The sequence below is a fragment of the Anopheles ziemanni genome, chromosome 2 (genome assembly GCF_943734765.1).
Source record: "Anopheles ziemanni chromosome 2, idAnoZiCoDA_A2_x.2, whole genome shotgun sequence".
Lineage (NCBI taxonomy): Eukaryota > Metazoa > Arthropoda > Insecta > Diptera > Culicidae > Anopheles > Anopheles ziemanni.
Genome location: NC_080705.1, coordinates 74423228 through 74475856, shown reverse-complemented (window position 1 = coordinate 74475856; position 52629 = coordinate 74423228). Strand labels below are relative to the sequence as shown.

At 47.5% G+C, this 52629-nt stretch overlaps 5 protein-coding genes across 5 annotated transcripts; 2 read left to right on the top strand and 3 right to left on the bottom strand.

The window, feature by feature from the left end:
* Window positions 1–1074: 1074 nt before the first annotated feature.
* LOC131294322 (protocadherin-like wing polarity protein stan) lies at window positions 1075–13904 on the top strand. Its single transcript, XM_058322369.1, has 7 exons — window positions 1075–3140; window positions 4368–11079; window positions 11158–11378; window positions 11628–12555; window positions 12657–12726; window positions 12786–13710; window positions 13871–13904. Exons 1-7 carry the CDS (start codon window positions 1075–1077, stop codon window positions 13902–13904), a joined length of 10956 nt encoding a protein of 3651 aa, XP_058178352.1.
* Window positions 13905–17541: 3637 nt separating this feature from the next.
* LOC131289974 (J domain-containing protein CG6693) lies at window positions 17542–18554 on the bottom strand. The gene is made up of 2 exons (XM_058319337.1): window positions 18408–18554; window positions 17542–18315 (listed from the first exon to the last, which is right to left on the bottom strand). Exons 1-2 carry the CDS (start codon window positions 18502–18504, stop codon window positions 17561–17563), a joined length of 852 nt encoding a protein of 283 aa, XP_058175320.1. The 5' UTR covers window positions 18505–18554; the 3' UTR covers window positions 17542–17560.
* A 1189-nt stretch (window positions 18555–19743) lies between these two features.
* LOC131284270 (uncharacterized) lies at window positions 19744–22951 on the top strand. Its single transcript, XM_058313127.1, has 2 exons — window positions 19744–21009; window positions 22368–22951. Exons 1-2 carry the CDS (start codon window positions 19744–19746, stop codon window positions 22614–22616), a joined length of 1515 nt encoding a protein of 504 aa, XP_058169110.1. The 3' UTR covers window positions 22617–22951.
* A 199-nt stretch (window positions 22952–23150) lies between these two features.
* LOC131294321 (scavenger receptor class B member 1-like) lies at window positions 23151–28696 on the bottom strand. The gene is made up of 7 exons (XM_058322368.1): window positions 28621–28696; window positions 26058–26221; window positions 25683–25934; window positions 25418–25618; window positions 24942–25341; window positions 23428–23675; window positions 23151–23357 (listed from the first exon to the last, which is right to left on the bottom strand). Exons 1-7 carry the CDS (start codon window positions 28694–28696, stop codon window positions 23151–23153), a joined length of 1548 nt encoding a protein of 515 aa, XP_058178351.1.
* A 2645-nt stretch (window positions 28697–31341) lies between these two features.
* Window positions 31342–41167, bottom strand: LOC131287771 (scavenger receptor class B member 1-like). The gene is made up of 7 exons (XM_058316858.1): window positions 41107–41167; window positions 35351–35603; window positions 33700–33873; window positions 33356–33548; window positions 32093–32468; window positions 31812–31933; window positions 31342–31731 (listed from the first exon to the last, which is right to left on the bottom strand). The coding sequence occupies exons 1-7, from the start codon at window positions 41165–41167 to the stop codon at window positions 31342–31344; spliced, it is 1569 nt and encodes a 522-aa protein (XP_058172841.1).
* Window positions 41168–52629: the final 11462 nt, after the last annotated feature.

The window sequence follows — 52629 nt, the reverse complement described above, 5'->3', positions numbered from 1 at the left end:
TGAAATTATGGCCTGGTATTATATTACTTTCAGACATCCCTTCAGTGCACGACGCAGGTATTCCCTCCGCAAGGATGCCATAGAAAGTTCGCATGTGCAAACATGCCGTGTTTTATGTGTGGTTACTTCCAATGGACCATTGCATGCACATATTGCGTACCATTGCGACATTATGATGTGGGGAAATTTGCTCGTGTTTTGCTTTTTTTTTTGTTGCTTTCTGGTTTTCGGCAAAATCAACCCAACTCCTGAAGGTGTCCCTGTTCGTCGTAACCGTGAAGTGCACGGTAGAGGACTTTTCCTTCCCGTAGCAAGGGAAGCGTTTGTATAATTTAGTTTGTTGTGTTGTATTCGGGTGGTTGTGTGTAATCTTGCCGGTTCCGTTCCGCCTACAACCGTTGCCACCATCACCAGCAGCGGAAGGACTTCGCCACCAACACAACCGAACGCGACCCTCTTCGGCGTTCGTCCTTAAGGCCGCCGATACGGCGGGTTTGATCCGTTGTTACCCCAGTTTGTCGATGTCTAGTGTATTATCCTGTGCACAAGCACCCCTTGTCTTACGTACGTAGTATACGTACACGAACATGGGTGAAAGGAGAGAGAGAGGGAGAGAGAAAGAGGTGGGTGTGTGCGACTGCCGTTTCTTGTGTGTTTGCGCATAGTAGGGGGAAAATCGATATATTTCCCTTGGGGAGGTGTGGCGGTGGTCGACACGCGGCCCAGGGAAAACACCGCCGCTTGGTGATGATTCATCGTAGTTCGACGGAAACCCGGAAAAGTACGGCTTTTCTGTTCCGTTCAGAAATACTTAGGGGGAGTGCTAGATGTGCGTGTGTGAGTGTGTGCGTATCGTATACAAAACAGGGGATGGTCGAGGCTCGAAGGAAAATGGGGTGCAGTGTGTGCAGTGCAGTGACTCTAATTATTAGTTTAGCGTAGCGGATTCTTCTGGTCAGACGTGTACGACTTGATCATTTTCATTCTCCTGTTTTTTCCCCCCGCAGCCTCACGACCATGCCCGCCAGCGTGAGCAACGTCGGTGAATAGCGGTGTGCGGCGACGACGGCAAACATGACGGAAAAGCTCACGACGATGACCGTGCGAAGGTTCCGGCTGGTGGCTGCGACCACGGTTCTGCTGCTGCTCCTGGTGGTGCTCCACGGTGTGCCCCGGACGAGCGGCTACATGATCATAGCAAGCGAGGACGACGAACCGGGCAAGGTGCTGTTCAATTCGTCCGTTTACAAGCTCGGCTCCGAGCGACACTACAAGATCAACGCGCACAAGTCGGCACACTACGTGCACCATCTGCTGCGGGTGGATCCTGGCAACGGGCAGGTCAGCCTGAAGCGCAAGCTGCAGTGCGACGGGATCTACTATCCCACCCTGTTCACGTTCTACGTCGACTCGACCTCGAACCGGCTGCGTAGCATCGACTACTACAGCCTCCCGATAAGGATATTCATCGTTGGGCACAATTGTTCCGACGAGGACGAAGCGGTGGCGGCCAGCTTCCGGAAGCTGTTCGAGGAGGATGATACCGGCTATCAGCATCATCATCACACTCACGAGCGGTACCGAAGGGCGGTGGGGCCGGTGTACCGATTGGTGAAGGATGTGCAGGATGAGCCCTTGCCTGCACTTGAGGAGGAAGAAGAAGACACGGAGGAGATCGAACAGCAGCGGAGAATGTACGGCGAGTACCGGGGTGACCGGTTCACGTACTATCGGTCCGAGTACCCCTGGCTGGCGGCAACCGACAGCGTCACCAACTACACGACGTTCCGGGAGGGTGACATCCTGTACGACACGGTGCTGGAGAACGCGTACCGGCATAACATTCTTAGCCGGAAGCGTCGCGAGATACGAGATCTGCCGGCAGACCGGATACACCGCAAGATAGCGGACGCGAAGCAGTGGATCTCGGAGACGTTCGCGTCGTACGCGATCCACACGACCGATCGGTGGAAAAAAATCTGCCTCAAGCGGTCGCAGTTCATCAACTCGATCACGGCGTTCCTGCCGAAAACGGTAATGAATCACTGCACCGTGCGATATTTGGACGTGAACGACGAGCGATTCGAGATCGAGACGCGCTCCGGTGATCTGATCGCGACGGGTGATCTCTGCATCCCGGAGACGCTCTGGAAGGTGATCATCACGTACAGCGTGCGGTGTGATCGGCGCGACATTGTGGACGCCGATCATCGGCTGAAGATCGTCTACCATCATCAGGAGCTGAACGACACGGATATTGCGCGGCGGGTGCGGAGGGAGCTACGCAACCAGAGCCCGTACTTCGAGCAGGCGCTCTACGTGGCTTCGGTGCTCGAGGAACAGCCGGTCGGAGCGAGTGTTACGACGGTGCGCGCCCGAGACCCGGAGGAATCACCGGTCGTGTACTCGCTCGTGTCGCTGCTCGATTCGAGGTCGCAGGCAATGTTTAAGGTGGACTCGCGAACCGGCGTCGTGACAACGTCAGCCACGCTCGATCGCGAGCTGATGGATGTGCACTACTTTCGCGTGATCGCCACCGACGACAGCTTTCCACCGCGCTCCGGCACCACGACGTTGCAGGTGAACGTGCTGGACTGCAACGATCACACGCCGACGTTCGAGGCCGAGCAGTTCCACGCGACGGTCCGGGAGGGTGTCAGTGTCGGCTCGACCGTGATTACGATTCGCGCGACCGACCAGGACATTGGCAAGAACGCCGATATTGAGTACATGATCACGAGCATCACCGGGGAACACCACCAGACGTCGGCGGAGGAACATGCTGGCCCCGGCGATGGAGACGATGGAACGCCGCCAGTGCGAGACGACGACAGTGCGCACAAGTTCCGAATCGATGCCCGGAGTGGCACCATTTCGACGCGCAGTGCCTTGGATCGGGAGGTGTCCGGCATGTACACGATCACGGTGACGGCAACCGACATGGCCACCCCGCAGTCGGAGCGCAAATCGGCCACGACGACGGTGCTGGTGAAGATCCTGGACGACAACGACAACTATCCGCAGTTCAGTGAGCGCACCTACACGGTGCAGGTTCGTGAGGACCAGTGGGCAAACGAGAACAACGTCATCGCGCACATCCAGGCGACGGATGCAGATCAGGGCAACAACGCCGCGATTCGGTAAGTTACGTACCTTCAGCCGGTTGAACAGAGCTTGTGAGATATCTGCTATCTGTAATGAGGCGCGTGCCCCATGAGGCGCGTGCACCCCCCATGGGGGTGCCCATGGCGCAGCGGTAGCGCGAGGAAACACCACGCCACAGGTGTGGGATCGAATCTCGAGTCTTGGCACCCTCCGGTATTACGAACGGGTGACGGTATATTATAGATCGGTATAATATACCGTCTCTCGGTTACTGAAACTCTCTTCGGAGAGAGGCCTTGCCCCAGTAGCGGATGTCTTGCCACATAATAATAATAATGAAGGGCGTGTTTCTTAATCGTTTTAATCGACACAATCATGTTATGTTATTTGATTAACTGCTGTCGAACCATCAATCAAGATGATAACTGCGAAGTCAAACAACATGACTTGTATACAACATATTTAATCGACAAAAAAATTGTTTAGACAATTCAATCTATCTAATCTTTAAAAATAAATTAAAAGGCAGCAATGTTGACCTCGAGAAAGGGTAACGTTAAAATATTACTTTATACTTACTTCGTATAATGTATCTTGCACTTTATTTACGTTAGCTTTTGCTTATCCTCATATTATTCTGCTACAGATTCCTGTTTGTCACAATACGGTTCAATCCGTGCAAAGAAAAAATATAATTTAATCTCCTCGAAAACATTTAGAATTTTCTAATTTTAGGTCGAAATATAGTGCAATGCAGGCTGCTATACACATTTCTCAATTGATTTTCCATTCCTTTACGTAAATTATTGTGAATGATAATTTCACAGTTCAGTTTACTACTCAAACGTTTGCCGGATAATCTTTTACTGTTTTTTTCCGGTTTGGTGAAACCTGCTGGCTCGAGCATACATTTTATAGTTTGTCCCCTTTGTGCGAGTGTTCAAGTTATCATGATAATGGTTTCCATTTTAATCGTCAAGGGATTTCCAAGTGGATTTGAATGGGACAACCAATCCAACGCTTTTCTCGGTGAATTGTGAACGATTACAAAAAATTGGCCGCTGATTGCTGTCTTTGAAATTCTTTCGTTCCAATAATTCCCCACGGGGTGAATCCTAACGGAACAGCCAATCTCGATTCGCGAATCCGCGCGATGCTTTTCAATTTGTCTGTCCCGCACTTGGGGCGGAGAGAGCCCTCGATCAAACGCAGAACTAATTATTTTTTCGTTCCCTCGTTCCATGTGTTCGTCCACTCCACAGCTACGCCATTATCGGCGGAAATACGCAATCACAGTTTTCCATCGACTCGATGAGCGGTGACGTGTCGCTGGTGAAGCCGCTGGACTACGAGAGCGTCCGCAGCTACCGGCTGGTGATCCGGGCGCAGGACGGTGGCAGTCCGTCGCGCTCCAACACGACCCAGCTGCTGGTGAACGTGCTCGATGCGAACGATAATGCGCCCCGTTTCTACACGTCCCAGTTCCAGGAGGCCGTGCTCGAGAGCGTTCCTGTCGGGTACAACATTGTGCGCGTGCAGGCGTACGACTCGGACGAGGGGGCCAACTCGGAGATTACGTACAGCATCCAGAACCGGGACGACGGAATGCCGCTGGCGGTCGATCCGCGCACCGGATGGATTCACACGACGAAGGCGCTCGATCGGGAGGAGCAGAGCCGGTACAGCTTCCAGGTGGTCGCCGTCGACGGTGGCATTCCGCCGAAGTCGGCCAGCACGTCGGTGATCGTCACGATACAGGACGTGAACGACAACGATCCGACGTTCAGCCCGAAGTACTACGAGGCGATGCTGGCGGAGGATCAACCGCCGGGCACGCCGGTGACGACCGTGACGGCCACCGATCCGGATGAGGACTCGCGGCTGCACTACGAGATAACGGCGGGAAACACGCGGGGTCGCTTTGCAATTACGTCGCAGAATGGGCGCGGGTTGATCACGATCGCGCAACCGCTCGACTACAAGCAGGAGCGTCGGTTCGCGTTGACCATCACGGCGACCGACAGTGGCCAGCGGACGGATACGGCCATCGTGAACATCAACATCACTGATGCGAACAACTTTGCGCCAGTGTTTGAGAACGCCCCGTACAGTGCGTCGGTGTTTGAGGACGCACCGATCGGCACGACCGTGCTGGTCGTATCGGCCACGGACAGTGACGTCGGCATTAACGCACAGATTACGTACCTGCTGAACGATGAGTCGGTGAACGGACTGGGAGCGAATGAACCGTTCGCAATAAACGCACAAACTGGCGCGATCGTGACGAACGCCAAGCTCGATCGGGAAAGCACGAGCGGGTACCTGCTGACGGTGACGGCCAAAGACGGTGGCAACCCTTCGCTCAGCGACACGACCGACGTGGAGATCGCCGTGACGGACGTGAACGACAATGCGCCGGCGTTTAAGGTCCCGTTGTACCAGGCGACGATCCCGGAGGACGCGCTGATCGGCACGTCGGTGGTGCAGATCGGTGCCACTGACGCTGACATGGGCCTGAATGGGCGGGTGAAGTACGCGCTCGCCCAAAAGGACGTCGACGAGGGTTCTTTCGTGGTGGATCCGATCTCCGGTGTGATCCGCACGAACAAGGGACTCGATCGCGAGAGCATCCCGGTGTACCATCTGACGGCGATCGCGAGCGACAAGGGCACGCCAACGATGAGCAGCAGCGTGGAGGTACAGATCCGGCTGGACGACGTGAACGACTCGCCGCCGACCTTCGCCTCGGACAAGCTGACGCTGTACGTGCCGGAGAACAGCCCGGTTGGGTCGGTCGTGGGTGAGATCTATGCACACGATCCGGACGAGGGTGTGAACGCGATCGTACACTACTCGATCATCGGTGGTGACGATTCGAACTCGTTCTCGCTCGTTACCCGACCCGGATCGGACCGGGCGCAGCTGCTGACGATGACCGAGCTGGACTACGAGTCGCCCCGGAAGCGCTTCGAGCTGATCATACGAGCAGCGAGTCCTCCGCTGCGTAACGACGTCTACGTAGAGGTACTGGTAACGGACGTGAACGACAATGCGCCCGTCTTGCGCGACTTCCAGGTCATCTTCAACAACTTCCGCGACTGCTTCCCGAGTGGAGTGATCGGGCGGATACCGGCGTTCGATGCTGACGTCACGGACCGCTTGACCTACCGCATTCTGTCGGGGAACAATGCGAACCTGCTGCGCTTGAATAGTTCAACCGGAGGGCTTACGCTTAGCCCGCAGCTGAACACGAACGTGCCCAAGTTCGCCACGATGGAGGTGTCGGTGACGGATGGGATTAACGAGGCGAAGGCGATCATGCAGCTGATTGTGCGGCTCATCACGGAGGACATGCTGTTCAACTCGGTCACGGTGCGGCTGGACGAGATGACGGAGGAAGCGTTCCTGTCGCCGCTGCTTAGCTTCTTCCTCGACGGGCTGGCCGCCATCATCCCGTGCCCGAAGGAAAACATATTCCTGTTCTCCATCCAGGAGGACATCGACGTCAGCGGGAAGATACTGAACGTCAGCTTCTCCGCCCGACGGCCGGATGTCGCGTTCGAGGAGTACTACAGCTCGCAGTACCTTCAGGAGCGCATTTACCTGAACCGGGCCATCCTGGCCAGGTTGGCGACGGTACGTGTGCTCCCATTCGACGACAACCTGTGCGTGCGGGAACCTTGCCTGAACTACGAGCAGTGCCTTTCGGTGCTTAAGTTCGGCAACGCATCCGGCTTCATCCACAGCGACACGGTGCTCTTCCGTCCGATTCACCCGGTCAACACGTTCGCCTGCAAGTGTCCGGAGGGTTTTACCGGCAGCAAGGAGCACTATCTGTGCGACACGGAGGTTGACCTGTGCTACTCGGACCCCTGTGCGAACGGGGGTAGCTGCGTGCGCAAGGAGGGTGGCTACTCGTGCGTCTGCTCCGAAGCGTACACCGGCGTAAATTGCGAAACGGCCATCACCAGCCTCAAGCCGTGCGTCTCGGAGGTGTGCGGTGATGGGTACAGTTGCCTCTCGAGTGGCCACGGCGGCCACTGGCCACCGTATACGAAAACCTGCGAGCTAATGTCACGTTCGTTCTCGCGCAACTCGTTTCTCACGTTCCCGGGCATGCGACAGCGACATCGGTTCAACATACGGCTCCGTTTTGCGACCGTGCGTGACAGTGGCCTGCTGCTGTACAATGGACGCTACAACGAACAGCACGATTTCATCGCGCTGGAGATCATTAACGGGCGCGTACTGTTTTCGTTTTCGCTCGGCGATCGCGTTGAATCGGTGACGGTAAACCAGCGGCGGAAGGTTTCCGACGGTAACTGGCACACGGTGGAGGTACGCTACTTCAACCGCACGGTACTGCTCTCGCTGGACAGCTGCGATACGGCCACGGCTTTGGCGGAGCTCGGCGAGCGTTGGAACTGTGCGAATCAGACGACACTCGTGCTGGACCGTCGGTGTGCGTCTCTCGTCGAACCGTGCCATCGATTTTTCGACCTAACGGGCCCGCTGCAGGTCGGCGGGTTGCCAAAGATTCCGGCCAACTTCCCGATCAAATCGCACAGCTTCGTGGGCTGCATCTCGGATCTGTACATCGACCATCGGTACGTGGATCTCGGGGCGTACATTGCGGATAACGGTACGGTCGCGGGATGCCCGCAGAAGGCGGCCTCTTGTGCATCGGAACCGTGTTTCAACGGAGGCACCTGTCGGGAGGGCTGGGGCGAAGGGTGGGAATGCGATTGTCCGGATGGGTTCACGGGAAACGCGTGCCAGGAATCGGTGGCGCTCCCGTGGCGCTTCCAGGGTGATGGCATTCTCAGCTTCAACCCGCTGCTGCGTCCCATCCAGCTGCCCTGGCTAACGGCGTTCTCGGTGCGCACTCGCAAGCGCGATACGTTCGTGATGGAGATTCAGGTGGGCCAGAATAGCTCGGCCGTGGTTTCGTTGCGCGATGGCACACTGCAGTACGCGTACAACGGGGAACCGGTGCAGTTGGTCGGCGCCGACTTGGCCGATGGGCGGTGGCACCGGGTGGAGATCAAGTGGATGGGCACGGAGGTCTCGCTGACGGTGGACTACGGTCAGCGTAACGGCGTGCTGCCAGTGTCGCAGAAGATCCAAGGGTTGTACGTGGGACGGATCGTCATCGGCGGACTGGAGGGTACGATCGGGCAGCAACACTATGGTGGCGGATCATCGGAGAACTTCGAGGGATGCATTCAGGATGTGCGCGTCGGTGGTGTGCAGTCGGTGCTGAAGCGACCGACGGTGCGTGAGAACGTCGTGGATGGGTGCACCTCGAACGCCCGGTGTCCGGAGACCGGTTGTCCGGAGGAATCGATCTGCGTGAGCAACTGGGACGAGGCATACTGCGAGTGCCTGCATGGGTACGTTGGTGTCGACTGCAAGCCGGTGTGCACGGTGAAACCCTGCTCGGACAATGGAGTGTGCCGAGCGGACACGGCCAACGTGAAGGGTTACCGGTGCGAGTGCAACAGCACGCTCAGCTCGGGCGAATACTGCGAGAACACGATCCAGCAACCGTGCCCGGCCGGATGGTGGGGTGAACGTAGCTGTGGCCCCTGCAAGTGCAACGTGAAGCAGGGCTATCATCCGAACTGCGACAAAACCACCGGCCAGTGCTACTGCCGGGAGAACCACTACCAACCGGTTAACGACACTACGTGCCTGCCTTGCGAGTGCTACGCCGTCGGCTCGTACGGTAAGTCGTGCAACAGCTCGGGCCAGTGCGAGTGTCGGGAGGGTGTGATTGGTCGTCGGTGCGACTCCTGCTCGAACCCGTACGCCGAGGTCACACTGAACGGGTGCGAAGTTGTGTACGATGGTTGTCCGAAGTCGCACTCGGCCGGTCTCTGGTGGCCCCGCACGGCGTTCGGTGAGCTGGCGGTGGAAAACTGCCCGGCACCGGCCCGGGGTAAGGGAACGCGTCGTTGCGACCAGGTACAGAGCGGCTGGGGTGCACCGGACATGTTCAACTGCACGTCGGAAGCGTTCCTCGATCTGCGCAAACAACTGTCCCAGATCGAAGTGGACGGACTCGAGCTGAACACGTTCATTTCGGTGAAGGTTGCCGCCACACTGCAGCAAGCGTGTGTGACCGTCGGTGGACAACAGCATGCCGGGCCGGATCGTACACCCGGCGATACGTCCCGCATGAACGACTACTACACGATCGATCGAGAGAGCGGGGGAAAGGGCGTATGGCGCGAGGATGACTTCGAGCTGGACTACCTGATGAACGATGGGCAGTCGTTCGTGCAGAGCAAGCTATATGGGGCCGATCTGCTGATTACCAACCGGCTGTTACACGAGCTGATGCGCTACGAGTCGTTCCAGGCCGGATTGAACCTTTCGCACAGCCAGGACAAACATTACGTGCGTAATTTGGTGGAGAGTGCCGGGGAAATTCTGGACCGTCGGTACGCTGGCGAGTGGCGCCGGGTTCACGATCTAACCGGACGCGGTCCGGACGAGCTGATCGATGCATTCAACCGCTACATGATCGTACTCGCTCGCTCGCAGCACGACACCTACACGAACCCGTTCGAGATCGTGCACAAGAACATGGCGCTCGGGATGGACATTGTGACATCGGAGTCGCTGTTCGGGTACGAGTCGCAAATGGTGAAACAGCGTGAGCAGCAGCAGGGTAGCAAGCTCCAACACCACCAGGTGGTGCACCACGCGGAAACGGTCATCCTGCCGGACACGAGTTCCTTCCTGCAGAGCTCACCCAAGCAGAAGCATCCGTACATTGCCTTCCCGAAGTACAACAACTACATCCAGGATCGGTCAAAGTTTGATCGGCATACGCGCGTACTCGTGGCGCTCGACATGCTCGGCATCATACCGCCGGACAAGAACGAGGTGGTGAGCACGATCGCGGAGCATCGGGCCATCTTCACGTACGCCCAGTACAAGGACGCCGGCGAGCTGTTTCCGGCCAATTACGATGAAACCGTTACGCGCCGCTGGGGCGTGGACATGCAGATTGCCAGCAGTGTGCTCTCGATCGCAATCGTCACACCGGAATCGGCCGCAACGGGCTCAACGGGGAAGGAATCGGTTTCGGTTCCCAGTGGGGACACGAACCACGTGGAAACAATGGCACCACCGCAAACGAAAGCACAGCAGCCCAACGAAAAGCTCACGATGAACGAGATCAAAATATCCATTCACGATATGAGTGATCGCGAGGAAGGTTTGGATACGCTTGACCAGCACGCCCCGGAGGTACCGATGGTCGGGTCGCCCGACGGTGGTGGAGACCCAGAGGACTACTTCCACGGAGGAAGCGTCCCGGAAACGGTAGTACTGTCCAGGAGCGAACAAATGTCCTCCGCCGAGCTTCGATCGTCTGAAGTTGGCTCGGAACGTCGCAAGCGCCGCAGGAACGTCGTAACGGCGGAAGGTGTGGGCACGAGTGCTTCGTCGGCCGAGATGGACGTAGAATCATCCCGCACGAATTACGTGCCCCTCGGGCAACCGCATTTGCCTCAGGCGGTAAAACTGCAAATGTGGTTAAATATTCCGCGGAATCGGTTCGTGCCCCGCTCGAATCCACAGTGCGTACGATGGAATACGCACTCGAACCTGTGGACTCGCATCGGCTGTCAGACGGAGATTCCCAATTACGAAGCGATCGGACACAACGATACGATTACGGTGAACTGTACGTGCAATCAGCTCGCTACCTACGCCGTACTGGTGGACGTCATCGATCCAGAGGACATTCCCGAACCATCGCTGCTGGTGCAGATCACTTCGTACTCAGCGTTCCTACTGTCGCTACCTATTCTGCTTGCGGTGATTATTTCCCTGGCGCTACTGCGTGGACTTCAGACCAACTCCAACAGCATCCACCAGAATCTGCTCTTCTGCATCTTCACCGCCGAACTGTTGTTCTTCGTTGCCATACAGGCTCGCCGGGAGTTGCTGGATAACGAGGTAAGATACAGGGCATGGCTCGGGAGGAACCGTTGTTCGACAAATGGCACTAACTTTGCCCATTCTCATCCCCCTTAGTTCCCGTGTAAACTGGTGGCCATTGCGCTTCACTACTCGTGGCTAGCGGCATTTGCGTGGACAACGGTGGATTGTGTTCATCTGTACCGAATGCTGACGGAGATGCGCGACATCAACCACGGACCGATGGGATTCTATCATACCATCGGTTACGGTGCACCGGCACTACTCGTCGGACTGTCGGTTGGAGTGCGTGTGCACGAGTATGGAAACAGTTTATTGTAAGTATTAATTTAACGCAATTGGCTGCAGTTAGAGATAATCTTTTAATGTGTTTTTATGTTTCAAAACTACTGTGTCCTGCGGTCTTCCTTTTTATACAAGATGCTAAGCTAAGCTTACTATGGTTTTTACAATATGTCTAAATGAACCTACTGAGTTTATCACAGATTCTTAAACTTTTTAATTGGGAACTTTGCAACAAAACTGTTTGTTCAGTTAAGATAACGCATATACAATTTTCGTTACAGCTGCTGGCTATCCGTTTACGAATCCGTGATCTGGTGGATGGTTGGACCGATCGCCATCGTTTCCGTGTTTGATCTGTTCATACTATTCCTCTCGGTGAAGGCGGCCTTCACGATCAAGGACCACGTGCTCGGATTCGGAAACCTACGTACACTGCTCTGGCTTTCGGTCGTGTCGCTTCCGCTACTAGGCATCATGTGGGTGCTGGCCGTACTGTCTGCGTCGGATAACTCCCAGCTACTTAATATGCTCCTATCGGCGGTGGTAATCATGCATTCGCTGTTCTCCGTAATCGGCTACTGTATCATCAACAAACGTGTTCGCGAAAACCTGCACAACGCCTTCCTGCGGTGCATCGGACGTAAGGTACCACTGCTCGACTCATCGATCGCCATCAGCAGCAGCTCCCAGAACGTGGGTTCTCCGAAAACGCCCGGGTTTGCCGGTGGTCCTTCCGGTGGCGGGCAGTACGAGACAGCCCGGCGTAACATCGGCATCAGCACCTCCAGTACGACCTCACGTAGCACGGCCAAGACGAGCTCGAGCCCGTACCGAAGCGACGGGCAGTTCCGGCACACGTCTACATCCACCTCAAACTACAACAGTGACGGTGTAGCGTCGTACATGCGTGGCCACTACGAAGAAAGCGCACTGCGCAAGATCAAGAATGGCCAGGGCCAGGGACGGCACGGTGATGGCGAACGACGTAGCCACCGACGGCACCGGCGGGACTCGGATTCGGGTAGTGAAACGGATGGACGCAGTCTGGAGCTTGCCTCGAGCCACTCGAGTGACGACGAGGAGTCGCGCGTTGGAAGAAATAGTAGCACACACCGAAGCACCGGAGTGTGCAGCACTTCGTACCTTCCGAACATTACAGAGCATGTGGCGACCACACCACCGGAGCTGCACGTCGTCCAGAGCCCACAGGTAATGAGATTACGTTCAATCTATCAAAGTTTTCAGTGTAACTGAATCTTTTGGAATCGTAACGCGACGATAAGTAACGCTTTTTCTCTGTTCTATTTCAGCTTTTCCCGAATGTTACGCCTACTAGATGGCCCAATCAAAACGCAGGCAACTATTTGCCTCCCGGAAATGGTAAGTTAATTGTTGGTGTTTTCAAAATCACACAATAATTTATGATTCTCTAATTAAAGGACGATGGTCACAAGAAACTGGATCTGACAATGAGGCCCACCCGCACAAATCGCCCACCAATGGCGGTTCGCTGCCAAACCCGGACATTACGGAAACTTCGTACCTGCATCAGAACCGCATGAACATGCCACCGTCGATACTGGAAAACATTCAGGAGAACTACAACATCGGCTACTCAAACACGGACCTGCACAGTGACCGCAACTATAGCAACTACGGACCGACGGACAAGTACGTGCCGCCAACGGACTACGCCAAGCGCTACGACACGCAATCGACGGCGAACCCGGCAAGCACACTTCCGCACCACTACGCGTCGTCGGTGAACGGAAGTGGTGGTGGTGTGCCGATCGCGGAAGCGCGCCACACCGGCTCGATGCAGATCATCAATCATATGCGCGCGTACCAGCACGAGAATCCGTACGCGCTGAAGGAATCACTCTACGAACGGTCGCGCACTCTCGGCTATGGGGCCGGCACTGGTGGAGCGGAATCACCGTACCACGGGCTGGGAACACCGGCCGATCTCTACAGTCCGCCGGGCTCGCACGCCATGTCGTTCAAATCGAGCGTTCAGTCGCTGCTCAAAAACGACTATCAGCAACAACAACGCCAGCAACAGCAGCAGATTAAACACCATGGAGGTGGTGGGGGTGACTCCGACAGGATGTCCGAAGGTTCTGACAAAAACCCGTACAACTTCCCGTACACCGCCGAAGAGGACCACCTGGTGCACAGTAGCAGTAACGGCCACAATGGGGTGGGAGGAGGCCGTATGTCGCACCACCCGGGAATGGACGGTCTCGGTGGGCACTTGGACTCTCACCATACCTCTTCTCCTCCGCCACCGCTCCTAATGCGCGGAACGGATGGCATTTCACCGGCACCGTTGCAATCGCTCGGCCAACTGACCGGTGGAAATGAGTAAGTTAAAGGTTTTAATACGTTTTTCTTTCCCCGTTACGAGCCCGTTTTTTCACTAGCGCTAACTACGAGTAACGTTCGACATGGCAATCATGGTCTACATATTTGTCCGTATTTTTTTTCTTTACCCATAACTCTTCCCCGTCAACACTCCGACTAGATGGTGTTGGGATCGTCTAAAAATCTTAGAATAAAACAAAATACAAGCAAGCAGTGCAACCAACAGAATGAAAGTGGAACAGGCCACATTTCATATAGACAACTTTATTAAAAATGGGAACAACAATAATAGTAAGTTTAAGTGATAGTTATTTCTAACCTCCTTGTGTGTTTTTGCATGGTATTAGTTTTATTTGATTTTCCTTTAAATTTTGCATAGTTCAAGGAACTAGTAATGTATGCTTCAATAAATGTATATATAGAAATTGTTTATAACCCGACAGTAGTATTGTAGTGGTATGATATGACCGTAGTATTTATTGTAGTGCTGGATATGTTTTTGGTTCGTTTTACATATGTTTAAATTGCAATCAAGATTTCTTACCTATCATGTATTGAAAGTTTATATGTGTCTTTATTAAAAAGTAAATTACATTAGTCTCATTTTAATGCCTCATCATTTGATTTGATTTGATCATTTGTTTCATTTGTTTGTTGGATAATTTTTATTTTTCAAATGTGGTATTTTAATTTTTTTGAACGTAAATTGATTTAGAACTTTCCTTTCTTTCCAATTGATATTGGACGCGCACACTGATTTATGTATGTTTATATTACACATGACTGAGTCATGTAATCAACCAAAATCTAAATTTACTCACTTTGTACATGTGTGATCGTACCATCGGGACCATTTTTCTACGCATTATAATAACTTTTTTTTTCTCTTCTCCAAACTCTCCTAGTGCACCCAATGACGATGATGAAACAACTGTTTAAGTTGTGACAAACTCCAAAGCCATGTAGACGATTGCAGTGAAAAATAGAACAAAGACTCTCCCGGTCCTACGGGACTGGTAGAATGATCTTCCACCGTGTGCTACCTAGACACAACACCCTGTGTGCTCTCTACCCATCCTCTCTAACTGATCCAACCCCCCCGACGGAATGCTACTTGCATCTTCGTTGAGCGGTTGATGCCCGCTCAAAAGGCGCGTGCATATACATATAGATTTAAGAAGAAGCAAGCGAAACGAAAACGAGACCAGAGACAAAGTTTTTGTATCATATTTATACTACATATAACCAATAGCTTTGATATATTCCCGCGTGGCAAGCTCAAACGGTGGGCTGCGTTCGTTTTTGGATGTATATATTTATACAGAGCTACTCTAGGATCTATTGATTGTGGTCGTATTTTATCCATCCCCTTCCCTCCGCTACCGCTTTTTTGCTGTAAACGGTTCTTTTCTCCGGGCTCGATCGATGGCCCAACGAGGCGCGTGGGTTTTTTTTTATTTATGCAAAAGTGTAAAACATGCACGATTCAAGATGGTTCCACCGAAATTTGTATGATGCAACATTAACGACCTGCCAGGGTCTTTCACAAGCAACAGTGGAAAGGAACGATCGAAATTGTAGTAGAAACGCTGCTTGTTTAGTGCACGCTTTACTAGCCGGTCTATTTATCGGCGGCAGATTGAGAAAAAAAAACGAACTGCCTTGCATACCGAAAGATCAACTGCCTTGAGTATTACGATGTTGTTACACACCAGAAAAAGGTCGCTTATCATTGAATCACATCGACAGCGGTTAGGTGCGTAAAAAGTTAGTAGAATATTAGTAGACGCATGGGATGCTTTTTACGCGACGTTATTTCGGTTTGGAGAATACAACATTCGATCGATCGCAAGTCAAGAATAAAACAAAAAACATGACAAATACATTTAAACGAACAATGCAAGTGCCTGAACGTAGGTGAATTTCGGTTAGGTTTGATTTAGTTCCCTTTATCGCGAGCTCAGTCGCCTGCTTCGATTCGATTTTAAAATTGCACATTCTCGTTAGAAGGAGAGCGTACACGACGCAGCGCTATTTTAGTAGATATTAATATGCATTGTAACATTAGAATCATTAGACCACCTTCTTCAAAAGCGAAATCGCTGCCAGATTCCACTGCCCGGATCAACATCCTTAGCGTAGACGGTGGGCGTAAGATAGGCAGACAAAAGGCGGATGTTGCAGGCTGGATTGGATTTCCAGCCAGAGCTTAAACGTTTGAAAAGACTTATTACTTGTGCTACTTTTACTTATGCCATACCGATTACGGTGCGTTTTCAGGTAAATTATTTTAGACCATAGGATCGACGCTTTCTCCCCTACTCCACAAGAGTTTTTAGACTTTGCTTTGCCCCCGTAGCGGGTGTGATTTGTATGCCTATAGGTTTTAATTTTTTCTCGTTCCCAGTGGTGATAGTTTACAAACACATTCCATCCATTGATTTTATCTCAATCTTAGTTCTTAGTTCGCAACCGCCGTGATCACGTGATCATCCTCCTCATCGAGGTCAAAGTACAACAATGATGTGGTTGGGTGGGTGCTGAACAACATTCCAGTGATATTTTATTTTTCGTACTTGAGATTTAAAAAAAAAGCGGACCAGTTTTAGTTAGACAAACATTTACCTTACTTTGGGCCCGCAAGTCTCCTTCGTGCGGTGTGCGTCTATGTATGTATGTACGTTTTAAAAGTGTTTTTAATGTTTGAACAATCCATCTCTCACATCATTTTCCGTTCCTTCGCCCTAATGCGCTGCTGTGTGCATCAATTTTTGGTTTAAGTTTTGCGTGCTAGAAAACTCCGCCGGTTACTGAATAGGAACTATATAAAAACTGACTGTGTAATGCAAAAGTGAGATTTTTTTAATTTAAACTGCTTTAGTGTATTAGCATTTCATAGGCAATAAGGAGGGACGAGCGAATTCGGTTCGGTACAGACCAACCATTGCGCAATGGAGGAAAGGACGAAAGAACTCTGGATACCTGATGGTATCAGGTTCCAGGAATTGGATAGACGAAAATATAAGATAGACGCGTGGCGGTGCCAGATTTTATATACTCTGTTCCAGGAGCATGAAATATTGAAGGGGAAAGGGAAAAATGAAAGGAAACAAAATAAATCTCTTTGAATATGTGCCCGTAGATGAGACGTTTTTATTTTATTTCTATTTCAGCGATGTCTAATTGTGGAATAATACCGAAAGAATATTTGCGGGAAATATCACCTACGCTTTTGAAGAACATGTCTGAATTATTGTTGATATGATTGTTTATTTATTATGTAATCCATATCCATATACGACGAATAGTTGAGTAGTTATGCTAACACTATACTTTAACTTCTCGCAATGAGCTATAAAAACGAAATAATGGATGTGCAAAGTATGTTTGTCACTGGGATTTTTAGAGAGCATATTATAACCTAAGAACAAGCTACTGTAAAGATAGAAAAACATTTTTCTCCAATTCTTTTTGTAGAAGAACAGAAAAATTTGAAACTTGACGATGTTACTCGTGCTTTTCTGAACTTATAAAAAAGATTACATATAAATCTGATTAAATCCAAGGGCATTAGGACAGCATGGATGTGGTTGCATTTCAAATAAACAATTGACTTCAAATAAATACCTAGTAAGTAGATGAGGAAATCAGTGCGATAAAGATATGATGAAAATTTATTTCACGACTATTTGTGTTGAGAATCGAAACGTAAAATTTAAGCATAGGATTTTTTTGTGAATTTGTCAATTCGTGGATATATCGCAACGCAAATGATCGACTTGTCGAAATGATCTGTTCATTGTGTATCAAAATCCGTTTACATTCAAATAAAAGCAGATTTATGGGGGCCTCACTTAGATCCTCTTCGTGTTACCTTAGCTTTGGTAGCCGTTTTGGCCGCTCCGCGTGATGAGGTGCGTTTTCTTTCTCGCTTTTTCTGTTCCTCCTCAAAATCGTACAGCTCTTCGTCCTCCTCGGCTCCATTGCAATACTTGGCCTCCAGCGATTCGAGGAGCGACGAAAACGCACCTTTGCGCTGTGCGCTGCGTTCAGCCAGCTGCTTCTCTAGGGACGATATTTCCGTCTGCTTCCGCATATCCGCTGCGAGTTCCGCCGCTTCGCGTGCGTACTTCTTGTGCCGACGGGCGCGCTTCGCCTTCGCCTCCTTGGTGAAGCTTTCGTACTCCGGAACCTCCCCGTCGTCGATCATTTTCTGTACGATCTCCGCCACCCGTGGTTCGTCCTCGCACGTCATGAACGGAACGGTCTGCATCATATAGTTCTTGCACCCTTTGCCCCCGAGGTACGTCTTCTTGATGTCACTCCGTTCTGTTTCCGAACCGATGTAGGACTTTTTGTAATTATCAATGTCCTCAGTTGTGAGCGGTTTGAAGAACTGTGCCCATCTTGCCAACCAGTTGGTACCCGCATCATCATCATCGTCGACCGTGCCCCTTTCGTCGTAGACAGCCCGGGAGTCTTTGTTGCTGAGCACGCTGTACAGTTTGCTTAAAATCTTGAATTTTTCAGTCGCCTCCTTCTTGTCCGATTCCGGGACACGATCTGGATGCGTTTTGAGTGACAACCGGTAGTATGCTTTCTTGACTAGACGGGAATGATGAAACGACGATAATGGACCATTAATAAATGTATCAACTTTAAACAAAAAGACGCTTATTAGTGCCGTGTATACTTACTTTCCTGTTCCGATGCCGCTTTATCTACACCAAACAGTTCGTAAATATCCTTCGTACCATAGTACTTTTCACAAATGTCCAGCGTACCTTTTGGCATTGTATTGCAGTTCTGTAGCAGAAGTCAAGATACCTAGTAAAAGATAGCGTACAGAAAATATACAACAACTACCGCAACTTGGTTTGGTTTAATCTCAATATTCACAGCTCGAGAACCAACCAAATAAACTGGAGCTGTTGTTGGAGTGATTTTGTGAACAAAACAAAGCCGATCGTGTTTCGCGGGAAAGTGCGAGCCTGTCCCCGACAACGGTTGTCAAAATGTCAATGGTGAAATTATTTTTGTGTTTAAAAACCCAAATAAATATTAAAAAATAACTGTGCTTCGAGAAAAGGAATAAAATGATATTAAAATGCTAGTTGAGACTGAATAAGTATCGAATGGATAATAAATTGATAATAACACATAATCCCGTGAACATACAAAAACCAACGGAAGCAACTAAAATGTATCGGAAAATAAACGTGTACAAAATCCACGTGAAATGTAGTTGCCAATGGTGAAATTATACGAACTTTTCTGTATTTTATATAGTTTCAGTTGTAAGCTATAGAATTAATAAATGTTTCAATTTCTCCAGTGCAGATAACCTGTTTTTGTGGTGAACTCTTGAGCGGTGATGCATAAACGCGTGAATCCATATTGCATCAGAATTCCCCTTTGTGCGAGCTGCTGTCAGTTTCTACAAAATGGCGATAATGAAAAGCAAGGAACAAATGCAAAAGTGAAACGCTCGCGAGAAAAAGTTAATAATGGAAATACCCGCCAAAAATATAGTGTCCGACGAAACATTTAGCATCTGGAAAGGGTGTATTCTGGATTTTGAAGCTTACCTAGCGCACCTAAACTGCTGGAAACTATCCAACTGTTGGCAAGGCGTAGTGGATTGTGGCGCCGTGGAGCTAAGCTGGTCTACGTACGACGTACGCACTCGAGTATTCGCGACGTTTTCATTGAACGTGCTGCAAATTCTTCGCACGATTATGCTTATGCGCCTAACCCTCGATAATGCGAGCAAGAAGACCATGAATGGTCGCAAGGACATTTATATTGGTTTGCCCAAGCAGATGGTCATGGTGCAATAGTAATACAGCATTCGCCAGTGAACATCGAGATTGTAGCGCAATCACAATCTGTAAATAGCATAAGTCACAGCTAAGAAGAAGTGGTGTGGTAGTGGCTAGTGCGGTAGAAGATTTGTAAATAATTCCCCTGCGCCTAGAGCAGGCTCGATCTTATTCCTCTTCCTTATCAACTCAAATCTGTGAAGCTAAGATCATGCAGAAGGCAGAGTATAGTCCGTGGTCGGGAAATAATTTTCCCTGCAACAAGCAGAACATGCTGGCGGTAAGCGTGAGCGAGAAGGAAGCTGACCTTCCGGCGGGCGACCTCAAGCAGAACGTCGATGGATATGTCGAATGTGGCAAGCGACCCAGCATCGTCGCGAAAGTACTGAATGTGATAACAAAGTTGTGGGATTTCGCCGGACAAAGCGATACCACGTATCCCAGACAGACCCCCGAACCATCACCGTACACGATCGAAAAGGAAATCCCGTGCGAGAGGAAGACCATATCGGTTACCGCCACTATGCCGATATTCGAGACGAAGAAAGACGGCACGGGGAGGTTGACGGTGCCCCTGGACTACGATAGCACCGCCGACGACGTTGCCATGACCCCGGCGGGGGTCTACGTCGAAGATGTGCCACCCGGTGGGCGGACCACAACCCGTCCCGTTGGGCTTCGAAAGCGGCGAAAGCAGTCGGGCAAAGGAAACCAGCAAACGGCGGTAACGGGTTGCGGCGAGACCGTGAAGGTTGGAGGAAAAAATCGAAAGGACAAGAAACGTTCATACCTGCGAAACGATATATGCGACGACAGTTTGCCCCTATCGATGGATGAATGGTACGATTACCGGAACGACGAGTACGGGATGATGGACCCCATCGGATCGGGATGCTACCTTTCGACCAGCTTCAGCCCTTCATCGATCGAAAGCGTTAACAGCTTCCATGATGCGCTGCAGGACTTTGGGGCGCTTGTGTTAGGTGCATGCATGCAAGGGTCATTCGGGGCAGCAGGTCCTTCTTCCTCGTCGGCCGACGTCACTGTGACGACGTCGCCACACCAGCCAGGCAACTTCAGCGCACGACGCAGCTCCACGACACTCGCCCCGAGCGTCGAGGAACGCGTGAAACCCAAATGTGATATTAATTCCGATCGGAGCGATTTTGTTGTCGTAACCGAACGCGAAGTTTTTACGACTCCCTCGGCCAGCCCAGCCCGTCGGCGTCCTCCGCGGGGTCTGTGCACGGCCTTCACGTACTACTTCAACAAGCCACCCTCAACAGAAAGTCAGCAGAACGAGGAGGACGAAGAGGATGACGAGGAAGACGACAGTGATAACGTTACCGAGGACGAGTTCGACGACAGCAAGGGATGTGGCGGTGGGATAGATGTCTACGACGACGATGACGACAGTGTTGTGTTCTGCGACGATTTCGATGACTCCAACTCTTCGTCCGGTTTCGAGGAACGAAAGGTAAATATTATCCTTATTCGTCCAAGCATTAAATTTAAATCGTATTTTACCTATAAACATTTAGATTCTTAACATCCCATCACGTAATAAGTTATTATGTTTACCCTTTTAATGATTACAATTTTATCAACATAATTATGGCAACGCATGCTAAAGTTTTTGTGCTGTTTCATCACGTTCATGTTTCGTCATGAGTATGTTTCTTGGTATCCGGTGATCTTTCGTCAGCCATGAGTCACCGCCGGGGCTAACAAGCTGGGTCATTACATGCTCAGCCAATGTCCATTAAGGCAGACAAAGGTTGTTACGTGGACGAATCACATTCTGTATGAGGAATATCGGTCGAATAGGCCTGAAAGCTGGGAAAACCCCGATTAGGCTGATGGTCCTTACGTTTGTCTTCTAGTATTTTGCCTTTGGTTATCGAAATATGTTTTTTATTGGCTTCTGTTAGTAAATATCTGGCCATTAAAAAGATACTCTCTCTGTAAATGCAACGACCTTCTCGTGTCGTGATCTATGTCTGTGTCCGAAAGTCGAGATGGGTGGTCAGCCGTTCGTAATACCGGATGGTGTCAGACTCGAAATTATTTCCCACATCTGTGGCGTGGTGTTTCCCCGCGCTACTGCTGCGCCATGGACACCCCCTTTAACAAACTGTAATTGCCAAATTTTTCGTGTTTCATGTTTACCAGAAGAATATATAATAGTGTGTATTCTTCTTTTTGTGATTCTACCGAATTTTACAGTTTAAAATCGAAAAATGAAATGGTAACATGTACTAGCCAATTTATTCTTTTTCGATTGCTTTTGAAATATTGAATAAAGACATTTTGTTAAACTTGGGTATTTAATGTTTTTGCTCCCTCGTTTCAATATTGTAACGAATTTTTTCGACAAATTTACGTCGTCAAGTTCAGAACACTTGAGAGGTCAAACAAATACGTTCAAAGCTAAGCTTCGGATTTAAGTTGAGAAAAGTAAAAGGGAAACTTTTGATGAAATTCGTTTATCTTGAGTATCTCGAATATTGAGCATATGGTTTTTTAAACGAAATTCATAAGGACCACTTTGGGTAATACTGGAACATACTTAAACGTTCGCTCAAATGCTGATATGTGCTACGGTTTGCAAAAAACTATAGATAATGTGTTAATAACAATTTATACAATATTTTATGTTAAGTTCATTAAACCCTTTCATGTTTCCTGCTAAGTTTCATTCGCTGGAATATTATGTTGAGTGTACAATATATGGACAATTTTTGCCATTAACTATCCTTTTTTCTTACGAAATGTGTCGAACCAATCGTGTTTCATACCACCGATTCCGTTGTTTCCTACCTCTACCGAAAACAGGTTCGCTTCTGCCAGAAACCGGTGATACACGTGATGAGGGCCTGGGACTTTGCCTACCGGCAGGCGCGCAAGGGCGAGTGGGAGATGGCCGCCAGAGACCGCGAACGATTCCGGAAGCGTATCGACGACCTCGAACAGGTGCTCGGACCGGCGCTACAGCCGAGCGTGCGTGACAAAATCTACGCCGAGCGTTTCAACCGCCCAGAGAGTCCCGCGCGCAAGATGGAAACCACGGAATTCCCTACCTGAAACGAAGTGTAACGCGAGCGAGGGATACTTTCTAGGCTTTTTCTTTATTTTTAAACTGAATTTATTTCGTGCACCTTCGGCACCTTACGGCGAGCGTTAGGTTTATGTTGCAATTAATCTTTCAATCGACCCTCCTCACACTGATTTGCAGCAATGAACTGGGTTGAAAACAAGTAAAGTTTGTGCATTATATTTATGTCCTCTATACCTATACCGATGCGCTTTATTCCTTAGGTTTGTTTTTCGTTCTCCTGGCCTTTGCCTAGCGCGTGCTGGTATGAAAGTCATACCTTCACGATTCGCTTGCGCGAAAAGGGGCGGAAATGTAATTAAAGTTGTTGATAATTTTAAATGGCGTCAAAAACTTGAAATAAAACAGAATTATAAATCGAAATTTTACACCGGCTGGTGAATGTGTTCAGGATCATTTATTTAGCTTGCTTATTATTAACAATTTAACACTAACATGAAGACAGATGGATAATGGCATGGAGATTGGCGAGCGGGCGGGCATACACTGTCGTCCCTGCTTTGCTAGTGCTTTGTCATCTGCTGCTTTTTGGGGCACTTCGATGGGACCACCTTGCCGTGCATCCGAAACCTGGCCGCCTCCCGGAACGCAACTGCCAGTAGCAGAAGAAACGCCAGATACAATGCGTACGGTAGGTACGGTTCCGCGTCGCGCAACACGTAGAAAGCTTCGAGAGTTCTGACGATGTAGGGTGGCAGTTCTTTTTGATGCTGGAAACGTGAAATGGACGGAACAAAGACACATTAGAATCGAGGGCATCACTCACGGAAGGCGGCTTACATATTCAATCCAAAACAACGGTATCAACATTTCGCTGAATCGTGAAATTTCCCAGTTAAAGTGCGTCAGCTTCGGAATGGCCAGGTTGGTTTGCGTTCGGGCGCACTGATCGAGCGGGATGCCGAACGAGGGGTCCGCAATGATGTAGCTGTGGTGTAGTTCCCGGTTCGGCTTCATGCCCGTAATTTTGTGCCCCGTGGTGAAGTTACGCGCGTAGAAGTGAGGACTCGTAGCCACAATAGGAACATCTGATAATCAATACAAAAAGCGTTAGAAGTAGGTTTAGTTTATGTGTATAATGTTTCAATGTTTCACAGCACTTAAATACTAGGAATAAAGTATAATATTTTTGCCCAAAGTTCAATTCCCACTTGCAATATCAAACAAAAGCTAGACGCGGAAAAAATCTTTCACCATCAGTTCAGCACGTTCACGGAAGATCCGTATCTCCTCTGTTGACGGAAATCGAAATACCAGGGTCGACAAGATGAACTTGAACAATAGATAACAAATTGATGAGCTGCATTGCAGTACACTCACTCGCACATGGCACGACGATTGGATCATCTAAAGCCAAGTCTCGTCATGTTTGAAATACTTCTTGCGGAACATAAAACCTCTTCCTAGTGCGTCCAACAATCTAACCAACAGCGAGTGTCGCACATGACGTATATGCTTCCCAGTTAGCGCAATGTAAACCCTAACGCGTATCTGATTCAACGGATTTTAAACACATGCAACCAAACAATCCCTCCCAATTTTAACTTTGCCTTTTCCTCCTGCTCATTAGCAGTGTTTTGGGTTCACTTTTCGTCATCGCGGCTGCGACGGCGAACGTAGGTGATTAGTGTGTTTTGACGAGGAAAGGATGAAAGCTTTCAATTGCGACGGAAAAACGTTCCGACCACGTTCGTTAACCTTGTCCTAGATTAAAGAAATTGGGTTTGTTGTGGTGGGAGCGTTACACATTTTTGCTGTGCATATCGTATCGGTTCGTACAATAGTCGATACAGGCTCGTTGAACGCGATCGAGCAATAACGATCGTATAATGATCATAATTAATTTCGTTCACAATCAAATCATATTTCCTATCGTTGGTAGAAGCAATTAGAAGCCAACAAAATGAATGTGATTTGTTAAAAATGTGAGAAACAAACCTGAAAGCCTTAAATTTTGAAGTTATTGACTATGATGGCTACAGTTTTAAAAATTTTCATATGATTGGCCCATCTAAGGTCTGCTAGAAACAGGTTGCCAGTCCCTTATTTTATTATCATTACAATACACTGCATTACTCTTCAAACGTATTGTAAATTAATTTGGATGTTTGAGCTCACCAGAATTTATTCAAAAAATCTATAACGATGTTATATTATTTGTAAATCAAATTAAGCGTACGATCTACATCCTTATATCATGCATTTCGTTTAAGACAGTGGGGTGAATGTCTTCGTTTTCAACGCGCTTCTTGTTACATCAGAATATTATTAAATCGCATGCAGGTGTAACTCACCATGGGAACACTTGGACGTATCGGTCATTCCGTCCTCCAGCAGCCCGTACTGTCCCTGGTAGCAGTCGGCCGTGCTGTTCGGTAGGCGATCGTATGAACTGTCCGGCAGGACGTACTTGTACCCGGTGAGGGACCCTTTCGGCACCCGTCGATCGAAGTACAGCGGAACCGCTCGGCACAGCGTCTTACGCCAGTAGATCAGTACGGACTGTTCGTTCAGGTACTGCTGATAGGTTGCGCCCTCCGACGAGTTGACGATGGACGCAAAACAGTCACCCTCGGCCAGACTGAATCCTGGCACCGTAGGCTCGTACTCGTAGGTGTTCATCGCGAAGAATCGCTGGTGGCCGTGACGCTTTCCGTACAGCACATTGACGTGATCGACACTGTCCTCGTACATCTGGGAACAAATTTGATTGCGAAGCGGTTACCAATTACCAATGAAGGTAGTTCAGGAGTTGATGCAAGATTCTTACCGTTTTCAAGATGCCCACATTATCCGACGGGACCATCGAGGGTACAAATCTCCGGACCTGCTCCAAAAAGGTTGGCTTAGTGTTCCAGAGATAGTCGTAGATGGTCATCCGGCTAAACACGCTATCGCCGGACACTGCGTAGACGATACTGAAAGCCTTCTTCTTAAGGTAGCTATCGTCCTCTACTTTCGCTGCTGCACCCTGGTTTTGAAACGATACTTGTTAGATTCTCAAGTGGCGCGGAGAATCTTCTCCCGAAACCTACCAGCAACGAGATGTTGGGTACAACAATCGTTCGGTTTAGGATGCCCGGGGTGTTCCGTTCCGGTAGGAACTCCAGGCGTCTCCTGGTGACGTACGACATCGTGGAGTTGTGCTCGTGAAACACCACATCGGTGTGTTCCAGTATTTCACGGTACACGATCGGTACGATTTCCTCCAAGTGCAGCTGGTCGTCCAAACCATGCAACCAGCGGTCGGAGTTGGTAACGTTAAAGATGAACATCCGGCATGTAACCTGTCACGGAGAGTGGAAACACGCTGGTAAATGGCGCTAATCAAGAGCATCCGTGCGGAAAAGATTACTTATCAGTAATGCGATCAACAAAAAAACCGGCTTCGATGCCGGGTTTGTTCGTACCAAAACATCCGTCGTGTCCTGCCACCATTTGAAGTAGGGCATGTACTGGCGCATGGTTAATCGATCGTCCAGGATTAGTTGTGTCGGTTTGTGGATGTGAAAGAACAGTCCCATGGTGAAGCACGCGATCGCTAGTACGCTAGTTACACTAATGATGCACAGCGCTAGGGTTTATCGGAGGGAGAAAAAGATAGTCGATCGGTATAGTATTTATTATGGGTTTGCTTTCACATGCCAACGCTAAAATTGTAAATTGCACTGCAGCGATTATTATTCACGCCCAATCCTCCGCCCAAAGATTTTATAAATTTCGTGAAATAATTATCACGTCAATTTCCAGCAGTTTTGTGTAAGATTGTTATACAGAAGAGATCATTTACTTTTTTATTGAAATATCAAACTTTCTGTTTTTCAGACATCTTTGTTATTTTGCTGCATCCCGATTTTTAAGGGTTTCTTGGGTCATGGAAAATTGCTATGGCAGTCTCCAATATAGGTTAGCGTACATAAGAATGACATAAATTGAGCATACTTCAGATTTTTAAATTTTCAGATAGAAGTGTTCAGTGAAGAATTTTATATTCTAATTACTTAGTACTTGGAAGGTGTTCTAATGTTCAAATCATTTGTATTTCTAAGTCTAAGCTATTTTAATTAGTAGTACTTGGAATTATTCTAATGTTCAAATCATGTGTTGGCTCCTTAAGGGGTATAGATAGTTGCAATCTATAAAAAATATACAGGCTTTACGATGTATTCCGAAAACCTTGAACCAAATGCTTGCATGTGCGCATGGAAATGTGATTAGAGCGGCGACCTGCTTCGACACATTGTTGGTTCTAAGCGCGCATTTCACACGCTGATGACGAAGTTGACTTGTGCCGATTGTGATAGAATCACCTCGACTATACATATTATTGCATAAACAACAGGCGCTGGTTGGCGCAAACCAATTGGTTAGCATACGAAGAGTTTACCAACAAACTAGCTGGTAAACAAGAGGTAAACGCACTCAAAGTGCAGCGTAGGCTATGTACTAGCTCGCACCGGAAAGCCACCCTTTACCACTTTGACCAATTATAACACAAGTTGACATCATCTAGCCGAGTCAACTATTTCGGCAACCGTCACAAACACTTTCCTAAAAACCGTGTAAAATCGTTCAATAAGTTGGTATAAATAAAGAACCGATAGTTGGACAAGAGAGCCAGTTCATCGGAGATACTGATAAATTAAACCTCGTGTCTATTTATTGATTTCTCCCGGAACGTCGAAGTCCCCCTACCCGAGGTAAGGCCCGACGCTTCCCAACGTTCCGTACCGTGTATTTGGGAAACACCTTAAGTGTTTCCATGCTGTCCGGTCAGCAGAGTCCGCCCGCGACTCATGTGCGCGTAAAAGTTCTAAACGGTTAAAGTTTGCGACGCAGCAAGTCCACCGCCTCCACCATCTACCACACGATGATGGATTGATGGCAGCATTATGTGTTCATCGTACGCAACGCAACAGCGTACACCGATACTGCTTTATCAAAAAGCACAGCAGCGGTTCGTCTTTCATTCTTACGTATCAAACTGCTCCAGCAGCAGTATCACTATCAACGGCGTCAAAATAGCGGCCGGTCGCATCGGTAAGGGGAACGCCGGGAATGGCTAACAAATCCCGTAATAATCACCACAACAATAACATCGTACACCGAAGGGCATCTCCCTTTCAGGGCAGATAAGCAACTACCAGGGGGAAATGCAGGTGGTGGTTGGTCCATGTGCATTACGCATATCTGAAGGCTCGGTATTTTGGCAATAAATCCTCGAGTACTTCAGATGTGCCCTATGGCCTGTTATCTCCGAAATGGTAACAGGTAAGTATTTGGACATGTTATGTTTTCTGTGCTATTGAAGGAACTTCGTGCATATAACATTGATAGTTGTTATCGATGCATGTTTTCACTTCCTTCACCTTTTGCTATCGGTAGGGTATCACCACGAAAACAACTTCAATGATGCCTATTTTCAAACGATTTTTCTAGGAAATGCCGAAATAGAAACTCATTTACTTCTTTGTACGTTAATATTACAAAGTTTTAATACAAATGTTTGATTACCAATAATGTTTTTTAGCTTTACAGACTCACCTTATGTAATCTGTTCTATTATTTTTTTTTTAAATCTTTCCTGTAGTCAAAATATAATCTTTCCAACCGTCGTGGGATTCGCTATTTATAAAGTTCATGCCAGCTTTATAAAGTATACTTAAAGAAAAACTCTTTAAAAATACTTTAATTACTTAATGGTGTTCACCAAGAATAATTTGTTAATTAGATTCCTTCCCCTATTAAACTCGTATGTTTAAATCAAAAACTTAAATGAATCTACGATGCTGATACTTCACACGTTTTACAGTTCATTTGATTAAATCGGTACGAATTTCACCCACTGTTTAGCTAATCCTGATTTAATTATTTCAAGACTAGCTGCCTCGAATACTACCTCCTACTATCCTGTTGAACTGAAATATGCTGAGAAAAATGCCATAGTACAACTGTGATAGACAGGAGCGTTACCTTTGGCGTCGGTTGGTTTCCGCTTAGCTGAAGGTTCCGGAGGTGTTTCAGATGGTTTTAATAACTTCACATCCATCGTGGTTAGTTTTTCAAATAGACCGTGACTTTATGATTACAGCACACACAACTATTAATGTTAGTTCACGTTCGTTCGGGGCACTGACGGAAACTAAACTTTACTTTTCACCCGATCAACTTTTTGTGATACAGGTACTTTTAATGAATCAGATTCTAGACGTTTTTGAAAGTCTTAACGTTCTGAGCGTACGATTGCGACTGAAAACCGGTAATCTTGGACGTCTCTGGGACCAAAACTCAAATACGCCACCGCCCAGTATCAACAGCGCGTACTCACAACTATCGCATCCCGGCCTTATCAGGGGCTATAATGTTCGTGGTGTTACTTGTGCGCGCCAGGATCAATCACTTAGCTGTTTGTGTATTGCATGTTGTTGCTGTCAGTGCTTCGATTGCGTTGGTTGATAAGTTCCTGCAAACGACGTGGAGGAGGGTGATAGAGCTTTGATAATGTTACACATCAGATGTTATGCATAAACAAATCGTCCTAACCGGCAGCCCAGTGAATAGATTACATGGGAATTGAGTGGGGGAAAAAACATAAAAACAATTCAATTTTTCTTTCCTGAATGAATATCAAGATGCTTGAAATCATGGAAAAAAATTTCTGTTTACAATGTTAGTTTCTTTTTCGGTGCTAATTTTTATGATTTACAAACATTCCACCGTTTTCCTATCTCAAATCAAACAGTAGGCCAGGGACAAAAACGACAATGAACGAATAGAGATAACGTTAATCATACACCAAATAAATGGTAATTATAAACATCGATAGGAAAAGCCGCGTGTTTGTCGGTCTAACCGAACTCTATTGCATAAGCCATCGTCATCGTTGAGCCCCTAGACATTCGTGCCATTTTCCTTATCGCCATAACGCAACTCACTATTGCCATTGATATTGAACCTCTTCTTTGGGAGAATTTAGCGCAAAACCAGTGACCACCAACGTGCCGCGGTAATTGGGGTAAAATGCACCGCGTCATTCGAAGCATCCTTTGCGATGGAACAGTTACAGTTCAGGGACACGCTTGCCTTCGGGGTTTGATGATAGTGTTGCAGCACTAGGCCGGTTGTGATGCGCACAGGTTTCTCTCTATAATGATGGGCTGAATTTTCAATTGATTAGGGATCATTGATAAGATGTATGGTTGTTTTTTATTAAAGTTGTTTTATTTTTATCCTCTTTGTTCCACAGTAGAAAAAGTAACACTATAGCCGTTCAGGGCGTCTGTAATGCGATACATAAAACACATTTCTAGATTTTCCTACATTCGCCCAAGGGCGACGCGGGTACTCGCGCGTGTGCCCCGAATGCTTCCAATCGAATTCTGAAGCACGCGTCACCACTGTTCAACCACTGTGACGCGATTCCCGTTGCGATAAAAGGGTTGTTTTTGATGCAGCTTAAGCTTAACTATATGCGACCGCCTGTGTTTATGGTGTATCTCATTGAATCCCTTATTTTCTGTTTGTGATTGTATTGTTATCCCCATCTGTCCTTAGCCACCGTACCTATTTATACACTTACAAGCTAACATATTACATTACAGTTCATACCGGGTAAAAGGGATAAAGGCGTAAATATAGAGGGTTCTTAGTAAACCAATAGCAAAGAGAAAAAAGGAGGGGGAAAATAGAAAAGACAATACATGTATATTTGGCAACTGAAGCATGCTTGTGAGCTGCATTTCGTGCGATTTTGTGGGATGTGTTTCACATTTAACACACTTTTAAACGAAAACGGATCTAGTAGCTTGTGATGCAGAGCAGTTGTGTGCATTGTATCGCATGTTCTCCTAGCCACGTGTGCGCAGTAACACGTGTGCCAACGTCGCATCCAGACACACATTGTCGCTTAATTTTAAATACACTGATACGGGTGTGAACTTTTAATTTACAGGTCGAATACAGAAATTAAAATTTCAACAAATATTTCACAGGATCCCGCAGTTGAGCAAATTAATGGTTGGTGTGAATTTATGAAATAAAGACATGTTTAATATTAAAAAAAAACCTTTCTAGAGCACGTTGGCAGCAGAACTACCTGTACTCGACTTATTCATCGTTTCGTTGTTTTTTGTATACATCACATCAAATGGTCGAAGGATTTGCGAATCGATTTTCCCTCCGTTTGTCCTATCATGTACGCTAAGCGTAGTAGTCAAAATGTGTCCCAAAGTATTTCGTTGCAGTTTCGTTTTGTGCCTTCACTCCCGGCGCGGACATCATCGCCGACCTTTTTTCTACCAGTCGGTGGAATCCACCCTTCTTCCCCTCTGCAGCTAGGAAATGAGTTACGCATGTGTATGTTCCTGCAGGGCTTAGAACATTTCCCAGAAGTGTCCCCTTAGCGTACGTCCTAGCCGATAGAGTTTGAAGTACTGAGCAAATAATATCCCACATAGCCGATCCTAGCCACTTGTATCCCCCCCATACCATAGCTTCCCGAGCGTTCCGAGGAAGCTTATCGTCTCTTCCACCACCAGCCCGAACGCGGTAGTGGTTTCCTGTTCAGTTGGTGGGTTAGCGGAGCCAATAAGCTCCCATCGTCCGACACCTAATGGCGAATAGACATCCTGGTAGTCAAGAGTTTGACTGCGTTTAGCTAAGCTTCAATTCTATCACCAACTGCACCCTCCCTTCTTAATTGCTTTTACTGTTCATGCCACTGTCCATCTTGGCCTTCTTCTTGGCCTGATCTACCGACGCGGTCGCCAGGTAATTTGAACCCTCCAGGTGCAGCGTGCTCTGGCGGTGCGACTTTCGGACGAGGCAAATGACGGCCACCACGAACAGGAATCCTCCGAGGCCGAACAGTGCGATCGTTAGGATGAACTTGGCCCGCGGCGGTATGTTGGTGGCCACCTTCATCAGGTCGAGAATCTCGTCGGGCAGCGAGTCGATGCCTTCCTCGAACCACAGGATCGGGAAGACGATGTCGGGGAAGTTGGCGACCTGCTTGATGTCGACCACCTGGCTGACGGCGAGATTGATCTGGATTCGTGCGCGCGCCCTCAACGCGGTACCCATGTCCTGTGGGAAATTTTTGGAAAAGGGAAAACATTACATGTTAAGAAAAGGGACGGGAGAGACTTTAATGCACTCTGACATACCGGTTGCACGTCGATGAACAGTTGATGCTTATCCTTCTCGGGTGGAGAAATGCCCTCCACTGCCGTTCGTAGCGTTTGATCAGCCATGTAGAAGTGTGGGAAGCTGAGCAAAATCGGGGAATCTGTGGAATGGGAATGTAAAATACTCAATTATTGAAAGATAAACTAAAACATTGACACTCCAAAATGGTTTGATTAATAACCTTTCGAGCTAACAGAATTTGTATCAAACCGAAATGGGTTGTAGATTTATCGTCGGCACTACCGGTGCACGTACTTACCGTATTGGCACAGCGAAACGTTGAACAGTCCGTGGGGCGCACAGGGTGGGCCGGCCGGGCAGTAGCACATGTTGTTGGGATTCTTCTCCACCGAGGCAAACACGTCCGGCGACGGGGTGAATCGGTAGCCCTTGACGCCGCCCCGGACCGTCACTTCCTTCTCGAAGCTGAGCGGCAACAGTCGGCACAGGTCCTTCTCGTACACGTGCAGCGTCGAGTTCTTGGTGATGCGCGGCGGGAAGATGGAACCGTCCGTGCCGTTCAGCCGGTTGCACTGCTCCGTCTGCCAGTGCGTCTGGTGCGAGCGGCCGTTGTACTTGTCGATGATGCCGTACTGCGTGATGTCGTCCACTCCGGTCCAAACAGTCACAGTGTCCTGTGAGGGAGACGTCCAAAAATGCATAAGGCTCAATTATCGTAGTTTAAGACAATTCAAGCAACGGAATCGACTGGAAACATAATGATCTTGAGGCAGACTTTATGAGTCGCATGAGTTATTTACTATGTTGATAAAGTCACAATGTTGATAAAGTTGTAAATGTCACTTTAATTAGCACCATTTAACGCACACATTCCATTCGTAACTTATACAATGCTAGATGGGCGGTCGTAATTTGCATCAAAAAGGTATTCGATACCGTTGACCTTATTTTAGAGCTATTTTGATCAAATTAAAACCTGTCTCCCGCCCTTTAGCCTATGCTATCCCACGGAAGCCGAAAGACATCAAAAGCAACTTGGAGTTAAAGCCAAAAGTCCTTGGCTTTTTGTTTCGATTTCTGTTTTCTCGTTTTCTGTCCTTGCCTACTTAACGTTCGTTTTCTTTTGCCTTTCCTTCTTGGTAATCCTTGACCCTTTAAATATATCATATTTGATGTGATGTTATCATTCGTTTCAATATCGAAACATATCACCGACAGTTGTTTGAAAGTCAGATTTTAAAAACAAATAAATGACTTCAGCCTGCGGGGCGTGCTATTTGCTATTCAGTCACGGTATATGCATTGTCCTCTGTAGTTGCGCCGTAACAAGGCAACAGGGTGTTAAATGTCACGCTGTCAGTACTATGTGAGTGCTCTTAAATACCTCCGCAAGGGCGAGGTAAGTGGTGGGCCTGTACAAATAGCCTGCCCGTGGTCCATTATGAAGATGTCACACTACAATTTGCAGCATCACGATCACGCTCGATCGATCGCTGGCCCACGGTGTGTACCTAACCTATCCGACCACGTTTTAGTAGCAACCGCCTACTAGGTGACTCACCTTCGATGTGCTGTTTTTGCCGTACATCAGTCCGAACTCCTCGTACGGTAGCTTCTGCTCCTTGGGTACGACGTCCTTTGCTAGCTTGAGCAGCGGATCCTCGTAGCCCCACAGCAGCTGCCCGACCGACACCTCGACGAACGGTTTGATCTTCAGAATGTCCATGATGCTCGCCATCGCCAGTCGTAGAAACCTGTTTCCGGGGCAGATAAATGAGCATATATCAGTGTGCTGTCTGGCACGTGGAGCTGCCGCCAGTCACTGTGCGTCGCGCCGACCGGACTGTTTGATTTGTGGGGTAATTCTCTGTTGTTTTCCCAGCAACCAACCGAACCCGGACTCACCTTGCCGCGTGTTTACTCTGCGATGTGGCGCTCAGCATCGGAATGTTCGGCACGATGACGACGTCGTCCTCCAGGCCGCCGGATAGGTCCTCGTTGAAGATGTACACCCGCTTCTGGTTGTAGCTAATTGTGCCGTTCGGGTTTTCTCGAATGTTGACCTTTTCCCATGTTTGACTGTACATTGGCCAGGCGTCGTCGGTGAACAAACGTGAAAGATGGCGAGCAAACAGAGTAAGGATAATTATTGGACTGATCTCTCGATCGAGGGGAGAAACTGATCTGTACTCCACGGAGCAATTAAAAGTAAGCAATCAAACGTACTGGAATTCCCCGTGTGTGTAATGTACAACAAACCGGAAATGGTTGGGCTCCACGGAAAAGCAATTAATTTCGCAACTATCTTCAAGTCTCGATAACAGACTTAATTCTGTGCACTTCTCTTACAAGCTTTTGCGTGAATTGAGTAAGTTGGGCCATGCAAACGACGAAAGCTACATCCCCTAAAGTCGTTGTCATCTTCTGCGATATCAGTTTCGCAAATCTGCATTTTGTTTTTCAAACACCCCGGGATTTTGGCAGACCGAGCGGCGAACGAGGAAGATCTCGCGACCAAGCCTGCCACTAATGACATGCGCATTTGCGCTTGGCTGTATCTACTATGGTGATCGTTTGACGATTGGCGCTGCCACTGTGTAGACATCCTACTTGCAACATCCCTTCCATTTAGGCTCTGGCGAAAAAAATAGGTTGATAGATTCTGACCTTCACCTCCTGCCTGGAAATGTGTATCATGTGGCGACATCTTTTGCCAACCGGCCCTCGTTAACCTTGGGTTACGTGCGGATAGCATGAGTAGATTTGACTAAACACATAACAAACATATCATCAAAGTCGTTGAGCAAAGTTTTATGATAGCGCTACTCTAGCGGCCATTACTCGGGATATATAAAAGACATGCGCACGTCGTAAAATATGAAATGGTCGTTCTTATGACCGAGGATATTCTTAAAAAAACAATTCAAGTCCATAGCATCAGATGATCTTGTTGCAGATTACGTCCATAATACACGAGTCACACATGATCCCTGTTGGTATCTTAACGTTGGGTAATTAAATTTAATTTATGTGCAGCAGAATTACGAAACCCCTTCTTCAATTTAAAAAAAAATAGGATTTCTTCCATGAATGTTTGATTAGTTCAACAATTTAATTTGGTGTTCTTTAAAAATTGTCAAACTTCAAAAAATATTTGGTTATGAAAGAAGTTAATTAAAGGAGTAGAATAGAATACTTTTTTTTCCATTTTCACTACTATTTTAGACAGTTTTGCTACCCTGCATGTTTCAGTAAAGTTTTAAATAGCTGCACAACATCTTATAGACAAACGATAACAGGAATAATAGTCTAGCAAACATCAAGATTATGTAAAAGTTGATGTTACCTTCAAATGACTAGAGATTTTCTGATAAAGGCTAGCAAATGCAGCAACAACTTGCTGGTGAAGGTCCAAAGATCGAGTTAGGAATACCGAATGCATTGTACTTTTGTTGGTTGAATGTTAAAATACATGCTTTGAATAATTCCTGGAGATTCTATACCTTTTATAGCGTTTCAAGTCGCAAAGAATAGTAGGCCCTGCTTGGTTACTTACACGTAGACGTAGGGACCCAGCTCGTCCAGGATGGGCTTGGTGCCGTTGTTCAGGAACTCATCCGCGTTGGTGACGTTGTACACGAAGATCCGGATGATCGGCTCGACCGGTGGCCGCGACCACCATCCGAACGATTGTCCGCCCACCCGCAGCGCCACCTGGTGGTCGATGATGGTCCGGATAAACGCCGTGAACCCGAATGTGACTAGAACGCCCAGCACCAGCAGACTGAGGGCAAACGCTATCACGAACCCTGCAACGAAAGGCGGAAAGGAAACGAGGGTTTAGTAAAGGAAATGCCAGCGATTAGACTTTGACGCGGAAGGTTAGGCTCGATTGACGTATGATACCGGAGTGACCCCCATGTGTGGCTCCCACTTAGGTGTTGGGATTAAGCTTTCTAGAAGTTGACTCGGGGAAGTTATGTCACGTTTCATGTCTCACTCCCTTCAACTGTCGGATGCAATTTTTCCCTAGGTGATCATGAGCCGGTTCCGATGCGGTTGCACAAGTGGAAGACATTGGCGATGGCAGAACGGAGATTTGCCGCTTAGCAAGACACCTGACCCGGGTGATAAGTCGGCGCAAGGTCAAGTACGTCCGGGGTAGACCCTCAGTTCGTTGCAGTTAATGCAAATTAATCAAACTTCAATAACACCAACTCCGTTTGCTAAACGCTGTTGGCCAGTGTCGATACGTGGTTGACGTGTGTGGCCTTAATACACGCAGGTAGGGTGGTGGGTGACGTGGGATCCATCCTGGCCATCGAGCTTGGTGCATGGCAATGATGCAATGCGCTTATGTCGGCACTCGGTATGTGGCTTGTACCGCCGTTTGTGGAACACATTTTTCCTCAACGCCTATCCACTCCCATCCGCCATGCCATTTCCCCCCTCTCCCCTCTTTTCTGCCCCGCACTCGCCATTGTAGTTGCGGGCGAATGGCCCTAGGCCGTAAAAGATCTCGGTCCAGCTTACGCCTGCTCCGCGGAGCTGTGGTTGGAAAAGCTGGGAAAAGTTCCCACCGTCCGCGGGAGGGCAAGATTGGTTAGTGGCTTCGGCGGACAGGTAGGGCACTACATCTTGGCAACATCGGTGGCCAACATTTGCGGTACCGCACACTTGCACTTGCGGCTATCAGAGCAACCGGCATTGTTTTACGACCGGCAAGTCGTAAACCGGTGGGAAAAATGATCCGAACACCATCCAAAACGATACAGCATACTTCACCCGAGCCCCGAAAAACCCGATACGTCCCGGCACTCGGGTTGTCTACGAGAGGCCGCCGGTGCGGCATGGAGCAATCATGGTGGGTATGCCGTTTGTTTTGTCCGCCATCAAGCCAAACATGTACTGCAGGTTTGTTTTCGGTTTCACTTTCGTGACCCGATTGCTTTGGAGTGTGTCCCACACGCTAAACCGTAGCGAGTTTGTCCTTAAATACTCGTCTGATTAACTTACTCGTGAGAGCTTAATTAAATCGGAAATCCAGAAAGATCTAGTCGATTAGACTGTTTAGTAAATAAGATTGCAGGCATTACACCGCGGAGGAGAGCAAAAGTTCGTTCATTCGCTTTGTTAGCAGATGTTTAGACAATATATTGTGAATGTAGACAAAAATCGTTACTTCGTTTCGTTCGTTCTGGTTAGCAACTCTAGTTTGAGTTGGATAATTTTGAATGCAAGAGTAATATTTATTCTTGTAGTTTAAGTTGTTAATATAGTTGAAGTGGGTAGTATTGTCATTTACTTTCATCACTTTAGCGACCAAACCAAGATAGATAAGTTTCATTGAAGCATTTGTAAGATCGACATTAGTTATCAAATTCTATTGTAAAATTCAGAATGTTAGCAGTGATGAAACATAAAAATTTGCAACTTAGTCCTACTGGTAAACAAAATCTGTAGAAAAGATGATTTTTTCAATTGAAGGTCCTATCTGAATGTATCTCTCATTGGTTAGTCTTACATTTTTTATGTATAGCATCTTGCTTCTTTGTATTTTGAGCCGTCTATTTTTTACTGCACATTTGTTTATCGTCCAATGTGTTAGCATACTTCGACAGGATGATTAGCACTGACGTGCAATAACATTTTTCAGTTTCTGCGTGACTAAACTGGTACCCCAAGAGCATAAGTAGAATAGAAATCGGTCTCGCTTAACCCCTGAGCAGAAACAAAAAAAGAACTTTGGCAAACAACCGCTCGTTGATTTTAATGATTCGCTGCAAACCGTTTTTCTTAAGAACTTCTGCTTCGCGTACCACTTTCAGCCTCGCAGTACATTAATTATCAATTAAACCTTGATCGTGTTCGAGCTTTCCATGCTAATGGATTTACGGTGCATCTAGCGGAGATTACAGCAAAACGACCATTACTTCCTTTAACCCTTCGCTCGACGATGGTGCGCTGGCTGCGCGTAATGAACCATTTCTTGCACACATTGTGTGTACACTTTCTTAAGCTGAAGGTCTTGTGGGGGATGAAAAAACCCTCTAACGTTTCTGGTCGCGACCATTAGGCCCATTCGAGCTGGCCAGTCACTATCATTAACCGGAGAGCCTCGCTTCGTCGCTTTTGTCGCCGCCTAATTGATATCGGCTGTCCTAGCGTGACCCTGACACGGCCATCAAAGTTATCCTTCAAATGCCACCGCTCAACTCCGCGATCCAGACGTGAAAAAATCACACTTCGTCGACGCAGAATTAAGACGCACGGCTTAAGCGAACACCACAGCGCGGAATGCCGTCGAGAGGCTGAACGCAAACTACAGACACAAAAACCTGTCGCGATCTTCTTCGCAGCCATCTTGGAATAAACAGATGATTTTTGGCTTGATTTTTCCGGACATCCCGCTTGGCTTGCTTCGGATTGAATCTTCGATTTTTAATTGCCACCTCAAACGGGTCTTTGACCGGAGAGGGTCGAGATAAGTCCAACATCGAGTTCCCCATGTTCCGTTCTAAAGACGATGGTAATTTACGATCGGTTGTCGAAGACCGGTTTGATTTTTTTAAACTTAATTCCCGCAAACGGAAGTATCGGGCGGGAAGCGCGGCGGAAGAAGCTTATCATTGACTCCATCTGGAAAATTCTACGCCATCCTTGACGCTATTTGCATTAATAAGTTCTCGATTTGAGGAAATGGCTTTTTTGACGTCAATGCCAACTCAAAAATGCTAACTGAAAAATTTGCATTGAATGGTTTTTGAATAAAAGAGCTATAGTGCAAGAAAATATTATCAAATTTGTATACATTCATTAGTAATTAGTAATTATTAGTAATTAGCAATTAGTAATTTGTTAACAAACGTAAAATTTATTATAAATGGCAATTTTTCGAAGATTGTTTATGAAAATTGAAATTGTTTTTCAGGATACAGGTTTTTATTTTAACTTAAACAACTCTCATCGCCATATTTGATAGTTGAATCAAAGCTACTTGAAAAGGACATTTTTTTTAATAAAGTAGAGGAAATGGGAGCCGAAGAAACATAAAGAAACATACGTCTGATGCATCTACTAACAGTTAAAGCAAAATATTTAAACATCCCAACCGTCGGATTTGGTTCAGATTTAACCGCCTTACTAATTCCGTAAAAGATTACTTAGGAGATGGTAACATTGAGAGCTGGGGAGCCAACTTTTTATCTTCAAACTCTATCTGAAGGCCGGTCAAAGGTTTATTTGAATAGCCCATGTTGTAACTTAACGCAATTGTTTTTATCTATGAATCTGTTTTCTCACACCAGCGCGCGCTCGCTCTCGTTCGTGCCATTTATTGCTTTCTCATCGTGGGAACCCCCTGAAAGCATCCCTCTCTGCCTCACGTCGAAGATGATTTCTCACCCTTCTTGGTCCGCTATGTGCCAGCATTCAACAGGGCGAAAGGGGTTGGAGCATTTTTGGAAAATCCGCAATGTGTCGCCTTGAACTGCGAGGTACAAACCCAACCCAAAGAGAAAAAAAGTGTGAACTCTCCCCAAAACTGTTTCATTTGCCTAGCGTGCGCACGTCCGCGCACCGTCTTATGTCGTTACCAAAACACCTTTTTTATGTGTGCCATTTTTGCTTTCTTTAGCGCGGGCTCCAGCGCGGACCTGAGCGAAGCACCTTACGCAATGGTAATTTCTTTCCATTAACCTAGCCACCAGCACCAACACACCAGCATCGGGGCATCGGGCGACCACAAACTGCTGCTGAGGCTTGTTGGAAAGAAACCGGATTCATTACGTATGGGTCAGCCCCGAATGCCGTGGCAGCCTTCTGTGCTCCGAGTTGCGTGGACTCCAGCAACATAAGAGTCGGAAACTTCGGACGATCACACCACCACCGACAGAGACGGACGGCTTTGGAGCACCATAGTGTGCACAAGACCTCAAACCAATAGACACGCATACCAATAGCCACCCAAACAGTGGGACAACCACCACGAATGCGAACCACGGAACCTGTGTCTGCCAAATCTTTGATCGAAAGATTAACGCGACAAAATCGTCACGGAGTCACGGTGGAAGTCTTTGTCGTCAGGTGGTCCACGGGGCCGAGAGAAATGTGGAATTCAAACAAAGAAACAGCTCGACTTGAAGTGAAAGAATGGATGAAAGTGACACAAAGCAGGGGGGAATGAAATTGAGGAACAAATAGAAAGAAAAGTACCAGTGTAAAAGGGGTTGTATCGCAAAGAAGAAGATGTTGTGGTTAAAACTTGTAGAAAACAACGAAAAATTAAAAAAAAACTTATATATTGACACGTACATACGAAGTTGCGTCGATGGTTTTTTACAAGAGTACACGTTCGGTGAAACTTGGGAAGAGATAATAATTTATGTGTTTAAGGAGGGCTCTTGGCCAACCTACATTGGAATGGGACAAGGTTGACGCCTAACGATTTAAACCCTTCAATGAAAAAATAGGTTTTGCTAAATGGTGGTCTAAATCATGTCACAGGTAGACTTATTTGTTTATGAGCTATATTCAGTTTAAAATTACATCGAAGTGTATCAATTAAGAAAATTGTAATAATCAATGCATCCATCTTTTGACATAAATACAATAAATTCAAGATATTTTTTCCATTTGTTTTTACATATACTGGCTGAATATGGAAATAACTGATCGATTAAGCATTTTACCAACTGTTAAACACCGTTTAATATTGTTAACTGCTTGTATGTTGCATAATTTTTGTATGCTTTAAGTAAATGAAATCTTATTCTTCGAACCAATCGTTGCTAGCTACTTGCATCAATTTGGTAAATCATTTAATTTACTTGGAACTAAATTTAAAATGTTTAATGTTTATATTACAGAAAAATACTCCAACGGTTTGCGCAAACACAAATGATCGAACATCTTTTATGTTGCCAAGAAATTCAAATTTATGCAATTTTGGCTTAGAAAAGAACGTTAATGCGCCTAATGCGAATAATAATAAGGTTAATTTAAATATTGCATCAGTAATAACGAGATCAAAGTTGAAAGAACAGGTAGAAGAATCTTAACGAAAGCAATTTTAATATTTTGCTCTTATTTGAACAGAAACAACGTAACTGTCAAATGATTTTATTCGTAGTTATTCTTTTGCTTGAAATATTTGAATGCTTCTCTTTAAGCTTGTGTCTCCTGCTCACTTCTTAATGCTTTATTTATTGAGGTAGAAACATGTAGAAAAGACCTGAAGAAGAGCCCCGCATTATCCCCCGATGTATATGTATCCCGCATTTGTTAACCACTCCCTCCCCTGCAGATACTTACACCACTTTCGAAGAAAAGCGCTGGACAGTTTGGCGCATAACCGATTGCTTTGGCCGTACATGTTTTATGTTTGTTTGTTTGTTTGTCCGGTGTGCTGCTGCTGCTACTGCTAGTCGGAGGTGGGCGCGTTTTGCCAATCCAATCCGCGCAGGATGTGGTTTCTTTTCCGCTCGATTTTCGAACGCTTTCGCTACGTTGGCGGAGAGATGAACGGGTGTTAGGCGAGGAAAAAAGAAATAGATAGTTCGATTGCACACTGGGGGCGAAAATTTCTACGCGCCGGAGCTTGGGCAGGGTATGTACGTGTGTGCAACACTTTTAATCAATTTCTTTTCATTTCCCCCTGAAACAGAATCGATGATTGCAATCGGGTTTTCCTTTTAATGTCGTAGTTTTTCACTGTGTGTCTATCTTGTTTTACTACGACGCTAAACGGTATCACTTGGTAAGATTTTGTACACTACCCTTGACGTTTTCTTCTTGAGGAAAGACTTCTTTGTGCGTTTTCTCCCCTAGGCTTGAGTCACGGCAAAAGAAATAGTAAAACAAGCCACCGCCACGATCGATTATATCCCGATCCGCCATCGAGTGCCGACCTTGCCAAGCCACGTCCGGTATACAGGTTTTTTGGCTTTTTATATTTTTGTAGCCAGCATTAACGCGTGTCCGTTTTCCCTTTCCTCTTCTTCGGTGGTTAAAATAACAGCGTGACATTGACGGTGAAATACCCCCACAGATGGACTCGCGCTCAAAAGGTCCACCTGGACTGTGTAACTACGAAAGTGAACGAGAAAACCTCGCGCTGGGAAAGTTTTTCGTTCGTTTGCCGGTGCACTATTGCTGTGTGGTGCTTTTATTTACGGTTTGCCTTGGTATTTACGTTTTCCGACGCCCGTTCGGGGTGTGAAGTACGCACCGAGCCACACACAGAAAAAAAAACCCGGAAGGCTGCCCTTCATCCCTTTCGATGGGTAGGTTTGCTCATTAGGATCTTATAGTATTTGGTTCGGCGGTGCGTTTCTAATCCATTTTCATTCAAATCATAGGACCGAGAGAAAAAGAAACACGGCTTCCGCTGCCACTGGAGTGTATGATTAATTCCTTCTCAAGGGTTTACGTGATAAATGTTTGTACTACCGAGGTACGATCGTGCGTGGATCGTGAAGTTTGCCTTGCGCGCCACTCAAAGGCTTCAGAGTCGAGTCGTCGGAAAACCGATACCCTTTGCCAATGCGAGAGAATGAAAACCAGTTCCATCGATCGAGGGTTGGTGTCCAATCCGGTGGCGCACCAATGCCAAACCGAAACCCCGCACCTTGAGTAGTTGGTGCTACTCAGCAGATGTTTGTTTATGTTTTTAAAATGAAAAAGTGACACCAGTAGAACGCGGAAGTTCCTCCGTGCGCCCCTAGACGGTGGCGTGGGTTGATGTAAGGTCTCCCTCGGGGACAACCATTTTTTGTTGTTGCCATAAAACGATAACCGTTTGTTTTACCGGTTTCGTTTTGTTATCAACCACAGTACCCAGGCCTGGTCTTCTGGTTTGTACTTTGGACCGAATGGTGTGACTCACATGCCCATTTCCGAACCAAGCGAGCAACTTTGACGCTTCTTCATCGATTTCCTTAATGTGCCAAATGTCCTCCAATTCGCAGGTCCAGACTCCGGTCCGTCCACTATCGTGCGCTCACAACAATATTGCATCAGGCATGTCTACAAGTTGTTCGATGCCGCTGCAAATGTCACGTTTTCTCATCGGCCACCAGCGCAACCACAAACAACTGGGTTCCGCCATCCGCCAAGAGATAGTGGCCAAACCACATACGTACCTACACACACACTCCCCCCTCCCCTCCGATCCGATGCTCCTGGAGTGATCGGGTTGCCAAATTGCAGAAGTCTTCTCTATCGAATAGACGCTGGCCCGGTTCGACCACTGCAACAAGCAAGTTTGTCAGGGTCCGGGTCCGCGTCAATTCAAGGGTTTCATGCTGGCAGTTTGGGGCGTTCGACAGTTATGCAACATGCGCGTGCGGAAAAAAACGGCGCACCGCTGGAACGCGGGACACAGAAAGGCGGGAGGGAAAAGGCCTGCTGAAATCACCAAACAAGAAAACGGCAACCGTTGCGATACAGTCAGGCTTTCCGTCGACCGTGGGTTTCTGCCTCTGAGTCCAAGCCTTATAACGATGAGGCGTTGTTGAGGTTTACGTCGTTCTTTTAGTGGTTGGTATGCGGTGGTGCGGTATGTTGACGGGTACGTGCGGACAACACTACGAAGCCTAGATGGCACAAAATGCGATAATTTTCACGCAAATACTTCTTGGCCTTTCGCTTCACCCATCGGTCGCCGTCGGTTCCTTATGGTCCAGTGCCACGCGATAGCCGTACTTAGTTTGCAGTACTTGTTCGCTTTGAGCCCGGGACATACATCTAATGGAAAAAGAGTAGGCTCTGCGTAGAGGTACAGCACAATTTTAATCCCTTCACCATGGCAACACACCGCTGATCAATGGTATCTCATTTCCAAACGAATGAAACGTCATCCGCATCTCGGCAGCATCCTTGCATTTGCAAACGTCAATTGGACAAAATTTCTCAACACGCGTCGCGGTTGCTTTTTCAACCACCATGATGGACCACCAAATACACGCGAGTGGTCGGGCAAACTCGAGTGTTAGAGAGCGTGCAGCTGTGTCTCTTCAGATGATTGGCTAATCGCAGGTGAGCTCTGTGTGCGAGGGATTAGACAGCCGGTGCACAACACACGGTGCGTTCGGAGGTCACTGATCACTATACTGCGTGGATTTGGCCATCGGGCGCTACCTCCCGGTAACGGTGCGATCGATCGAAGTCCGAACGGCCGCTACCGATCGATCGTTGCCACCAACGTTTGGTGCGTTGCGCGATAACGGGCAGTGGAGGTGGCACTCGACACGTTCCGGGTGCTGTCTGCGTATTCGATTGATTGCGAAAAGCGTCAAAAACCGTTCGCCATTCGATCGTCGAGTGCTTCACATGACGGTAAGGTTGAACCGATTCCATCCTACATCTATCCATCCCCCCTCCCGTCGCTGATCTGTGTAAGCGTTCGGTATATGCTGTAACCATACTCCACGCACCCGGTATTTCGAGAGGTTCGCACGCCGAAGAGGACCTTCTTGACTGTAAGTATGTGTAAGTACGCGTTTGTGTTTTTTTCGTTTTAGATGGTGTCTCATTGATGTGTCGCTCCTTTTAGGCTTCTTCCACCTGGCAGGCTGCGTTGAACCGTAGCGCGGGTTCGACTACAAGGTTGCGCTGCCTGTTCGCAAATGTCACAGCCGGTCGCCAAACTCCGCAGCCATCGCAGAGGGCAGTCACCCGGAGCACCGCAGAAGTGGTACGATTGCGCGGCGACGGAAAATGGTGCAAATAATACTCGTCGAGATCGACAGTGGTAATCGCAGCTGCTGCCATTGCCTTGTGCGGCCATTAGTCAATCCGGTCAGCGCAGGCGAGGTTCCATGTTCGAACTCGGCCAAGAATTGTGGCGTCCGACGCTCGCAAGTCGATCGGGGAATGGCGTACCCGCCATTTGTGCGATTCCGATTGTGACACATTCTGTTGCAAGCGATTTGATCCGTTCGTCTTTGGTAGTACTGTGATCACAGCTTGCCCACCACGTTATTCTTCTTCCACTCGGGCTCCGTGATCTGCACCGTGTCGGGTGTAATTTCGCAAAAAAAAAATGACCGAAAGAACTGATGCATGAAGATATACACTTTCTATGCCTTCTAGCTGGCCGGTTGTGTAGGGTTGGCGTTGTGGAATGAGGAAAAATTTCTCTCACACTGCACACTGCGCTATGATATTGGACAGATCGTTCAGACCAACCCCTCCCAAGCACCCAAGGAATTGATGGTTGGTTCCATGCCACACTCACAAAACGCGTGCCAACAGCAAAACGTCTCGTTTACATCGTTTGCATTTAATTAGAGCGCTTCTCGCACGTGCTCGTCGCCCTCAACCGTCCACCACCCGCATCGTCGTCGTATCTCTATCGCATGCTTTCTATTAATTATATCTGGGTTAACAGTTGCGCAACACTGCCCTGGCGGGGACGCCCAATGGGTGGTGATGGGTGGTACACCCTTCCTGCGGATGAGCTTAAGAAGAGCGCTCCATACAAATCACACACCCACCCATTTTGCCTATCGATCGATGGATCGACGTGCTGGTGGCTACCGAAGAGATGTGGTGTGCATAGATTTTTGCGCTGCAGAAAGCATAACAATCAACCAACCAACATCGGTTCGCTTTCGGCACACCGTTGGGCTTCATTATCTTCCACCACAGACTCTACTACGATGGCTCTATGTTTAGACTGTGTTTTTACATTCGCACGGATAGCAAGAGAAATTACCCAGGAGGGCAGTTGTTTTGATGGTGCTGCTGGAAAACAGTCCGTATTTTTAACATTTTTTGTTAAAGGCACTGAACATACCAGAAGTTTCTTTTCGCGATGAAAACTTCTCTGTTGGGGGAAGCACACTTGTATTTATAGTTAAATAATATTCAGACAAGTTGTGCAAATGATCAACACAAAAATACCAACCGAGGATATGATTCTTATCGCACTGCCGATGCAATTATCTCTCTACTTCTTTTTTTTTCAACAACTCACTTCGCTTGCACCCAGATAAGATCACCAATAATAGCCACCAGGTGGTTGTGAAGGTAAAATGTGTTCTGAAATTGACCTACGCCGCCAACGGCGCACCATCCACCCCTGGCTGGTTTTGTGTTTATGTGTTGAGGTCAGAGTTTAGGGCCACCGGTGCCTAAAGCGTTTGAAACGAGGCGCCATTAAAAGCCACCGATGGAAACTGTTCCTTGCTCTGTGGCAAGGGCGAAGGAGGCAGTAGGGGGAAAAAACAGATTTGTTGAAACCTTGGACGCACTCTCTCGGCTACTATCATCATTATCGCACGAGTATCAAATGGCGACCCGCTCGTGTCCTGCGGACGAAGGTTGCCAAGCGACTAACCCTGGGCAGGCGTGTGGGCGCGGTAAATGGTGGCTTGCGGGATGGGCTGTAGGACGGAGCAGGTTAATTACTAGCCTGTGTATAAGCGACTTGTGCTGCTTAGAACTGGTTGCTTAACTGCGAACGATCTCCTGCTGGTTGATATACTAGGCGTTGGAGCTATTTATATAATGTTCTGGGGTTTTTTTTGCTCTACTCAACGAGGCTCTAAAATTCCCCATTGCACACACAAACACACTATTGATGGGGTGGAAAAAAACGTGCCACCAGGAAATCGTGCCTCATTGTGGAGATGGCTTAAATTGCCTTATATTAATTTGTGTACACAATTTTCTCCCATCCATCTGTGCCATGCAAACGTTACGAACAAACCAGCACCGGCAGAGATTGATGTGACAGAGCTGTCTTTTGTGCCGCACACTCCAACCGAATGCACGACTTAGTAAAACACCACCGGGCCGGACTCGAAAGATTGACACGTTAAATCGATGAAAGTGCCTGCACGGTTGGCCGGCAAACAATGTCTCCGGTTTTGCGATGACGAAAGTCCTTTCTCCCGCAAACATCCGTGTCTCGTCGTGGGGCACAATCGCCACGAGACCGGTTGGAAAAGGAGCGTCGGGCAAGTAATTTCGCGAAGGGGCACCATTGAACGAGTTCCATTATTTGGTTTGTTTTGTCGGAAAGCTTGCAACCTTTCGGGTTGTTGTTGAATCGTTTTCTTTTTCCACTCCTGGTCAAGCGATCGTTTTGATGAATTAAGTGCTTGCGAAACCCGTGTATTGCTACCGGACAGAATAAATCATCTGATTTGCACACGTCAAACAATTATAAGATTAAATCGTAATGGATTCGAAATCTTTGTCATCATTCTTTTATGTGTTTAAAAGGCACACACAAGGAAGAAAAAAGGAGTGAAAAACTTTTACGTCCCTCGTTAAAAGTCAAGCATCCGTCATAAACATCAAGCCACGCAGATTGAGAAATGTAGTGCTCCTGGCCAGACGTCTACCGACGCCGCACTATGATGCGTTCGTCACTTGTCGCATCGCGCAAGTCTTTTGTTGCTTCGGTCAACCCAAATTGCTCGCCGCCCGGCTCGTGGTGGTGGGATGGGGCGTTTTGCCTGCGCCGAGGTCCATCTTGCTGGAATGTCTGCTCTTCCACCCGATCGATCGCCTGTTCCGGTCGCTAACACGGTGCCATTCCTCATGGTTTTGGGTTGCTTCACGTTGTGGTCAAACGCAAGGTCGTAAACGAGGCTATCTCCACCGCGACAGCGTACGGGGACACGGCGGTGAAGGGATACGGTTAAATGTTATATTGCTTCACAGCATCCCCTCCTCTCCTTTCAGTCCCCCTCACCTCCCCCCCCCCCTCCCCATCGGTTGCCTTCCACATTCCATCTCTCGAACCGTGGGGTGTCGCGCACCCAAAGTCGCTCGATATCTCGCGAAAACTAGTTTCAGGCTCGGGGTTAGTGTTTTTTTTTTGTTTCGTTCTTCTCCATTTTGCCCGCTCAACACAGTTCTTAGTACATTTTTATTTTTGCTGGCCCCTTCCTTTCTCTTTCTCCTAGGTTCCCCGCCTTCCTCCCGCCAGCGACTGACTGGATCGCCTTTCCCACAAGCGCTGCTACTTCGGGTTGGAAAACACACTATGCTCTCGGGCACACACTTGCACCACACAAAGACACACGCACACGCACACACACACTAGAGGTCACAATGCAGCAAACGGGTTTTTATCTTCTAGACACCAAAGAATATCCCTCCGTGTAAAACAATCACAAATCTCGCCAGTGGCCAACCGTGCGGGGGGGATTTAAAATCCGAAAACAAAGTCCGTTCGCTCGGGAGAAATAACAACGTCAGTGAATGCGTCAAAGAGTTCTTTTTCGCGCTAGTGCAACCCAGTAGCCCGCCTGGGTGGTGGTTTTTAAGGGTTGTTTCTGTTTGTTTTACTCATTCCATGCCACTCGGGGTCGGGCATCGGTGGTCGGTGCACTGGGTAAATATTTATCTTGACTAACTTAACCAACTAGCGGGGTAGGTTTAACTTCGTCCACGGGTCCAGGAAACGGTGGCTCCCTACGGTTTGTCTGTGTGTGTGAGTGTTTTTCTCGTGCGGTTGGTACGTTATGTGCATATGACGCGAACGTATGCACTAGCGAGTTGCACAACGATCGAATTCACTATACATGAAATCCTTGGCGCCTATGTGGTCTAACACCGAACGAATCCAGTTACGAGCATGATCATTTTATGATCGATTTTGCTTTTCTTTCGCACACAGTTTCTTTCGCAAACATTCACGTATCGCCACTGAAACAGTCCTCTCACACCGCGAAGGACTTTAAGTTGTTGCTCAGAATTGTGAAAAATGTGACAAAATTCAAATCGAACCAATGCTGTAACCGTACACTAGCACCACATTCCGACTGGCACACTCAAACCACCGCCAAGCTCTCCCAAACGGTAGCAAATGGTGCAAACTATCAAAAATACACGATTGTGAAATGAGCAAGAGATGCAAGAAATTGTACCAATGGGAATGAAATAAAAAAGAACCAACGATCCAAGCTGAAGGTTACAACAAACACCGCAGTCAGGGGAGCGAAAAAAAACCAAATAATCCGCAACACACGAGCCACACCACTTGCGTGTGCGCGCTTCAACGTTCACTTCGAAACTGGTCCCGCGGATGTCTTGCGCGCATTTCCAAAGTCCAAACCCCAAAGGCTGCGTTTTCCCCATGATCGGCCACAACGTCTACGACAGCGCGGCGACTATAGCGACGACGACGACGACGACAACGACAGAGCTCGCGATCTCGTCACACACAGTCACGATCACCACGATGCGCGTGTAGTGCAATCGAATGGCGACGGTGACTACTTGGCCCTACTAAAGCAAGCCTTGCCTGGTCGGGGAGCTGCTCGGAATGCCATCCAGCCGTTGGTGTTGGTGAAAGGGCCGGGTCTTCCGTGGCTGTATGCGGTAGTTGTTGGTGTGCCACTTCCACCCCTCTAACACCATCCCCTCTGCTTTGGGGCAGGTTTACGTCGGAGCTACAAATTACTATACCTGCTTCACTACTTCACTGGCCTGCCGGGGGAGTCTGCAGAGCCGCAGCCCCCGCGGTACGAAGCCTTGGGTCTTGGTTTGATAAGTCACCTGAATTAAGTTTCGATCGAACCGCCCCAATCCGCTAAAATCAATCCGCCGGAGTGACCTTCGATGCGTGATTTGATTATTTAATTCATTTTGCATATTTCTCGAGATCGCGGTGATGACTATGGACATCGCTTTGTCGTGGAGGTGCGGAAGAAGTTTAATGGCCAGCACCAAACGGTTTTGCTTTTAGGAAACGTCGGAGCAGTAGAATTTGTATTCCATTCCGGTTTGTTTTCTGCTGCGCTTCCTCACGAATATTAAGAGCATAACAGGTTAATGCAATCTCCCGCGGATAGCATACTCAATATTAATTAGTATCGTCTGGGAAAATTTGCCTAAGTCCTTGACGATCCTAATGTAAGTATATTGAATAAGTTTATTTCTAGAATGGATGCATGCAAACGAACAGATACAAATGGCTTTTTAAATAAATCCTCAGTTTATCTTAAATGATTTTAAAATCTATTTCCTGGTGTAAATGTTTGCAAATAGTATTTCCGTACGAGATAAAAGCTATAGAATTGATTCTCCCCCAAGGATTCGTTCACCTTTTTAACATTCCTAATCGAGAATCTATTTGGTTTTATCTTTTCATCTAAGTACAATACAAAAACATCCAGGCAGTTGACAACAACCTAAAAACAACAACGCATTTTTTTGTTAGTGAGTGTTAGCGACGTGAAAACTAGCGATGTATAATAATTTAAAGATTTAAAGTTAAGAGGTTGTACTTCTAATCTAATTCTAATCAAATTCTATTGAAGTGAAATTCAACTATTGGTAATGCTCTATAAAACATACTATCGCTTCGGTGGAAACTTATCAATCTACGTGGAATGTACCAACTAGACCAACCCGAAGCCCCAACCTAGGCATCACGGTTAGCCTTCCCCAGCGCGGAGTGGTTTCTGCTGTGCCGACGGTACGTTGTTTCATTGCACTTTTCTTGTTGTCTACATCTACAAACCGCTCGTTTGCCTCCACCACTGCCATGAAAAGCCGTATAATGGTCGCAGCATTACGCTGGGGGTGGCCGCCGCCGGGTGGCGCGGCATGCCGACGGTATGAGTGCCTTACTATTGTGCACGTGGAGCGCGCTTGCAAGGAATGCTGCTGCTGCTGCTGCTGCTGATGATGATGATGGTGCTGCCGGTGGAGGCGGAATAGAAGCGCGAGAGGAGCTCATTCTCTTGCGCTCGATCCGCGCGGCGCTACCTTGCGCCTTCCAAGAGCTTTCTTTAATTTCTTTAACGCACGATTAAGCAATATTTCCCTGCCGAGCTCGACACTCGCGACTGTGTATGTAGCATTGCAGCGTTTGCTGGCTTCTAGAAGCTGGATTTATGGTTATGATGATGAGCGGTTCGTGCTGGCGGCCGGTGGCGGGTTGGTTAAACCGCAGGGGGTGGATGTTTCTATCTTTCTTTTTATTGATACTGTCCTCAGTTACCTTGCGCGTACACAATCCCGGCTTATTCTTCCTTCAGCGTGCGCCATATTCTTCGACGCGAAGAAGGCGTGAACAGTGCAGAGCGAAATCGGGATGGTAAAAAAAAAATCAAACCTTGAACTCAAATTGACGAACCTTCCACGGGTGGGATCCCTTTTTGTATCCGCCGGCACAAGGTTTCGGTGCTAGGATGTGATTTCTATACAGCATACCACTCGCAGTTGGCTCTATTTTAATGTACGCCTCCATTTACGTCACGTACTTTTGTACAGTCTCAGCTTAGTCACCTTACAGTTCCAAGTACAATTAGTTTGAATTGACTGCCTTCAGTGGTGTATTATGTTTCTAACCATCTAGGCACTAGAGTATTTCATTCACTTTTTTACGTGTATTTTTTATGATGTACGCTGAAAATACATGCTTTTCAGAAGAATAATTTGGTGTTTCGATCATAATTTGTACCAAAATGAAAAATATTTTCATTGGTTACATTTTCATTACTCTAACAAAATTTAGTTTATCAATTTTATTCAATCGTTGATATACCAAACACCAGCATTGTCAGTATTATTGCCCTGTTACGGCTTAATCAATGCGAGGATCGTAGGTAAGAAACCGCCAGTGAAGAGATTGAAGGTTTTAAACAACTGTTTTAAAGTTTATTCCACTCTGGTACGTTCAATTTTGAATATTTTACTAGTCGAAAGATAATAGAGTTTACACAGCACAGTGTATTAAATTTGAATTTTTGGTTTGATGTTGTTGCTAATTGTTGAATGCTGTATGGCTAATTTGTTGGCTTGTATGGTTTGTTAGCGTTGGTGTTACTACGAGAAAGAGTGTAAATTTAAAGAAAGTTGAAGTTTAATAGAAACTGGACTATAAAGGCGTTTAAAAATAGTTTTGAAATAGTATGTTGGGAACAGAGCATATTTTTCAAAATTTGCGAATCAAGCTTTTCCAAGAAACGTTATGCTTCGTTTCTTAATTATAATCATAATAAAACAATTTCGAAGCAAACACAAATTAAATCATCATTAGGAAGGACATTCTGATGATTAATTTTAATAAATCGCTTATTTCCAAAGATGTTTCTGCTTCATTGAGCACGTCTGAAATTTGAATGACTATGGGAAAATATCGCAAAGAAAGGGACGATCCTTGGCTGCTGAATGTAAAGCCGCACTGGACCATTTTCACGCCGTCTGCCACCAATTAGAACTTCCAAGCACTAGTCCTTTGTCTGTGCCGTAAATTAATATCGGCACTCTTCGGCAGCCCCGCTCACCGAACCCCGCGAGGTCGCATACCGTGCAAAACTTAAGAAACCATCGAGACACTACGGTTGATCTATTTTCCGCTGACAAATGACCGTTGACAGCCCTTGTTGGTGCGTTGGGTCGTACCCCCATCAAAAGCCGTCGCCATTTTCCGTTTCTAATCACCATCGACCTCCGACGAGCCCAAGGTTGCCTGTCTGATCCTTCTCCCAATGTGCCGGCTCGTACCACAAAACACTGTCTTTGTTTGTGTGTGGATGGCGGTGTGCGGATAGCGGATGGGCATGATTAGATTTGAAACGTGCTCATCTTCTATGTGCAATAGGAAGCGGCGGTTGGCCACGACACGGGAGGTAGTGGGGGAGTCAGTCCGAAAAAGGTCAGCACAAATTACTCCCAGCTCTTTCCACAGGGGTATTGTGGTGGTGTTAAGTTGCGAGGCTCACTCGGACAGAGGCTGCGGACAGTTGTAAAACTGCTGACGTAAAAACACCGACCGTCAGCAAGGTTTGAACCGGCCGGTTACGAATCGGTGGTCTCATCTTCAGCACGGCCCGTCCAACTCCCAAGCCCGCAGCCATGGTTGTG

Coding starts and splice junctions, on each gene's coding strand:
- LOC131284270 (XM_058313127.1), top strand. CDS start 19,744: ATGCAGAAGGCAGAGTATAGTCCGTGGTCGGGAAATAATTTTCCCTGC. Junction 21,010..22,367: donor CCGGTTTCGAGGAACGAAAG/GTAAATATTATC, acceptor TACCGAAAACAG/GTTCGCTTCTGCCAGAAACC.
- LOC131289974 (XM_058319337.1), bottom strand. CDS start 18,504: ATGCCAAAAGGTACGCTGGACATTTGTGAAAAGTACTATGGTACGAAG. Junction 18,316..18,407: donor AGCGGCATCGGAACAGGAAA/GTAAGTATACAC, acceptor ATTCCCGTCTAG/TCAAGAAAGCATACTACCGG.
- LOC131294321 (XM_058322368.1), bottom strand. CDS start 28,696: ATGGATGTGAAGTTATTAAAACCATCTGAAACACCTCCGGAACCTTCA. Junction 25,342..25,417: donor ATGTGGGCATCTTGAAAACG/GTAAGAATCTTG, acceptor ATTTGTTCCCAG/ATGTACGAGGACAGTGTCGA. Junction 23,676..24,941: donor TACGTCCAAGTGTTCCCATG/GTGAGTTACACC, acceptor ATTGATTATCAG/ATGTTCCTATTGTGGCTACG.
- LOC131287771 (XM_058316858.1), bottom strand. CDS start 41,167: ATGTACGGCCAAAGCAATCGGTTATGCGCCAAACTGTCCAGCGCTTTT. Junction 33,874..35,350: donor CTGGGTCCCTACGTCTACGT/GTAAGTAACCAA, acceptor GCCAATGTACAG/TCAAACATGGGAAAAGGTCA. Junction 33,549..33,699: donor CAGAGTAAACACGCGGCAAG/GTGAGTCCGGGT, acceptor CCCCGGAAACAG/GTTTCTACGACTGGCGATGG.
- LOC131294322 (XM_058322369.1), top strand. CDS start 1,075: ATGACGGAAAAGCTCACGACGATGACCGTGCGAAGGTTCCGGCTGGTG. Junction 11,379..11,627: donor GAGTATGGAAACAGTTTATT/GTAAGTATTAAT, acceptor TTTTCGTTACAG/CTGCTGGCTATCCGTTTACG. Junction 12,727..12,785: donor CTATTTGCCTCCCGGAAATG/GTAAGTTAATTG, acceptor CTCTAATTAAAG/GACGATGGTCACAAGAAACT.